The following is a 60,948-nucleotide window of genomic DNA, read 5'->3' as shown; positions in this document are numbered from 1 at the left end:
CCATTCCAAGGATTAGCTAGGTAGTTTGGTGGAGATAAAGGAGCAGATAACAATCTAACTATGCAATTCTGATTGTATCACTTATCCTAGTACTTCAACTTCTCTAAACAGAATCCCCACTTTATGGACTGAGCTGATACACATTGTATTCAAAAATAGAAAGTTAAATGCTGTTACAACATATAAAGTATATTGCTGAGGACAGTCGTAATAGATTTCGTAGTCTCGATCTATGAAACCATTTCCCCTCCTCCCGCCCCTTTATCACAATTTACAATAAGAGGTTCAATAGCACTTAAAAGCAACTGTAATTATGTATTCCTTTGTTAATTTCGTTTCATTTATTTAATTAATCCATAGTGAAAGCCTAGGAAATGAGAAGGAAACAATCATCCAAAAGTATTCAGTAAACCCATTTTACTCTAACCCTAATAACCCAGGTTTGGTAATCAACAGTTGTACTATCTTAGAAAAATACAGTAACACTATTAAAAACAAACAAAAAACTTTGGCTGAGTGATAGTGAAAATGCTGAATCACTGCTATTATTCTTTAACTTACTATAACTTCAGACATAGGAAGCAAAAAAAAAAAAAGCATAAAAGGTACAACTGTTCCAACATTCTCTGATCATCCAATGGAGGCTCAGGAAAAGGGCAATCTTTTCAAATGATTTCCAATAAAGTGTTTGACTTAGGTATAAAAGCACATTTCACTAAATTTGTGGGGCATCTAGATAGATATAAAGGCAAGATTCTGACTTGTACTACTTTGGCACAATAAAAGATCCAAGGAAATACTTTGTGCGGTGGGAGGAGACTAGTTCTCTCACACGGATACACACTCCCTAAATTTATATTGGGTCTGACATAGCCCCCTGCACCCTCCATTTCCCACCTCCAAATCAGTTAGTCTACATAAGTATAAATAAAACAATATTCAATAGATCAGGCAATGCAATCTAATTATCTTAAACAAGTAATGGTGAATCCACTAATAGTGCAGTGTACTAACAAATGCAGATTTTCTAGATTACTGTACCACTGAATCTCCATCATCATGAACAACTCAATGTTAAAACATTACAAATTACAAAGGTGACAGTTAAGGAATCAAGACAACTGTTAAGTGACAATTCAATAAATGAAAAAGTTTGGCCTACTGCTTGGGCTTTTTCAACCATTCTAGACTTTTAGATAGAGGTCATTTTTAGCTTCAGTAGTCCTTTCATCAGGCCCTTTCACTAATTAATAGCACTCTAGTATTCAAGTGTTCACAAGACTCTCCTGGAGGGAATGGGAGTCTGTCTTAAACATTTCTTATGGCCAGTAATATAAAACAGATAGATAGTTATGCGTGTAAAGCAGCAGAAAATCGAGGCAAATGAAAATAGAAGCTCTAGTTAATAGTACTAGCTTTGAAGAAATTTTAGTTAAGTGACAAACGGAGGCTCCTTAATATTAAATGAGACATTAGAAATAATATGTAGAGTCCAATGAACCAGGATTCTATGGTTATTTTACTTCAGAAAATTAAGAAGAAATACAAACCACTGAAAATTCTTAAGGTACTGTTTTATCTAGGAAAGATGACAACACAAAAAAAGCTATGGACACACAGTAGCACAATTAAATGATTAAATAGATAACCAAGGACAGAAACAGTCTACTTTGCTACATATTCATGAGAAGCTGAGGTGTAAATCTTAAACTACAAACTCGTCCCCCATCCGAAGCATTAAAGAGTCCTTACACCAAGCTAATTTAAAGGTTTCATTTATACAATTGATAATTCTTCAAACTCCACAATATAAATGGCAATAATGACATATTTTAAATACTGCAATAAAAATAAACAGTCATCAGTTTAATGCATTGCGTTAATAACCTAAAAAAACTGCGAATAAAGGCATATTTGATAAATTATAGAGAACATCTGAACTGCTCATAATTGGGAGAAAATTTTAATTTTTATAATATGTACACAAAAGGAGTGGAAACAAATGAAGAAAACAAATTACTACATTGGTGCTGCACAAAAAAAATCAGGAGTATATATTATTAACAATTACATCCTCTTTCCTGTATCCTGGCAGAGAACAGTAGTAGGTTACCAAGCACAGGAACAATTGCACTATCTCATGTGAGTCTCCAACAGCAAGCAGATACTGCAATATGTCATTAAGCAACTTAACTGTGATTTCATACCATATGTGGCAGTAAGAAACCTTAAAAAATTAAAAGGCACACATAAGCTGATTTTAAATATTTTAAGTCCAGGCTACTCTCTTTAGATACAATGTTTAGAAAACCTGAATACTGAAACGATTTTTAAAAAAACATTTCCAAAAACCTTAATACAGAACTTAGAAACAATGGACCTGCACCAAAAAAAGTTACATTAAAAAAAAGTGTAAGAGTCATGAAGTTAATTAGAGCTAACAAATATTTAGAGATAAAAAAGATTCATAGGCAACTTATAATCTTTAGGGAAATAAGGTCGATGTCTGATTTTAGAGTAATAGGTATCATGTTTACTAAAAGTTCTCACTACGGTTCATGCCTATTTAAAATTCTATCTTTAAAGATATTTAAACGGATTTTATTGTTCCTTACAATTGGACTCACTGAAGAGTTCAAAACTAAAGCAACAGCATTTTTCTTAGCATGCACACACAAAATAATCTACCATTAAGTCATCTCATTAACTTATGTTTTCAACTTTAAAGAATGAACTGTCTCAAAAATATTGGGGAACATTTTCTTTACTTTGATGACATGTTTGACATGTTTACTCAAATCAGGTAGCATTTGTATATCCATATCCTTTTCTTGAATAAATGTTTTAGTACCAGCAGACTTAAAACAAACATATGTAAGAATAAATGAGGCAGATTCTAGAATATAAAATGGAAGAGTCACCCATAAAATTATACATGCCAAAAAAAAAAAAACCCTTATAAAAATTTTAAATGTTTGTCTCAAAAATAAACATGCAAGTATGCTACACTGAAGATGATGTAACTACCTGGGCTTTTTTTTTGAAAGTACAAAGCCAAGTTCTTTCTGATGGCCCACTGTGAAAATGCTCTTAAGATTCCATATATTTTTTTAAAGCATTTTTCTAGTCTTTATTTATTAAGTATAATTTGTGGTGATAATACTTACATTCTAAAACAGAGGCACAGGTTTGTTAACTTAAATCTCTTTCTGAGTGTTGTTAGTCTTTCTTAAAGGTAATACTGATGTCAGAATTGCTCTACTGGCATTAAGTAGATATTTGTAAAAATAGCCATTAAATACTAATTTAGAAGTATATTTAATGTACATATAAAACCCTATGTTAAAAGTATAAACTAGAGGAAATAAAGCACAGTTCTAACACTTCTATATTTCTTGACCATCAAAAAGTAAACCACCCTTTTTTTAAGACTTAACAGAACTTTAAAAAAAATTACTTAAACATATGAATTTAAGACTTTACTTTATTCAGCAAAATCATTTATTTACACAATGGGGAATGCTGGTTTGATTTTGTCAATGAAATAAAAACAACTTGAACAGAGACAATATTGAACTGCATATGTATTTTGCATCAGAGTTGACCGTTTCCTTACCTGTATCAGGAACACCAAGAGCAACAGTATCACAAGGACAGTGGTTTACAATACACCACATAGGTCCAGTAATTACCCTGGGAATTTTCCAATGCAACTACCAACTTTTTCTTTTTTTATAAATATATAAAAAAACAAAAAGTCAGCAAAACCAGCATTATGATGTAGTAAACAGAGTATAACTCTGAAGTCAGTGGGTCGGTAAAAACCTTATCAGACCATCCATAGTTTACAGTGATCTGCTCTTCTTCAGACCACTAACACAGAATCCAAACAGGTGAAAAATATATCACTTCTCAGAAGACAACAATGATCTGATAAGGATTTGACTTAATGGAAGTTAAGGGAACAAGAAAAGGACTTGCAGAGCATAGCCCCCATTAGAACAAGCTAACTGTCCAGATATTCCAAATTAAAAAAAAAAAAAAAAAAAACACTTCAACATGAAGCTACCATACAAAGTTTTTCCATTTTTCTTTGTAAAAAGTCCAGAGTTTGCAATTCAATCCTGGGTTTTTAACGAAAAGCACAGTTTTGGCCTGGACTTCCCCTTGCCCAGGATAATTTTTTGTTCTTCTTTTTGCTGACGCTGTCGCTCTTGTTCTAGTTTCATCCTTTCCTCATGAATCTTTCTTTGTTCTTCAACAATTCTCAACTGTTCTTCAGCCTGAAAGTTAAAAGTAAAAATTAGAACTTTCTATGAATCCCATGTCTTGTATTACTAATAATTGGGATATCAGGTGACAACCTACAATCGATATAAATATACAATAACATATTTCATAAAACTTGCCTAAGGTAACAAGAGTTAGTGGTAGAGAGAAAACAAGGAAATTAATTTTGAAAATGGAAAGGAATTTCTACAAATCATGTTTTGAGATTCTGTTCTATTACTTACCTATCCATACCTTCAGGGAATCAGATTAATAGATTGTAATCATAAACCAAGGCACAGATTTATTCAAAAACTATGTTATCTACCAATTACTACGTATATAATTAGAAAGGCACACAAAAATTACGGAAAAAATCCCCACAGGGGCTACACTGTATTGTCACCATACAACCAACAAACATTACAGACCCAATTCCCTAGAAGGATAAAAATTAGGAAACCTTTTGACCTGGCTGGCTAGAAAATGCTATCGAATTTGCGGTGACACCTTCAACTCCTTCAGCCTCAAGCAAACCAACTTCCTTCAGCATTCTACAGAATATCTCCCCTTTACAAGAAAATTCAGGCCATTCTTACCAACTCCTTCTTTACCAAGTCTCTCCTTCCTCCAACCCAAAGACACCATACCCACCTTCCTCAATTCTCAACCAGATGCAATTTTACCCTTCACCTGCCAGGGGACATGAAGTAACATCACAACTGGGGATGGCTCCTGGCATCTAATGGGTAGAGGACAGGGACAATGCTAGACATTCTACAATGCAGAAGACCACCTCCACAGCAAAGAATTATCCAACCCCAAATGTTAACAGCATTGATGCTGAGAAAGCCTATTCTAACCCTTGAATTTTTATTCTGTTATCACCGAGTTGTCCTTTTCCTCTGACTTTGATCTTAAAACATTTACTGCATCCCGTGTTGCCTTCGTATTTCCACTCAAAGTCACATTTTAAGTCACTGCTTCCATCTCCATTACTCTACCGAAATTATTTTCTAGATTGTCAAAAATAAATTTAGTGACTTTTCTTTTTGAAAAAATTTGTCTGATCACTAGTCTTTTTAAAATGCTCTCTTCTCCCACATATACTCTAATACAAAATACTGCAGTTTTCTACCCAATCACTCCTTGTAGGAAAATGCAATGTGACTAGATTATAGGCTCTTTGGCAGAAGATATAGGAAATGCAACATAAAGTTTTAATTTTATCTTGTGAATGGCAAAAAGGGAAGGAAAAAACAACTTTTAAATACTTAAGTAATACAAAGAAATTTGTTTTAAAACAATACTGTGGGGTAGACTAATAGGCAATGTGAAACAAATCACATTGTTCTAACCCTGTGCAGTCAAGCAAAGTAAGAGATAAAGATCAGAATTAAAAGTAGTGAGAATCTGGTGGGTGAGCAATGTAGAAAATCCTAATGAGAGCTGAAATTTCTCTTAATCTCCCTCAGATCTTTTTCCTAAGTTACATTTATAGCTGGCCACTGGACACCTACCTGGGAGACGTAGGAACTCTTTCAAAATTTAACATGTTCATGATTTAAATTCTTCCACCTATCCTCAGAGTAAGTCAGACCTTTCTACCTTACTTGCTACCACCCAAATTCTATAGCTTTGATTTGTCTCCTTTTCCCCCAACACAACCAGTCAAGTATATTAATTTTTCTTTTATATGCTCTTTCATATGGTTTATTTTCATTTCTATTGCCACCATACCAGTTTATCGCCACACATCTCCTGCACATCTAAAATAGTGTCCCTGTTTCCAATGTGTCTTCAATCCGTCCTACACAATACTGCTAGACTCACTTTTCTTGACCACCGTTCTCTTGCCCTCAAAATTTCCAATGATTTCCACTGTCCACAGGATACAGTTTAACTTCCTAAATTAGCATGCTTCTGTAAGACCTAAGACTTTCTATAATATGATTCCAATTTTGTTTCTAAAACTCCCTTAAATTAACATTTCTTTCCATGTCGATCCTGTCCTTTGCTCATGTCATTCTTTCCTACTACTGAAATACCACCTAAACATCAGAATCCACTTCAAACTGCCATTCTCTTCCTTAGACTTTCACTGATAATTACAACAAAAGAATTATCTACTTCTGGTCATCTTTAGTGAATTCATACGCCAATTACTTTATTCACAGTTTTAATTATCACACATTTGGGGTAAGAGCTCAATGTGTGCAACTGAATCAAGTGTAGCAAAAATTCTTTGCGTGTGTGCATGCGCTTGAGAAACATTTTGCAATATAAACACCCAGACTCACTTTTCCCTAAGTTCTAACTCAGCCCTAGGAAAGCATATTAGAACTTTGGAGACTGAGGATGAAAGGACATAAAGTAGATCCCAAACTCAACCCATAAGAGAAAACCAATTAATATTATAGCAATACCATTTTTTACTCTAGAAATTCAATAGAGTGATAGCATATGCTATCCTACAAAGCACTTTAACACTATCAAAATTACATTTTCATAATACTTTTACCCAGTATTTAATTTTCTGGAATTTATCTTATAAATATATATGCACACATGCAAAATTGATATATTCACAAGGTTATTTATTACAACAGTCTATCAAAGGAAAAGTCCAGAAAAAACTATATCCACCAATATGAGACTGACTAAATAAATTAGAAAAGATGTATAAAACAGAATACTGTAGTACAGCTGTTAAAAACAAAACAAAAGGGGGGAGGAGCCCCTTATGTTCTGAAATGAAAAAAATCTGAGTTATACTGTTAAGCCAAAAAAGCCAAGAATTAAACAGCATGTGTACTGTGCTACTTTTGTGCAATAAGGAGAGAATAAAAATATGTATTTGTATCTGCCTAAACATGCATTCTTAAAACCTGGAAAAAAAAAATAATTACAATATACATTTTGGAAATGGAGATGAAAAGTGGGTGGATGGGAGAAAAAGATAGAGAAATTTCACTGTTGTAGTTTTCTAAAAAAAATTTGAACCATGTGATCACATAGCTAATCAAAAGTTAAAAGCATTCAAATCCCCACACTAGCCAGCTACAAAAAAAAAAAAAAAAAAAAAAAAGTAAAAGCAGTATTTTAAAAGTGAAGCAATTTCCCTCATAGACAGAAAATACTAATTCTTCTGCACCAAAATTACCTTTAGATTGGGTAAAAGATCAAATCTCATTTACATTTAGGTCTATGTATAAAGGAGATAAAAGTGTATGTGTGTGTAGAGGGAGAAGTATGATTTCTCTGGGACTATAGCATTCCCCAGTGTTAAGCATACTGTACCTATTAGAAGTACATAATGGGAAAATGATTCTAAAAAAGTGAATTGAGCAGGTAAACATACTGTCTTTACATATAAATATTTGTGTCTTGTTCTATTATAGCTTTGAACTAAACATAAATATTATTTAAAAACACCTCAACAACAAAAAATAGGATCAGTCAAAACAAACCAAGTCATCTCCCATTTTAATACAATGGCTCTCAAGTAATAAAGTGGTATTCTGTCCATTCATCTGTAAGTGTGATATTGCCCTACAACTTACTTGATAGGTATTTTTCTAAACCCTAGTTCCTCCCTCTGCAGTAACTTTTTCCTTCCTGGTGACTCTGCTAGAGAGAGAATATTCATTGTTCCTCTCCCCTCTTCTTTTGTTTCACATTTATGCATAAGAAAGCAGTATTCCCATTGAGGGGGATGTGCATTTGTATTAAATGAATAATACTAGGTTCACCCGCAAGGATTATATGGTGGACAACTTAGAGACCAAGGAGAAAGCTAAAACCCACAATACCAGAGCCATTACATTAGGGCGAGTCCTCATAGCCATTATGCCCAGGACCCTGTTCAGTCTCTCAGAGGTGGCTTTCAACCCTGTACCCTGACCCAAAGAATAACTTGTGAGAAGGAATATACAAAATGTACCATTATAGTTAAAGGACTATTTACCCCTCCCGGTATTCCCTGCTCCACCCCCTTTACCCAGAGGGTAAAGTCTTATAAAAATTACTAGTTTTATAAAAATTACTTTCCAAAGCATTCTCCTTTCTTACACTGTCTATAAATTTAATCAAGGTGGTCATTAGCAACAGTTCCTATCCCTTTGCTATCCCTATCAGATAAAGATAATAAAATCTACTATCCTGTCTAAGGAGAAGGCAAAAACAAAACCAAGTACTCCTCCACTTGCAATATATATGAAATTTTATAAAATTAAAAAAAGTCCAAAGACAGAAATATGTGTTATCAGAAGTGATTATACAAATGATGGAAAAGGATGAAAAATAGCACAATTAGGAACAAAACCACTACTTAGAAATATGGACTTCTGCATTTTAAATCTTCCAAGTTACACATCCTGCTCTACTCTGCCATTTTTAACTCCTTGATTCATCTTCCCTTCCACAATTTATATAATGTATCTCCCATTTTAGAAAATCAATAAATAAAAAAATATTAAAAAGGTATCTGATGTGATTACTTCTGACCCTTAGCAAACTACAGTTGACCCTTGAACAATGTGTGGGGTTATGGGTGCCGACCCCTGTACAGTAGAAAATCTGTAATTTCTGACTCCCCAAAAACTTAACTACTAACAGCCTACTGTTGACTGGAAACCTTACTGATAACATAAACAACACACATATGTAATAAATATTATACATTGTACTTTTACAATAAAGTAAGCTAGAAAAGAAAATCGTTAAGAAACAAAATAATTCAGTACTATATGAGTATCCAATACTGTAATTTTACACTATTTACAAGATGAATTGTCTGTCAGTACCTACATCAATACTGCATTCTATGATACAAAACACTACAGATGTTATATGTATTGCTAACACTAGACATCAAAAATGAAAATATAATGTGAAAAAGACATTCATGAGGTCTACAGCTAGTGTAGCTGCAGCAAGAGCTGCACAAATCTCCTTTTTTTTTTATAGCACTAATTCATTTATCTTGAAATGGTGGGGCAACTGCAGCTGCAGACCTCAATCTACAGTACATATCAAGCAATGCAACTTTCTCCTCTCCTGTGATGTTCATGACTTTGCTTCTTGCGGAGCACTTCCAGTATCACTAGTTGTACTTTGTATGGGTCCCGTGGGTTTGCAATATTGCACCAAAAGTGAAAAATATGAGAGAACTGCAAGAGATCACTTTTTACTGCAATATGCATTTTACTGGAGGGACAAAGTGCTCATGGGGAGATGGCCTTAAGTGGATACTTGTCAACACTTGAGCTCACCACTACAGCTCTAGAAGGGAGCTACAAAATTATTCTAATAGTAGAGTGTGTACTACAGTTAATGTTATGCAGTTATGATTTAATACTGCACCTTTATATTTGTTTACATTTCTCAACTGTGGATGGTGTCATGTATGATCTGTGTTTATATGCATCAGCTTTGATAAATTTTAATTTTTGAGAATAAAAGTGTGTATATTTTATGGTAGATGATGAAATAGACTGGTATCTACATGTATTTTACACATTCATGACATACCTAACTTTTCCTTAATTTTTCAATATTTGTAGGCTATGTGGTTTGAGTTTTTTCGAATTGTCACAATTCTCCATTACATTTATTGAAAAAATATTCGCATATGAGTGGCCCCACAGTTCAAACCTGTGTTGTTCAAGGGTCAACTGTACATTTAGTAAATTTTTCTAAAAAAAAAAAAAACATAGAATGATAAAACACAAGGAATCCCCACTGCCCCTGTGGCAATTTACTTGGATTACCTCCTCAGAATATACTATATGTCAAATTTATTGTTGTCAGATAATTAGCTACCATCTGAAAAGTATTTGTACCACCATTCACTCCTTCTACCCCCTTTTCTTCTCAATTTAATTTCCCTTTGCTACCTGTAAGTCAACATTAGATAATATCTCCTGAGATTCCATATTATCCCAAAGTGAAGACAACTGTTTCAAAAAGGAACTGTCTGGTAGTTGAGCTTGGAATGGAGTTACAGGTACAAAAATCCACTGCTGTGGAACTCTGGAGAAACTGTTCTTTAATACTGCCAAGAGAAATCTGATATCTTCAGGATTTTCTTTATACTTCATGTTCTAAAATTTCATAGAAAACTTTACTATCTAGATGTGGCCCTTTTAATGTTCTGTACCCCGAATTCTCTTTTTTCCTTGGGGTCACTTCTTTTGTTTGTCTTGGTCACTCATTATTCCCTTTTGCATGCTCAAGTTTTCCTTAAATGCTTGGTGATCCCTGGCATTAGTTCATTAGGAACGATTACATCAGGAAAGTCTTCTCTGGTTCCTATGACAGACTTTCTTTCCCCTCTTCCTCTTCTCTACATACTCCATCAATGACCAAGTTTATTTAATTATCTCTTGACAGTTCCTAAGAACTGCCACTTTACCTATTCAAGACCCCATCTTTTCACTGGCCTTCATTGGCTTCTTGTTTCAGTTTCTGTCCTTCAAGCCACCCTACACAATGTCAATATCTCACTAATGTCCAGAAAGTTGTTTTGTAAAGTACTGTTCCAAATACATTAACATAAGGTCTTAAACCAGTTCTTTATCTTAACAATCAGATAGAAGCTTCTTACTGAGTGAAAATCCTTACCTGAATTCCCCACCATTTCATTTCAAATAAATATTTGACATTAACATTTGGTGCTATACTTTTCTGTCTCTTAAAATATGTACTTGCAACACTATTAGCTATCCTAAGTACTGTGCTGTTTCAACCTAAACTCTATTATAAAATGTCCCATTCTTTTTCCAACTGTGTTAATTTCCTATGGCCGCTGTAACAAATTACCACAAACTATATGGCTTAAAACAACAGAAATTTACTGTGGAGGCAAAAAGTCCAAAATAAGTATTACTAGAACAAAATCAAGATGTTGGCAAGCACACGCTCCCTCCAAAGGTTCTAGGGGAAAATATGGTTCGTTGCCTCTTCAAGTTTCTGGTGGCTGCCAGGGTTTCTTGGCTTGTGAACACACCACTTCAATCTTCAAGGACAGTATCCTCAAATCTCTCTGTTCATCTTCACATCACCTTTTTCTGTGTGTGTAGATTAGGTTGGGACTCTGACTGCCTTCCTCCGTCGTGTCCTCTCTCTCTGTCCTTTTCAGTCCTGATTGGCAGTGTTTCTGCTGATATTGTCAGAAACCTTTTGGGTCTCCCACATGTGTCACACCATTAGACAAAAGTCCTTTACAGATCTTTTCTGGATAATCTCAACTATTCCTGTCTTTTGCTGAGATGGCTGAGGAAACCTATGAGTCACATGCATAGATTTTTCAGCTTAGCAAAAGTTTGTCTAGCCACACCCTTACAAAAATTTCCTCTGGAAAGAAGTATATAAAGTGAACATAGTTTACGATTTGGACAGGCTGCTGTTTCAATTCCCTTTATACTTATAAATTCATTCTTCAATTTATCTCCTGCCATTTTATTATAAACAGCAAGAAACGAGGCTGCAACTTCAACACATTACTTAGAATTCTTAGCTGAATATAAATTTCATCACTTATAAGTTCTGCCTTCCATGCGACTGTAGGACAAAATTCAACTAGGTTTTCTATCGCTATATTAAAAGGACCTCCTTTCTTCCAATTTCCAATAACGTGTTCTTCATTTGCTTCCGAGCTCCAGCCAGAAACACCTTTACAGTCCATATTTCTGCCAAGTCTTTTTAAAACAATGTATGCATTTTGTCATGCACCTCAAAATTCTTCCAGTCTCTATCCACTGCCCAATTCCAAAATCACTTCCACATTTTAAGGTAACAAATTACCACAAACTAGATAGCTCAAAACAACAGAAATTCATTCTGAAGGCCAGAATTCTGAAATCAGCATCAGTGGGTTGAACCCAAGGTATCAGCAGGGCCATGCTTCCTTCGGAGGCTTTAGGAAACAGTCCATTCTTTGTCCCGTCCAGCTTCTGGTAGCTAAGGATTCCTTACCTTCTGACCACATCACTCCAATCTTCAAAGCCAGCATCTTCAAATCTCTCTCTGCTGTCTTTACTTCAGCTTCTCCTGTCTGTGTTGTATGGTAAAATCTCCCTCTGCCTACCTCTTATAAGAATGTGTGATGGCATTTAAAGCCCACCAGATAATCCCAGATAAACTGGCTATTCTCAAGATATTTAACTTAATCACATCTGCGAAGACACCCCCACCATAAGGTGACATTCCAAGAATTAGAGCATAGATATCTTTTTTGGGCGGAAGAAGCATTTTTCAGCATAGCACACAAACTCATTTAAAAAACCTTGCTTAAGGGCAGACCTGTGGCTCACTTGGGAGAGTGTGGTGCTGATAACACCAAGGCCACGGGTTCGGATCCCTATATAGGGATGGCCGGTTAGCTCATTTCGGAGAGCACTGTGCTGACAACACCAACTCAAGGGTTAAGATCCCCTTACCGGTCATCTTTAAAAAAATTAAATAAAATAAATAAATAAATAAATAAATAAATAAATAAATAAATAAATAAATAAATAAATAAATAAATAAATAAATAACTCTAAGAACTCATTTCAAAGCTATCTCTTAATTGCAAAGTTAGTGCTGGTTTATTTTAAACTTATGTGAACCACATTTCACACATAATCAACTCTCAAACATGGTACTATTTTTTCCTCTCCCAAACAGATGAGGTACAAAGTGGTACAGCACAATAAACCTGGCAAGGGATGAGGAGAAGACTATTTTGATATTCAAATGATCTGTAAATCTAGAACTTACATATCCATATAAAATTTGCATACATTTTAATACCTCAAGAACTGCCCCCCATCAAAACTAATTTGTCCTTCCTCTGATGAGTATGTTTTTATAATTTTATTAGAAACTGTCAGTCTGACTCCCTATTATGGTTCACACACAGATAACCAGGTTCCACTCTTTCGTGTTTTAACACCATCTTCACTAGGGCATAGGTAGAGGCTTGCTCTTCCCACTGTCACAACCTCGTGGAAGAGCATTTTATTCCACAGCATCATCTATCACCTTTTTTTAGACTGCTTCCCTTTCCGATTAAGATTCATATATATTTCAGAATAATACCTAGGATTTTCCCAGGCATATCATAAAAAAGGACTTCGAAAAAATTTAGGTGCTATTTTTAACAAAAAGAAATTAAAATTCTCCATTGTATTAACAATAACTCTTAAAATACTTGAAGATAGTGTGTTGCCAATACCAACTCAAGAACTAGAAACCTATCTGCCAAAAGCTGAGTCAAGTTAAGCCACATTTGGATTAATTCTTATTTGATTTCACAAACCAAATACAGACGTGCGCTGAATAATGACATTTTGGTCAATATAGACAGCATATACAAAGGTGGTCAGATCAACAGACTGCTCCCCATTGCCTAGGTGTGTAGTAGGCTTGTGTTAAGTACACTCTGATGTACACACAAGGATGAAAGTGCCTAAGGATGCATTTCTCAGAAGGTATCCCCATCGTTAGGCAACATGTGATCGTGTGTATTCATTAACACTTTTTTGTCTCCTCAAACAAACCAAATACGATAGACAACTAAGAACTGAAATGAGCAAAAACTACTCATGGACTAGAGCACTTAACAATGATTTTCATACATGAATGCACCCACGTGGCTAAGCTAACACATTCCTTATTGCTGCCATTACTGGGCCCAATCTTTGAATGTCTGTCACAAGAACACCTGTAAAAGTCAAAAGGGTGGCTTAAATTTACTTTCTTTACTAATTATTTTTATGTGATCATAAAACTATACGTTACTGATTATACATTACTTGTGAAACATGTAGAAACTGGAGAAAAGTATAGTTACACATAAGACTACCAATTAGAGATAACTATTTTAAGCACTTTAATGTGCAAATACACTTTTCTCAAAATAACACTTTTTTTCAAAATACATTTGTTTTGTATTCAGCTATCTCCATTTTGTATTTACCCTGTGTATTATTAAATACTTTCTGACTACAGAAAAATCCACTATATTAATATAAGTTACCTAACAACCTGGACAATTTTCACTATTTTAAATAATTAGGTGATAATATCTTTGTGTGTAAATTTATTTGTATATGATTCAATTTCATGAAATTCTTAGAAGAAAATTACTTTAAGGTTTTTGATATTTACCAATTTATAGTTAAATGTTTTCTGAAATTGTTATACCTATTTAAATTCCCAAAGTCATCATATAAAGGTACCTTTATACCATATCCATGGCCAACACAGGATATGTAAAAAAAAAATAAAGGCTCTTTTCTAATTTGGGATTTGATATAATAAAAAAAAATGGGGGGGGCATTTCTTTGCTTCCCTGAGGCCAAGGTATATTTTCAGGAAATCATTCTACTTGTGTAAATATCTCTTTTTACGCCTCTCTTTTTTTAACAAAAATTAGAAAGTTGGCCTTCTTTATTGATTTGTAAAAGATCATTGTCTTATTTTTTTTCATGGTTATAATGCTTAAGAATTCTCCTCAACCCCCCCCCCCCACTTTGTTTTCCAAAGTCTTCAATCTGCTTTCAAGATCTTATCTTACAATGCTTTCCACACAAACCTCTTACACTCACAAGACTGGTGTACTACTACTTTCCCCACTACCTAACACAACAAATACTACTTTTCCCACTATCCCAAGAGATTCCACACACTCTTGCCTTTGTTCTATCCTACTTCCCTAAAGGCCTCTGCACCCTATTTCATTTCCTCACACTCCTGTCCACCTTCTAATTCAACTTCTAGCTATCGATCAAGGCCAGCTCAAGGGATACTTCTTCTAGGTCCCCTAGACCACCCCAGGGCCATTATGTCACATTGCCCATACCACTTACCAAAGATTTCTGTATTATTAATTAGCTTTTCTTAAAGTTGTCCTTCTCTCCACAATTAATATACATTAACTTAAAGAGAATTTAATGCCTTGTCTACTTTTTCATCAAATTGCTTTCTCTATATAGATTTTAGTTAACAGTTACATTTGGCCACCTTTCCCCTTCTAGAGGCTAGAATGGTTCCCATTTTTCTTGCTTTATATTGTACATAGAACAATGAACTGACCACATTTCTAGCATATTTATTATGTCATAAAGCAAATACAACTGTTGGTTCAACAAGGTAAACTACCATGACTACTATACCCAGGAACGTCTCAAGCTGTCTACAATATTTTACTATACACCCTCCTTTCTTTCTCTAATACTTAATACTTTTATGGAATTTTCAATATTTTACATAAAATTTCCTAGTAAATATGCATAAAAATTAAAGAACAGCACTCAAGGGGAGGGATAAAGACAATAAAAATGAAAGAAACCTTAATGGGTGCCTTGCCATCTTTACCCATTAACTGTTTTTGGTCACCTCCTACACAAAGGATATACTTTCTCTGCCAGCACCAAGAGAACCAAATAAAAAATTTCTCCAATATTAACAATAACTTCACTTCCTATGCTTCTAACTTTACTGAACACAGCAAGCAAATGCATTAATGTCCAAATTCTTACCAAACTTTCTTAAATCCCAGCCTCCTCCCTAAGATATCTTCTCACGCAGTTTAACAACATGCCATCAGAAGTCACACCCTATAGTCTATCAGATCAACCAAGAATAAGTGTTTTAGAAGCTTTTATAAGCAGTTTGACCACCTTTTTCTAGGAACTCATCTTAATTGTATTTTGCAAGAGTAGAGATCTCAGATAAACTGGGATTAAAAAACAAAAACTGGCCATTTACTACCACTTGAGAAGTACTGCTCTAGAATATGCTTACCAATCTTCTCCCAGCAATAACACAAATATTTTTATAGTTCATGTGGGTAAATAAAGAAGGCTGTTAGAGCGATATAAGGAAACCAAGTTGTCCCAAGCCACCACCCTTGATCCCAGAAAGGATCAGTATCTTGTCAGAGTACATCAACATAAGGAGCTTTTAGACCACAGACAAACTGAACTGACCATAGTTATTTAATCTCTTTATCACGTCCTAAGAGAACTTCTAGTTCCACCTGCTTGGTAGTTTTGCCTCAGTGTTTTAATTATCAGTCTTATTTATCCTCAATTCTGGAATGTTCATGCCTCACAATTCTGGAATGTTCATGCCTCACAATATAAATACATATACTGTGTTTACTCTTCAAAGCTCAATCCCCAAAACTCAAATTATGATTTGCACTTTACCTCTCATTTCCTCCTACATGCACTGAGATTCTTTTCTTATATGGAATCACTAAAAATGCATTATCACATACTTATTCATAGGCATGTAGTAATATATCGTATAATGACTCATCCACTTCACATTCATATTGCTTTTTCTACCTAAATAGATTTTAAGGTCTTCATGGGAAAGCAGGATTATGGCCTTCCAATAAAGATTCCACTATAGCCTTCACAATAACCAGGACAGTGACGTTTACCAAGAGTCCATGTGGCATGCTAAGCTGCCCAGGATATTTCCAATATTATCTCTTACGTGGGGTACACTGTTAATTAATTACACCCTTTCAGATCTTTTGCTGTACATTTATAAATACGGTCACAGGATTTCTTTTCTGTATCACAACTGGAACTCCTTTTTTTTCCCAATCAACAATGACTCAGCAGCAATATCCTTCTTTGGCCATATTATTCTCAACACCTTTCTAGACAAACTTTTCTAGATGTCTCTCTAAAATCAAGAGTCACTCCTGAATCATGTCTTCATTTCTGGGCACTAAAGACAACTAATCCCCCTCCCCTACCATATTAAGTAAATTTTTTTCCATCTCTGATTTATATTCTCCCTTTGAAGTTGGTCTTCCTATATAGTACCATCATGGGAAAAAAAGTTTTTCCTTATAACACGTGACTATCCTCTCTTGTGTTCTGGATTTTATGTATCCATAGTCCTTTAATTCTATCTTTCTTCTTCCTCATACTAAAACTTCTTCAAAAAATGTTCACACTTTTAGATGGAAAAACCATTAAGACACCAAAAACTTTAAAAAATGCTAGTATGAACTAAGAAAAAACAGAACACAACATAGAAGTACTAAAAACAGAACTGCAAGTAAAATAGAAAAGATGTGGATAGTTTATTTATTTATTTATTATTTATTTTTATTTTTTTAAAAAGATGACCGACCGGTAAGGGGATCTTAACCCTTGACTTGGTCTTGCCAGCACCATGCTCTCCCGAGTGAGCTAACCGGCCATCCCTATACAGGGATCTGAACGCGTGGCCTCGGCGTTATGAGCACCACACTCTCTCAAGTGAGCCACAGGCCATCCCAGTATATATATATATATATATACATATATATATATATGTATATATATATATATTTTAAATTACCTGATGTTATATTTACACTATGGAATACTACTCTGCCATAAAAAAGAATGAAATACTCCCATTTTGCAACAACGTGGATGAACCTAGAGAAACTTATGCTGCATGAAACAAGCAAAGCACAGATGGATAAATACCTCATGTGCTCACTCATTTGTGGGAGCTAAGAGAGAAAGGAAGGCAGGAAAGAAAGACCACAGTGGTGCCATGATCCAACAGAGGGAGGGAACATTCCTAGGGCTACAAATTGAAGTTGAGGGGAAGAGGGGGAGGGGGAGGGAGGTTGGGGGATAACTGGAAGGGGATGAAGGGTACAAAATCAATTTCTGGTAATGGGTATGTCCCCAATATGAATCTGGCCCCCACATCATGGGCAGGAGGGAGTACAATCAGCTTTGTATCTCATGAATATTTGAAATAAATAAATAAATAAATAAATACATAAATACATAAATACATAAATAAATACATAAATAAATAGAATATAATGCCTGATGTTCTTACATTGGCTTGTTACAATTTTAAAATTGTTCTAAATTACCTTTTACATCTCTCTTTATCATATACATTCATTTGTCACATAATAACTTTCAGTGAGTAACAGACAACATTTACAGTTGTGGTTGGAGCAGTAGCCTGTACCATCTGGGTTGTGTGAGTACACTTTATAATGCTCACACAAGGATGAAATTACCTAACATCACATTGCTCTGAACACATCTCCATCATTAAGGGATGCAAAATTATAATTACTTACATCTCCATATTTCGTTAGGTTATAAACTAGAAATAGGAAGTAGAATTTATTACTACGGTATACTTACTATCAAATACATACTATCTACTACGTACTTAGTCTGTCTATTGACTGGTAACAAAGCAACTAGTGCTGAGAGAAATGTTGTATATTAGTTGATTTAAATACCTCCAAGCTTTTGTTGTGGTTATAAGTTTTCTAGGTACAGAAGAAATGTGAATAATGTTAGGATTAAAAAAATTGGAAATATGGGAGAAAAGAATTTGCCCAGGAAACCTGTTTTAAGCCACTGCAAATTTTGGTATACTCTCTAGATTAAAGATAAAAATCTAGTCAACTATCCCTACTCTTGCCTCAAAGCTCTTAAGGTAGCCCTGTGAATCCTTAAAAAATAAGTTAAATTATAAAGGACAAAATCATTTCAAAAAGTTTGGGGGAAATAAAAATGCAAAATACTTTTCACATATTCTTTACACTTACCAGTTTGGCTTGTGCTTCTGCAATTTTTCGGTTATTCTCTTCTAGTATTCGCTCTAGCTCCTCACGTTTTGCACGTTCTTCCTCCTAAAGGGGAGGACATGTTAACATGTTAGAAAAATAAAATGTTTATTTTTATTGGTAAATATTTACTAATCTTCCTCTGACTTTTTCGATCTGACTTACAGGGTAGCTTTATAGCTACCTTCTGTCTGACAAATGATAAACTGTGCAGCCACTAAATCGGTTTCTAGCACTAAATTTAAATCATCCCTCCCAGTCCAAACAGCAACCGACTAAACCCTCCCTAATGATAGTTTCCTGGCAATTATTACTAATACTTTAATATCACACAAATCAACAAGGACAACTACAAAACTGGATAGTATTTACCAAATTAAAAAAATAATATATAAAATATAAATAAAGTGAATATTTGTCTCACCAATTATGTATACCTACGTATTCTTTACCTATACTCCTTTAATCAGCATTAAAAGTTGAATATTTACTGTCTTGTCCAGTGTCCTGCAGAGTGTGCTCCTCGGCTGCCATACGCGCCAGCTTCCTCTTTAAAATGATTTGTACTGTTAGCTTGGCAATACCTGCATCAGCAGCTCAACCATTTATAAAGAAACAACATACAAGGAAGGCTGAGCTGAGGAATGCAGATGTTTATGGTAAGAAGGAACAAAAAATGTAATTCATCATTCCTAAGGCAAACAATTAATAAGAAAAATACATTTACTGTTAGTGAAAAATACAAATGGTAATCCATACTTCATGGAACTAAGGGCTTCTTCCATGGGGAAAATGGACTTAACATTCAGATGTTGACAATTTCTAGAGGCAGCTTATATTGTCATCTACAGTCTGAACTGAAATTCAGGAATCCAGGGGATGCATGGTCAGGAAATAAAATTCTGTAATTTATTTTTTCTTGGAGAATTTAATGAGATTTTATAATGCAAACTATATGAAGATTGCTTGATGGTTTGGGCAGTGTTCAAATCACAGCATACATAGCCAAATAATTTTAATATTTGGAAAGACTGTCAGAGGGTTGTGTCCGTGTAAAAAAAAAAATTGTTAATATAAAACAAAAAGCAAATGAAGAGAAAAAAATCTTACTATGATTAATAACTCGCTACAAGACAGCACCATTACTCCAAAAATATCTTCATTAGTAAAAGCACTGATATAAATAAAAATTTCATACATTTATTTAAATTTTATAGTCTGTGAAATCCACTATAAATGTAGACAGGTATATTTAGTTAAAGACAGGACAAGGGAAAATGCATTCTAAAAGCTAGGTTTACTGGAAAGCAAAGAAATTTAATATAATGTCAACTTGTCCACAATAATGCCAAGATGAAAAATTAAAATGCGTCATATATTTTGAGTCAAATATTTCAGTTCAAGAATATATAACTACACAGGATTTCCTATGCCACGTACCAATGGGATTCATATTCATTATGCAAACTATGTTGTTAGACACTCAGTGCTGAAAAGTAATTTGCCTTGAGTGTTTCAGTGACTTTCACCAAGTTTTGGGATCCTGGAGTAAAACAGTGCAAACAAGCCATAAAGCTTCAGTAGCAAATTACTTTCTCACAGAAAGACATTTTCAACTTCTGCTCCAGCTGCTGATAAAACAAATCATGTGTTTAGCTTGACTCCAGACAAGGACAACCTGTTCCTTCATAACTTCTAGAGAAAAAAAGGAGTTGTTAGTAGATACTAAAAAAGTGGATAATCTGGACATTTTTCCTAAAAGATTCCTTGAAACACATCAGGAAAATGGAGGGCCTTATGATCAGAATGCTAGAATTAGTCCACTGTGTTGAAGCAGGATTTGAGGGAGAGGATGAGGGATAAAAGAAGGAATAAAAGAGTGAGAAAACCTATTTAACAAAAGCAGGTGCTGTCACTCAATGTTAGACCCTGCTCTTTTTAACCTGATGGAAGGCAAAATGCCTCTCACGGTCCAGGCAATAGAGTGATAAACAGAAAAGAAGAATATACAACCACAGGTGGATTTTTAACCTTTTCCCTTTACCACTTCCTGTCTCCCCCCACCCTCCCAAAACAGAATATAAGTCCTGCAGCCATGGCAAAAGTTTCAAACACTTCTCAAATACATAAGTCAGTTCCATTAAATCAAAAAGTATCCTTGAATATGTTTTATGAAAGTAACTTTTAAGTATCAGTCAGCACTTCTGAATAGCTAAAAAATTAACTTTCCCAGCAATGTAAGTTTAGATGAGAAAGGAATTAGTCTGTATTCCATCTCTTTCTGAACTGAGCAGGAGGCACAAACCAACACTGAAAGTTTTGCCATGGACTGTCTCTACTTTCCAAACGACCGAGCGTTACCTCTCTAGCTTTTTGTGCTGCAAGCTCAGCTTGTCTCTGTCGCTCGAGTTCTTCGAGCAACTGCTTTTCCATGATGCGCTTGGCTTCCTCCACCCTTCGGAGAACTTCTCGCTCAATTTCATCCTTTCTTTTCTCCAATTCTTCCTCTACCCTTTTTGCTACCAATTCTTCTACTCTCCGTGCTGTTTCTTCCTCGATGAGTTTTTCTTCTATTTCCTGCTGCCGGCTAGCAAACAAAGTAGAAAAAATGACTTAAAAAAGAATGTAAATAAAACTAGTTTTAAGTCTACCAAACCACTGAACCTGATTACATATTATCCAATGATTTTAGAATTAGTTTCCATGTCACATTTAAGGAAATGATAGATGCCAAGATGTTAAGTATACAGAAATTCAAGTAAATGTAAAATCTTTTTTTGTCTCTATCACGTTCTAAATACAGAAAGACTGGAGCCTAATTCATCACTTAATTTAGGAACTCTAGTGTAAATATGAAATAGGAAATCTACTTCTGTTATCAATTTGATAACAAGAGAACAAGCAGTTAAAATACTCGTGTATAGATGTGCTCGTTTGCTAATCCACTCAAGCCTAAGGGTTGAGCAACAGAGAAGACAGGAGAAACTATTATGTAGCAGGCAATTTAGACTGGCTCTATTCATTTTCCTCCTGCCCGTAAACAGACAGAATAAATGGACTTGAAGAGATTCCGACTGCTTTAAGTAACAGAAGGGTGTAGCTTTTACTGAAAATATGAGAAACTCAATCAGGTTCTGAACTTTAAATCTTTTATTATGCCTTTTCTAGAGATGGAAAAGTAGAAAGGTAAAATATATATTATTATCAGAAAAAGTTAAATGAAGGATATCACTGTTTTATTTTTAATGACATTTTGATATTATAAACCAACTTATTTACTCAAAATAAAATGCTATGCTAAAAGTAATGACATTTACCAAGGTTCTATCCTGGAAACCTTGCACATTTTATAGCAGTGATATCCAATGATAGGCCCTAGTCACACGTCTAGTCTGAATTGAAAAAACAGAATATAAAAGATCTCATAAATATTTTTATATGATTAGCTGTTAAAATGATGATATTTTGGATAGACTGAGAATATATTAAAATTAATTTCATTGGTTTCTTTTTAATGTAGCTACTTGAAAATTTTAAATTGCATATGTTGCTTACATTACATTTCTATTGAATAGCACTGAGACAATAATTTGTGCTGGATAAATGAATTCAGAGGCTCTTACAGGGAATCTAAATCCTAAGAGGCCAATTTATTAATGCTTCAACTTTCTCATAACCCACAAAATTAAATAAAATCTGCAACCTTATATCTTTTGATGACTCATTTGACATACATATGCACGAGGCAGTCATTCAATTTATATGTTTAGTAAAGACTTTAGTTTCTAAATGACCTTTAAACACCCCAATCTACTTCAGCTCAACTCTATTCTTGGGGGCTATTCGATTCCCACCCAAGGGCTTTCATTCTCAACTCCTGTCACTTATTCACAGTGATACCATATATTTAATATCAATGTACCTTCAACACTGTGATTCATTTCAGTTTCTACATTTATCCTCTACATTCTTCTGTCAAGGAGACAGCAGGTACTCAAGAAAACTTACTTTCCCTTAAGGTCCTAAAAGGGAGACAGCAGGTACTCAAGATAACTTACTTTCCCTTAAGGTCCTAAACAGATATACCATCCTGAGAACTGTTTGTTTCTTAAAAATCTCCTTACCCAAACTAAACTTTAAAAAAAGGATATGAAAGTCTAAAACTTACTATGCTCCTTCTCCTTTAACTTCCAATCAAATACAGTATTAGGGTAGCTTCAATAAGCCTTTATCTATAGCATCTCAGTAAAAGAGAACAGATACCCTCCCCAATGCTAAATATTAATCAGAGGACCATCTAAAGGAAACCAGACAGAAATTCAATAGAAATTAAACCACATTCCAATATAAAATGTTATTTCATCCGAAGAGAAAGAGAATAATAATAGATGAAACAAGTAAGTCTGACAAATGCTGAATCTGGACTACAGATATATAAGAATATTCAACTTGCTTATGCAATCTTTTCATAAGTTTTAAAAATATACACACATCCCTAATACTTTTGCTAGCTGGTTCGTAGGAAACCAGTAAATGTACAGAAGCCTAAGAAAAAAACTTAATATTTAAAATTTCAAAAAGGGTACAATGTTTCTCTTAATTACCAATGCTAAGTGTACCATAGTACTGACTATTCAAAAGAAGGATAACAGAAAACAGATTCAATTAAAACTTTCCACACAAAATTGAAAGTAAGGAAAAGATAAGGATCTAGTTTAGCTCAACAGTAGAAAAGCTGCCAACTTAAACTTAGGAATTTGGTAAAGGTCGAAGAGACCTGGATACACATTCAGAGATTTTGCCAGGCAGTCATGCAGTCCCTAAGCAATAGCACAATGGTTAACGGGGCCACATTTCCACAAATTTGGTAAGAAAATGAGCCAAATAAATTCAGTTCATTACTTACAGCAAAAGCCAAATCAGCATGATGTTAGTTCCCTGTGTCTCTACTCCCACTGATCACACCAAAAGCCAGAGAGGCCAGATGACAGGCATTACAAGCAGTGGGCTGCTCTGCTAAGGAATCAACTAACTTCAGCTTAGCAGTTTTATAACCCAAAGGGGAGGGCAAGTGGAAAGTCCCATGCTCGAATGAAACAGTGGAGGACGAGAAATGGCCTAGTGCAGTTTCTCACAAGGCTACTTACTTATCTCTCTTTGTTCCTGAAGGAACTATAGGGCATCCATCCCACTACAACTACAATTAAGCTTTGCTGTTGTGTCCTAAACGCAGACAGCCAATGTCAGGGCAACACAGCTGTTCCCTTACAAGTATTAGCAAGAATATAATTTTGGGGGAAGAGGAATGGGTAAAGGGTCACGAAAATCAACTACAATGTATATTGAAAAGTTAAAATTAAAACACACACACACATACACACCAAAAAAAAGAATATAATTTTTGTTGTTATTCTTGATAAGATTAAAAATGCTACTTAAATAATCAGAAAAAAATTTTAAGCCAATTTTTAGAACTAGTGCTAAAAACGTTAAAGCTCATTATCTCTCTATTTCCTCTCCCCACACACTTAATTTAGAAAACCAATGGGTATATATGACAAAATTAAGCATCAGTTCATCTTTATTGATGGCAAATTTATCATAATCAATGATAAAGCCGCTATTAGGCTAACTCCCATCAGAGGCACTGGAACTTTGAGAGAGAAAATAAAAACCCAGTAATTTTGGTCATTAGTGTCTTACAAAAGAGTTATCATCTAATATCCAATAGTCTATCCACTCCTTAAAACTTTCGCTATAGGAGTTGTCAACTCTCGTGATGGTTTCTCTAACCTGTTCCTTACCCTCCTTTGCTGAATACATTCCCTTACCAAGAATCTGTGCTATTGATGAAAGGGTTAAATCAAAATCTTCAAGATTTTCAATGGAAATGGTAAGTCTCCACTTTCTCCATAATCTCAGGTATTTTAAAAACACTAGTTATAATCAACTTTAAAATGGTAACTATTAAAAAACAAAACAACAGGGGTGCAGCAGTTCAGCACCGTTAAACGAATATGACTTGGTACACAGCAATTGACATTATTATTACAAAACATATTTAAAGTGTACAAATCAATCCTAGAGACTTACATCTAAGAATCACTTAATAATTATTAGCAAACAGCTTTTACTTAGTACTTAAGAGGTATCAAACACTGTGCCAAAGCTTTATATAATCATGTCATTTATATCTCACACTTGTTCCTATGAGGTGGGTATTAATACCCTAATTTTAAATGAGGAAACTGAGGGTAAGGAGTTAAGTTTTTGGATCAAGCTTAATGGATGTGTTTCTGAGCTGTCTCTGAACCTAGGGAGACTCCAAAGCTAATGATTTTAAGCACTATATTACCCCACACATTGTTTCTCCAGGACAAATGTGAAAGGCAAGGACATGCAAAGATTTAACTACCAAAATGACTATTAAAAATCTTTTTTATAAAGCTCTTATCAATATTAGCTAGGTCTTTTACCCTAAAGATGTCTCAAAGCCCTCAACCTCCAAAAATATGTAGTTCCATATGCTAAATTTGCTCAGAAAAGCTCCTTTGCTCTCACAGTGAGTTTTCCAAGTATTCTAAGACTCACTCGCGTAGACCCCAGTTCAGTTTAGATAGTCTAATTTGGATGGCTCTTAATCTGTATTTGAACCTAGAATCCTAAAGTAAGTTACTAGGCCATTAACATTTATTTTCCCTATTTGCTCCAAGTCACTTTTGGCTGTCTATTTTTTTCAACACCTAATATAACATGCATACAGCACCTCAAAAGAATACATAAGAAAATGGTAATACTGGCTGGTGTAGGGGAGGGGTGATAAGGAACCACACTGAATGGCTGGGACACAGGGATGAGAGGGAGATTTAAACTGAATTTTGAACCATGTGAATTAACTTTTAAAAGTGAGAAGAAAATTTTCTTAAATGCAAAGGCCCGTCTTTCACTGCATTAAAATTATAAGTCATAACTTCTTAAACTCATCAGGCTCAGTCTGGCTGCATGTATATAAGTTATACAAAATAACATTATTTACTGATACCTATTATATGCCAAGCACTGTCTAGGAACTTTACTCTATCTCCAACCTTTACAGTATGCGAGACAAGCATCTCCATTTCACGGATAAGGAAACAAGTTCAGAGGGAGGCTATTTACAAGGTCTCTCTCCATCTAACCCTAGACTTTTTCAAAGTACACTTGACACTATGCATTCTTCAAACATCTCCTCTGCCCAACTACAAACACAGACATTCCCTAAGGTTATTTCAGTCCCACGAACCAACTGCTCTTTTCTCTCCACTCTACCTGGATCATTTCATCTATTCTCGAGGTTTCACTGAAACAAGTGAAGCCACCCTTTCCTAGGCTTCAGACCTCCATTATCAACCCTGGATAAACTCAACACAAGCTGAATACCCGAAAAGCTTGGGACCAGAAGTGTTTCAAATTCTGGATTTATTAGGATCATACTTACTAGAGTTCAGCATTTCTAATCCAAATACCCAAAATCTAAAATGCTGCAAAACCAGAAACGTTTAGAGCACCAACACGACAATCAAAGGCAATGCCCATTTGAGCATTTCAGGTTTTCAGATTAGGGATACTCAATGTGTATATCCAAAATTAGTGTATATCCAAAATAAGTACCAAGCGGAAACTCCCTTTCATTTTTCACTCTCCTTTAACCACTGTTTACCAAGTTTCTGACATTTTAACCAATGTCTGACACACAGTAGTTGCTTGAGCATTTGGTGGATGAATTGCAATAGCCACACTATAAACATAACAGCCAACATTAATGCCCTTTCCCTTATGCCCCACATTCAATTTTATATCCCCTAAATGTTTCTTAAATCTGTCCCTCTTTTCACTCCAACAAATGCCCTATCTTGCATGGACTTACTAGTTTCCATCTTACACAATTCAGTGATCTGTTTAAAAAAAAAAAAAAAAAAGGTGCCAAGCCATTTCCCCCGCTTAAAACCTTTCCTGTTTCTAGGATGAAATTCAACCTCCTTAATACAGCATACAAGTACCCTCCCATGATTCCTAGCCTTTATTTACCTGTACAGTCACTCCATGACTTTAGTACGTATGGAACTTATTCAGGTCAACAGTCACCTGATTAAGACCACTCCCCCCCCCCTTCTCTTTATTCTGTCAGGGGTGCAGGGAGGAAGCTCTCTACTGTGGTCCACATATATCCTATGTCTAGCCTGACAGTCTCATATTCTTACATCCTGCACTCATTCTTTAGGACAACTAAGTTATTTACCCACCCAGGATACTTCCTTTATGCAGTCATATTGCTATCAGTGCATTTACTATACTATACAAGTATTATTACCTATCTAATTATCTGTCTTCAAGCTAGATCAGGATCTTGGAGAGAGTTCAGCAATATAAAGCATCTTTATATTAACAGCGCCTAGCACACTGTCTGGCACTTATTTTATGCTAAATATTAGCTGAATGAATAAACTAACCAACAGGGATCTGTAGACAAACAGCTACATCTTCACATCCCCAAAGCTCCAATGCCTGTCTTCCCACTGTTTCCTCTGCATTATTTCCAAGGCATTCGACCACACCAAGTAGTCCTACCTACATGGCATGCAGGAACTTAGTGTACAGGTGGCTGCTAGCCCTACCCTTTCTCCTTCTTAAATACTAATGGCAGTTTGCTTCTTCTCTCAATATAGAACCATACAGCTACTCTACTTCCCATCATTTCATCCCTGGATTTCTTCTTTGCTGCCCATGTGTAGCCTACTAAATGCTTCTAATTATTCTTGGCCTACCAAGTTTCCTTTCACTTTTTCTACAAGTCTTAGCTTTCTACTGAAAGGCAAGTCATTCTTCTTTGAAGGTCTCCCTTGTTCTCACGTGGAAAAATTATCTCAGCGATGTCTTAGGTAATTTTTTATATGTTCATCTATTGACAGTTACTTGAGAACTATATCTTTACAGTTAAGGACCTTGCTCCAGACTTAAAAGCTGGATTTTACATAATCAAGGTTTGCTGTGAAACAACGGTTTAAACTTTGTTTTCATATTTGTCACTGACAGTTCTAAGTACAGGAAAAGAGAGAGACCTGTATGTGTTTTAAAGGAATGTTGGCAGCAAAACAGCTACAGGTACTCTTTCCTCTGTAATATGTTAGTGCCCTAGTCCCCTACCTCTTAATAACTTTGCTTTTAGAAACAAGTTGTACTGAAAAATTTACATAACACCCAGAGCATCACAGTATCAGTAAAAACCACAACAAAACACTTTATTTTATTTATTTATTTATTGCGTTGCCGGCAGGTCTGAAAACCCTGCATTTTAAAACCAAAAGTTCATTTAGTTTGGGATTATCTACATCTACTTTTATATCCAAACATACTTGAGAGGTGACTCTTTTCCAGAAACACATGATTTTACCCAAACGGTATTTCAAGGAACCTTACTGTAATTTTGGTTTTCCCTACACAGAAATTCTGTATGTGAGCAACGCAAAGATGAAAGCAAATATTCAAGCGTCTCCTAAACATCAAATAAACAGGGGGAAACAACAGGATTGCACGTTTGCTAGAGGAATATAAAGCAGAAGTAAAAAGGGCAGGCTTTGATTGGGACGGTGATTACTCAGGTGAATTCAAGGGTCAAAAACTCATCGTACTGTACACTTGAAGTTTGCGTACTTTGTTAAAGAAAAAAAGGGGGTGAGGGTGGGCGTAGATCCCAGGGAAGAAAAGCAACCGCGACACTCTTAACAACAGGAACACATTAAATTAAAAACGGTATTTTTTTGGTGTACCACCAAGTGTCTTGCTCCCGAGAGTACGGAAGCCCTATCCCAAATTTAAGCTTCAACAGAAGAATGCATCCCACGGGTTACTTCCTTTCGAGCGGGCCTGCAAACGCTCACCATCCACATCCTTAGGCTAAGCTCATTGCCCGCCTGACCCGCCAGCGCAGCTCCCCACCCCACTCCGAGCTCCACCCCAACTTCCGGGTCTCTCCTCCTCTCGCGCGCCAAAACCGCTTTCCACCCCCTAAACCTTTCCTGCTCAAGCCCCACAATTTTCCTTCCCAGTCAACTCGTGGGTCTGTCCCACCCCACGCTGCCCAAACGTCGGGGATGCCCGCCGCGCTGCAGTCTCTCAGGCCTGTTGCTACGCCTCCTCCACCCCGCATGCTCCCCGGGCCCCCCGCGCGCTCCCCGGCTCCCCACGCGCTCCCCCTGCTCCCTACACGCTCCCGCGCTCTCCCGGGCCCCCGCGCGCTCCCCCGGCCTCGCTCCCCACAACCTTTCCCTCAGCCCCGGGCCCCTCCCCCAACGGACACTCACATTTTTCGCTGCCGCTCGAACTCCGCTTTCTTCTCCTCCTCCTCGCGCTTCTGCTTCTCGTCCAGGCTGCTGCGCTTGCTCACCGTGCGCCCGAAGATGTCGATGCGGTCGGGCGGGGACGAGGCGCGCTCCCGGTCCCGCTCGCGCCGGGACACGGCCGTGTTGGTGGAGCGCGAACGGGACCGCGACTCCCGCCGCCGGTTCCGTTTACTTTCCCGGGACTTAGAACGCTTCCGCACGCGCTCCTTGTCCCGGGACCGCGACCGGGACCGGCTGCGCTTCTTGTTGTGCTTGCTGCTCTTGGTGTGCTTGGAGCGGGACGAGCTCCGGCTCCGAGACCGGCCCATCCTTCCGGGAGACGCTCTGACTAACCGCTGGCCTCGACCCCTCACGCGCCCGGCGGCCCTCGCCTCAGCCTTCGGACGCGGGCTGCTCGCCCTGTCGAGGCCGGAGGAAGGAAAGCTGTCGGCCAGCGGACTTTCTGCCTCCCCTCGAGATCCGCAGCCGCCACGAAGAACGCCTTCCACGAAAAGGCCGCAACGCCAGGAGCCCCTAAGATGGCAGCTGCGCACCGGCGCCCTTCCCACAATGCCCCGCGCGGAACGTGCCGACGCACGAGCCCCGCCCCCTGCCGATTGTTGCCGAAGGCGGCTGAGCGCCTCCGAGCGCGCTCGGCTCTTGCCCTGCACCCGGCGGAAGCCTGCGATGCGTGGGTCGTGGATTACTGCCTGTGCGTCCGTGTGCTTGTTTTCTGATAAAATGTCAACACCGTGTAGAATGAATTAGTCACGTTTTAGTGCGATTTAAAGCACGCCTCGGCCGGAGATGATTGATTGCATCATCTCCTAAGAGCTAGTTGGTCAGGCTGCCTTAAACTGGATTCTAGTGACCTTGAGCAGATGATTGGCTTCCTGGGACTAAGTTACTTGATTTGTAAAGTGGAGATCACGCCACTTTCAAAAGTGGTTGTGGGGCTTGCAGGAGGTATAGTATGCAACAGGTTTTGATAAATATAAGCTAATGCTTAATGCAAGGCTGAATGTGCGTTCTAAATGCTTTCATTTATTAACTAGTGCTTAATTACTACCAAGCCTTAGTTAAGTACTACCGTTATCCCCATTTTAGAGATGGGGACCCTTAGGTCCACAGAGATTAAATAAATTGCTAGAATCACACAGCTGGTAGGTGGCAGAGCGGGGATGAGGACCTAGGTCACGTGTACAAAGCTCTTCACATAACCAGGAAGCCTCACGTATGTTCCTGTAAGGTGCGACAAACTGTGTTCCTGTCAAGCTCCTCCAAAAAAGCCTGCATTATTATTTGCAGATGATATGTGACCTTGAAAATCTAGGTCCCTCAGTTTTAAAACTGAGTTCAGTAAAAGGCTTAACTCAAGATAGGGAAGCAGAAGAAAAATTAGAATCTTTCTTTTGCACAAGCAATAATCTATTCAAAATGAAATAATTAAATTTTCTCCACAATGGCAACAAAACCATAAAATACCTAGGAATAAACTTTAACAATTTACAAAATCTTTATGATAAACCTTTGCTGAAAGACAGAAACAAGGCCTGAATAAATGGAAAACACACACTGTTTTCTTGGATAAGTAGTATCAAAAATATCAAAATAGTTCTGCTAACTTATGAGGCAAACAATAAGAATTTGGAGGTCTCTTGTCTGGCCTTGTCACAGATAAATAAGGGGGGCTTCCACAGGTCTGATTTAAGTTGTGAGGAAGGGTGTTCTTTGAAGCAAGTCGTTTCTCTGAACACAAAGGGTAGGAGATTTTTTAACCTTTGTTTTCCAGGAGCAAGAGGGCTAAGGGAAAACTTAACAACTGTTGTAGTGGATTGAATTATGTCCTACCAAAACTCACTGAAGCTTGAATTGTCTCCCACGTTTTATATATTAGAAACTTAGTCCTCACTGTGGCTGTTAAGAAGGTAGGAAGTCCTATTTTGGTAACTGAAAGACGGAGCCTTGGGACCGTGCTGTAGTGGATGGATTAAAAATGGTGGTCAGGGTGTGGTTCTGAGGGCTTTAAAAGAAGAGAGCCTGTCTTTCTCTCGCTCTGCACTCTCTGCTTCCACCGTCTTGCAACGTGAGACCTCTGGGTCGCTGTCACCACCACCAGATGGACTTTGGAACTTCCCAGCCTCAGAAACTGTACGCAATAAATGTCGTTTTTCTTTATAAATCAACCAGTTTCAGATAGTTTGTTTAAAAGCAATGGAAATGGACTAATACAACTGTCAACAGCAAGGACTTCTAAGGACAACCTAAGAATCTCCATTTATTCCTTGTCTGACTCTCTTCCTCTCTTTATGTAGATCTGACCTATACCTTTTTCCTTCTCTGTGAAGAACTTCTTTCAACATTTCTTGCAAAGCAGGTCTACTGGAGACAAATTCCTTCAGTTTATCTGAGAAAATTTGTTCTTTATCACTTGAAAGGTAATTTTGCTGATACAAAATTCTAGGTTGGTAGTTTTTTTCATTCAAAGCTTTGAATATTTTACTCCACTTTTCTTGCTTGCTGATTACTGACAAGAAGTCTGATGTAATGCTTATCCTTGTTCCTCTATGAGTGAGGTGTCTTCCCCGCCTTTGGCTTCTTTCAAGATTTTCTTTGTCTTTGCTTTTCTGCAGTTTGAGTATCATATGCCTAGGTGTAGATTTTTTGGTATTTATCCTGGTTGGTGTTCTCTAAGCTTCCTTAATCTGTGTTTAGATTTTTGTTAATAATTTTGGAAAATTCTCAGCCACTATTATTTAAATATTTCTTCTATTCTACTCTCCATCTTTTCTTTCCAGTATTTTTATTGGCATATTTCATTAGCCTTATGTAATTGTCCCACAGTTCTTGAATATTCTGTTCTACTTTTTTTTTTTTTTTTTTCCATTGTATTTCAGTTTAGGAAGTTTCTGTTGATATATCTTCAGACTCACTGACTCCTTCTTTGGCTGTGTCTAGTCTACTGATGAGCCTATCAGAAACATTTCTCATTTCTGCTACAGAAATGTTATAGAAATATTTTTGACTTCTGAGATTTCCTTTGATTCTTTCTTAGAATCTTCATCTCTCTGGTTACATTACCTATCTGATCTTGCATGTTGTCCACTTTTTTCACTAGAGTCCTTAGCATTTTAATCATAATTGTTTAAAATTCCCAATATGATAATGCCAAAATTTCTGCCATAGCTGACTCTGGTTCTGATGCTTGTGTTGTCTCTTCAAATGCTTTTTACTGCCTTATAGCTTGCCTGTAATTTCCTGTTAAAGACCAGACTTGATATATTGGGTAATAGGAACTGAGGTAGATGGGCCTTTGGTGTGAAGTTTTATGTTTATCTGGCTGGGAGTTAGGCTGTCTTTCCTATTTGCTGTAGCTGCAGGTGTTAGAGGCTTCAATGTCCTCTAGTATTCTTGTTTGTGGGTTTCCCTAGGGACTCCTTCGTAAGTCAAGCCTGGTCCTTGCAGTTCTTTTAGCTGTAATCCCCCATTGTTATACAGGAGTCCTGTTGATTTAGTGGTAAGGCATGGGGGCTGGGAATCATTCCGTTACCTTATAGTCAGGTCTCAGTGTTTTAGTGAGCCTGTGCCCCTGGGATGTGCCCTTCACCAGTGTTTCTTAGATTTTTTCTTCCCCCTCAGGTAAGACAGGCTGGCTAAAGGGGACTGGAGTTGGGTAATTTCCTTTCCCCCAAATTGCATAAGGCTCTAGTAGTCTTCTCTCTTGACGGGTTGTGTTTGCTGTGAAGAATGCTCTGGATTTGTTCCAAAATGGTAACTTTTCCTCTCCCCATGGCCAAACACCAGGGGATTTCTCTTCTATTTGCACCCTCAGGACCTGTGGGGGTCCTGGAGGTAAAACCTAAGAAAATGTGGCTTTTTCCCCTTATACTTGGCCCCCAGGAATTTTTCAGCTCACAGTAGTCCATCTTCAGGATGCCAGCAACTTGTCACAGGTACCAGTTAGTGTTCCTACCTGTCACTGGCTCCAGCGCTTCTGCCTCAGGTAAGTGGATCTGTGTTCTCTGTATTCACCTGTGTCTTCAGTTTTCATGGTGGTGGTTTATCCTATGACCTCAATTCTATGATAGATATAAGACAGGTCATTGATTTTCAGTTTCTTCAGCTTGTTTTTGTTGTTCTTAGAGGAGGAGACTTCCAAGCTTTTGGTTTTTGTGTTTTTACATTTAAATATGTTTTTTTAATTGCCACAAGAATTACACACTAATAATCTCTGAACTCACCTTTTTTTTTTTCAGGTACCACAATCATTAAAATAATGCATCTGAGTTGTCTCCCCCCTCTGGATTTCTTTACCCCATTTGATCTGAGCTATCTTTCCTTAAATAAAAAAGAAAGCTGAGATATTCAAAAGAATCCCCAAAGTTAGTGCCTCACTACCAGCCTGTTGCTTGTTAGTTTCTTTTTGGAGAAGGAACTTAGTTTGAGAATGGCCTACTTTCCTCTCTTCTCACTTTCATTTCAGTGCATAGTTATTAAATAAAATGTAAACTCAACTTTTTATTTAAGTGCTTTTGTGATGTTTATGAGTTCAGAGAATTAGCATTTATTGACAAATCATTATGCCCCAAGGACAATGCTAAGTGCTCCTCAAACTTTTGTGTGTGCCAAATCCTCTAGAGATCTGATAAAATAAAATGCAAATTCTGGCTCCGTTGGCTGGGTGGGGCTGAATTTTAGCATTTCTCATGGGGTAATCCTGATGCTGCGGTCTATGTCCCACTTACCGATGTGTGCTCTGAGCCTGGACAGTAAAACAACTCTTGCACAGCCTCACAGCTGGTCAGTATCTAAATCCAGATCCTTCGGACTACACATGAAGTAGCAGAAGGAACGGCCTGCAATTAATTATCATTTCCTCCCAACAACCACAGCCTCTTTGTTTAGGACATTGCTGTGGGTTGAATTGGGTCTCCCAAAAAGATATGCTGACATTCTAATTTGCGGTACCTGTGAATGTGACCTTATATGGAAACAGGGTCTTTTCAGATCTGATCAAGTTAAGATGAGGTCATCCCTGAGTAGGAGGACCCTTAATCTAACATGACAGGTACCCTTATAAGAAGAGGATAGGAGGCCCAGACACACACACACAGGCGAATGCCATGTAAAGACTGAGGCGGAGATTAGAGTGACGCAGCTATGAGCCAAGGAATACCAAGGAATGCTAAAAACTGCCAGAATCTGGAAAAGGCAAGGAAGGATCCTATCCTACAGCTTTCAAATGGACCATGACCCTGTCCACACCTTGATTTCAGATTTCTCACCTCCATAACTGTGAGACAATAAACTTCTGTTGTCTTAAGCTTCCAAGTTTGAGGTAATCTGTCACAGCAGCCCTGGGAAATTAATAAAGCCACTTAATGCAATGCTCTGGTTTTCGTGTTTCTGAATGTGTCCTCCTGTCTTGCGGGACTGTCATCAGGCAAGCTCCATGGCTGCTGAGAACACGTCAGACCAACACGGGCCCTCGTCCCACTTTGCTGTTTATTTGGATTATGAGCGTTCGACAAAAAAAGAGTGATGTTTACATTAGGAAAGTAAATGAGCTGTATTGTACTTTAGAGCAGAGAAGGCCCTTGTTTACTTTTATTTTCAAATACTTTTTAAAGTGTTTGTACTTTTTTCATATGTAAAGTATTTTTTGTATTTGTATTTTTTAACCAAAAATATTTTCTCCACACACACACAAAATGTTGTGTATGTTTGATTAATTGCCTAGATATTTGCTTGGGAACTGTACCACTAAGCAAGTGTTTATCATCTTCTAAAAATCTCATGACATTTGAAAAAGAAAAACCTCTTGAGATTGCCGTACATGTGATCCTCAAAGAATTTGTGCTGCAGAAAGTTAAAAGTCAGAATCAGGTTTTATTTCCTTTTTCTTTTCAGATCAAATACAGTACTTTGGCTTCAGTTAGTCTTGAGTGAATGTAAAATAGACTAGGAATACATTTTTCTTTTTTGCTCCCCATCTAGAAGTTCATAGTAGAAGGAAAAAAAATATTGTTTCTGTTCCTGCTGCTGCATAAGAAATCAGCCTAAAACTCAGTGGCACAAAACAACCATTTTATGCTCAAAAATTCTGTTGGTCAGGAATCCCGACAGGTCATGGGGGAGTGGCTTATTTCTGCTTCTTGTGTCTGGGGGCTCAGCTGAGAAGACTCGAAGGCAGAATGCAAAGAGGAGCGTGACTCAGTGACCACAGGCTGGCATTTTTTGGCAGTGTCTTCACCCATATGTCTGATGTTGAGGCTGGCTGTTGCCTGGGACCTCAGCTGAGGCTATCGACTGTGTCACCTACACGTGGGCTTTTCATGTGGCCTGGGCTTCCTCACAACATGGCCTTCTGGCAGCAGTCAGTTCTCCAAATGCGAGTGACTCAAGAGAATAAAGAAGCTATAGAGCCTTTGCTCACGTAGCTTCAGAAGCTGTGCAATGTTCTGTTGGTTACTGGTGAAGTCACGACAGTTGGCACCGATTTAAGAGGAAGAGACTTAGACTCCATCTCTCGATGGGAGGAATTCAGAGAATGTGCAGGTATGTTGAAAAATCATCACAACACCCTCTACAAATACATGTTTCATGTAATGTGTAATGAAAATAGTGTTGACTTCTAGCTGGAGGGTCCCGATGAGCTTCTGTTTGACGTTGAGTAAGACGTTATACTCTTTAGCTCTTGCTCTCCTCACCTGCAGGATGAAGGGCTGCACCTGATGTGCTGACAGGTCCTCTGCAGAGCTACACTTTTGTTTCCTCCTATAATTGTATGGATCAAAACACTGGAGATTCTAGGTTGAATTTTACAGCCAACATTTGTCTCAGAGGAAGTTATTGTGCCGCATACGGTTGCCTAGGACAGACTGAAGCAGAAACCCATCTAATCTAAAACTCCCATTCTAGTTCTTCCTATTACTAGAAGCAGTAGGCATAGCTACCATTTACTGCCAAGTGTTGGATGCCATTTCTTTGCCTCAGTTGCCCTCCATACTTACAACAATGCTAGTCTTGGTGTTTCCTTCGGACGTCTTTTGAGTAGTCTGCTCAGACCCACCCCCTTCCCTGTGAAAGCCTCTGTCTCAACCTCCTTTAGAACAGCTCAGGATCTAAGGCTCTTAAGCATCAGAAGCAGAGCTGGTGTGTCCATCAGAACAGAAAGCAGTCAGGAGGGGTGGGGTGGAGGATAGGGTAGGAGGGTCCAGCCTGGCCAAATTGAAGTCCTATGTGAAAGATATTACCAGAAAACTCTAACCAGACATACTGAATGACTCAGAAGGCAGAAGCTCCTGTTGAAATGACATCTCTAAGGTGGCCAGTAGCGATACCAATTTGCCACATGGTACATATGGAGCTCAGCATTGTCTGTGGGTCCTCACACCCAATAGGAGACAGGTTGCACTTACTCATTAGTTGTCCTCCATTTTACAGAGCAAGAAAATGAAGCCAGTCACGATGCAGTCACTTGTTTAGGAAGGACACAGGCAGCTGCAAAGTGACAGAACTGCCACTTGAGCCCAGGCAGTCTGACCTCTGAGCCCACACCTGTCTTCTCTCCATAAGCATGTTGAGTTTTCTCAGATGTCCCCCAGTCGTCCACCACTGAGACCTCAGCATGGCCTTGGCTTGTCACTCTTTTACTCCCACAGGTGGCCAGTCCTATCCAGAACTGGCTTCATAATTTGCAGAACCAAATGCAAAAAGAAAACATGGGGCTTTTGTTCAAAAAGCAAGAAAAAAGTTACTGTTAAAGATACGAAAATGTATAGATCTTTTGTTTCTTCAGTGGTCTCTTTCTCAAGCTACAGTGGTGGGTTTTATTTGCTATTTGATGTTGCACTTCCTCTTACAGGAGGGTACTGGCAGGCAAGTGCAGACCTTCAAAGGCACCCAGAGACTGCCCCCCTCTGCCCCCGCCCCCTTGGCTGAGGGCAGGGAAGTAGAGCCATGCAGATCTCCTTCCCACTGGTGCTGCTGCCCAACCCACACCTATGCGTGACCTGAGAGTGTTTGTGTAGGTACCTGGAGGGGGCTCGATCTGTCACCAGCCTTAGGCTTGCAGCACTGCCAGCTGCAGCAGGGGGAGGTGAAGGCGACGCTGCACACGAGCTGAGGCTCCAAGCCCCCACCTCGCAGTGTTCTCCATCTCTCATCAAACTTCACTTACAGAAGACACACTCAATGATAAGATTAAGGACTTCAAGAGGGGACAGCCAAGTGCTGGGCAACATGCTGGCCTCTGCGAGCCCAAGGGGCTGTGTGACTGCCTGTTCACCTGCCTGCTCACCTGAGTCTGTCCCTGGTCCTATTCATTCTTTCTTCAAACTCTTTTTCCCATTTATCTTGCTCTGCATGCTCTTAGTCTCTTTCTGAGCCCAAGACTTCATTTCTCATTTATGAAACCATCAATGGCACCCAAGCATCTGTCACTTTGAATCCAAGCTTCTCAATGTGGCTTTCAGTGGCCTCCACACTCTAGATCTCCATACCTGTCCAGACTTACCCATCCTGTCCCGAGTGACTTCCTAATGCATCTAAGTGTGTGCCATCTGCCCCTCTGCAGGGTGAACTGCCCAGTTCCACAGACATACTCAGCACCAGGCTCTCACTTGACTGAGTGCCCCCTGCCCCAGTCCCTGGCTCCTCGTGGGGATGACTCCAGGTAAGTTCTGCATGGTTTCCCAGCTTTTCTTGCAGTATTAGGGTGCAGTTGTCTGCAATGATAGCGGCTTGATAATTTACCATTATCAGCTGCTTTCTTTTCTCTTTCTCCCTGCTCTGCTCCTCTACCAGACTATTTCCAAACAAACCATTGACAGGTGAATCTGTGTCCCACAGCTTTATTTTGCTGTACATATACACATGATTCAATGGCATCTGGTGTGGGACCACTTTGTCACTGGGTTCGCATGTATCCCAACACTGAGAAGGAGGCATGAGTTGGACAGTCTCAATATAAACACACTTTACAATTAGTCCATGGGCTAGCAACACCTCACCAAAGAAATATGGGCACTCCAGTCCCATTTTTGCTGTGCATTCTGAATTTATATCAACAGCATCAGTGCTGTGCAAATGCAAAAGGAAAAACATAATACCAAAAACACTATGTGGAACTGAGAATAAACAAGGACAGTTAGGACAAGACTTGTCACAGTGCTGCCAACCGCCTCCTCAAAGCCTCCTTCCACACTCACAGCCGCAGGTTACAGATGTTATTCAAGTATCATGAGGCCATGTTGTTTTGGTCTCTTCTGAAACCAGTGGGATAAATCCATCACACTGACAGACTGAAGGCAATCGTATCACTCTGGTCCCTTTGCCACTGATTGGTTTAGCAGTGATCATGTGACACAATTCTGCCCAATGAGATATGAGGGAAATTCTGCTGGAGGCTTCTGAGAATGTTTGTTCACTTTGTAAAAGGGACACAGGAAGGAGTGTTCTGATGTTTCCACCAGAAAGTGTCCCCAGAGCAACAGCCATTCATAATGAGCAAATGGTGTTCCTCTGGGATTTGGGGCAGAACCTTGGTTATAAAAGATCCAGGATGGCTGCAGGGGAGCAGAGCACCACGGGTGTCAGGTAAGCAGGGACAGGTTATCGGGAGGATTACGTAGCCTGATTTGAAAAGCAGTGCCACTTTTACAGACTGCAAAGCTTCACTTGAAAACAACATTTAGAAACATTATCAGCACAGGGATGGGGATGCATTTCAGGACTTGTAAAGGAGTTAGTGGAAAGGAAGTGGTAGGGGGCCTCCCTTGAAAAGCGAGAGCACTGATCAAAATGAAGTCACCTGGCACACAGACCAGAAAGAGCCTGCTTTTATGAGGATGCACAGGTGTGTTGACAAAGATTCTCTCCTTGACTAAGACTCTAGTCAGGCTCCTCTGAATTCTCTTCTCAACTGGGTCCTGACTTTTGTGCTTCTGTGTTCTTTTCTGCATTGTCCAATTTTAGCAAGAATCCTGCTGAGTCAGGTTATCCAGAAGGCCCCCACCCTCAGTCTCTGACCACCCTAGCTATCTAACCAGCTTCCTCATCCTCTGCCGTCCCCCAGGTGGTGTCTCATCACCCAGTCCTGCTTTCAGCAAGAATCCCGTTTGGTCAGTTTAGCCAGAATTTTCCTGTACCCTAATGATTCCTATTAGTAATTTTATACCCACTGATCTCTACCCTGCTCCTTGGCTATACATTTTCATTTTTCTTTTCCATATTTGAGGTTGATCCCAGCCTATGTCCCATACTGCAAAACTCCATTGCAGTGGTCCCTACACCTATCGAGATCATCCTGAATAAAGTCTGCCTTACCATGCCTTAATAAGTCAGTGAATTCTTTTTTTTTAAAAAAAAATATGTATATGTGATTATTTTCATACAACACAGAGAAGATAGTGTTTGTTCACTGCAGTTGCAAAGAGTGCACTAGTTAGGGTAGAGTTTGCTTTACTTCTTGCCCAAACGGATGCATAAGGGGAACTTTTTGAAAAACGCCACCACTAGCCACTAGATCAGACTCCTTAACACCAGATTTCAAAAAGAAAAAAAAAAGCAAAACAAAAACCATCCTGCTCTTCCTGGTTTTGTGGGAACTGTGGAAAAAGCATGTGCAGATCTTGACATGAGTGATGATCGATTACCCTGAAGCAGCTATTTTCTCCCACTCCAACGTGACTGTGAGTGACAATCTCACTGGCCAAAACAATAACTGTTTCTCTTCCAGGGTGTCACTGAGTCAGAGCTCAATTACAGTGAAACAGCTATGGCCACAGTATTTACAGAAGGTGGAGACACACATGACAGACAATTTACAGAGATACACCCACTAACATGAAGAAAGACCAGGGAGGAAGAAACACTTCGTTTGCGAACTTTTCTCAAGGAACTGCTGGGAGCAGACAGTTTTGTTTTCGCCTTCAATTTCTGGGCACTTTCACAGTGACATGTCTTCCAAAAAATAAATGCAGTTGCTAAATGACGGGGTTCTTAAAATCCAGCTGTATGTATCAAGAATGCCTTTTGCTTGATAACTTCTTGGCCATTCCAGATGTTTAGCTATATATAGCATTGCCACATAAAAAACAGGATACTCAGTCAACTTGAATTTCAGATAGACAATGATTTTTTTTTTTTTTTAGGATAAGTATGTCACAAATATTTCATTGAACATACTTAATGCGTGGGACATACTTATACCAAAAAATATGTTGTTTATCTGAAATTCAAATTTAACTGGGAAACCTGTATTTGTATTTGCTAAATCTCACAAGGCTAACTGCATATCCTTCTTGTTTTTCTTTCCTTCAAGGAAGTTCTTGCTGTGCCCTGTGACCTGCAGGGACTTGCTGATTATACTTCAGGCAACCCTGAAACCTGGGGGTTTGCCAAGTTGCCTCTGCCATTTGGAGCACTTCTTTGCAACCCTACCAGCTAAAGGAGAGTGTCACCCTGCCCATAGCCTCTCCTGCACAGTATGTTGTAAAACTTGGGGATTTTTGCTAAGCTGATTAGTAAGACATTGTGTATCTCAGTATAGTTTTAATAACTTTTTTCTATTATGGGTGAGGTTGAGCGTTTTCTCATGTTTAAGGGTTTTTTGCATTTTCTGTGAGCAGTCTTTAACTTTTGCGTTTTTTTTTTCTTTCTTTCTTTCTTTTTCATTAAGTTTTTGTTTTCGCCTTCAATTTCTGGGTGCTCAATTGCATGAGGAGGATCAGTCCTTCATCCTGCATAAGACCCAACATATTTTTCCTGTCTATTGGTGTCACTGTGTGTTTTGACTGTCCACGCTTACCCTCTTGTCCTGTGGATTTGTTACAGGCTTAGAGGTGAATCAAGATCTCTTCCTGCTAGTGACTGTGTCTGTTCTCCTTGTGCCTCCTGGAATCTCTGTGAATATTGCTGCTGGAGTATTTAGTGCTTTAGAAAGTGCCCTTCATGCCACATTTAGTGGTTCGGGGTCAGAATTCTACTTGATCTGATTTTAATATCAGGACCAAAGCTTTCTTTTTGTTTACATTTGCCTAATTGTAGCTTGCTCATCTTTTAGTTTTCATCTGAACTTAATCATTTTTATGGGGCATGTCTCTTGTGCCTAGTGTAGAGTTGGATTTTGCTTTGCAGTCAGATCTGAAGATCTTTTTAGTAAGTGAGTTAATTCTATTTTCCTTTAATGATTACCAGCTATGCTTGGTATTAGTTCTGTCACATTATTTTATGTTGTATTTCAGTTTTTAGGTTATTTTTAGAAAGTCTTTTATGGTGTTTTCTTTGCTTTTTGTGTACAGTCATATTTAAGGTGTGTATTTTTATTTTATTGGCTACTTGTATAACTATGATATCACACATACTTTACTGTTTTATTTTTTAGATGGCAGTGATGACATTAGAATCTTTCCTCTCCCTCTCTTTCTTCTATAACCTGGTTTTCATCAATAATACTGCCTTTCTCAGTATTTACGTCAGAGCAGTGCATTGCATTAGCACCTCTGTTGTTCCATGTGTCAGCTCTAAAGCACATGGTTTGACTTCCAGCAATGGGTGGATTGACTCTACCTCCCCTTTCCTTCCCCTCCCGGGTCTGCCAGTGTGGCATCTCTGTATCATCAGCATATGACATTGGCATTCTTCTCTTCAACCTTAATCACCACATCCACCTCCGAGTCAGGACTTTTGTTGTGGTTTTGGTTGGCTGAAGTTCATGTGCTGAGAGTTCCTTGGGAACATGTCATAGAGTCGTGGTCCCTGAATTCATGCTATTTCAGGACTCCGGAAACTTTGTATTTGAAGGACAGCTTTGTTGGATAAAAATCCATGGGTCACTGTTTTTTTGTTGTTGTTGTTACCATTTGTTTGCTTTTTAATCTTGGAGTCACTGTTCCACCGACTTCTGGATTTTGAATACTGCTGTGAAGAAAACAGAAGCCAGGCTGGTCTTTTTGCTTACCTTCCCCAGGGAGTCTTTATCTTTGTGTTTATGGTCAGACAACTTTACTAGGAAATGTATCTTTGTTGATAATTCTAATCAGTTTCTCAGGCATATTGCATGCTTTATACCTTTTTAAAAATTTTTTTCATTTAAACTGCATCTTCTATGTCAGGAAAATTTTTTATTTTATTTTCTATGCAAATATATCTTCTATTCTATGATTATTATTTTTATTATTATTAATGTTGTTATAGTTGGGCAATTCTAACCATGTGTACTTTTTCCCTTTATACTCTTGGATATCATTCATCTCTCTAATCCTTTTACATTTTTAATTTCCATTTTTTGTATGATTTTTCCCTTTCCTTTTGTTTTTTTGTTTTGCCATTTCTTACTTGAGTTCTTATGTTTCTCTTTTGTGGCCTTCCTCATATAGACTTTTTCCTTATCAGATTTTTTGTTGTTGTTCTTAAAAATGAGAATGCTCCTTAGTTACTGCTATTAATAAATTTCCGACATATTTTAAGTGAAAAAAGTTACAGACAGAACTGTGTGCCACTAATTAGGTAAAAAGGGGAAAGAGAAAGAAATATCAATATTTGTTGGTATATGCATATTTCTGGACGGACATTCAAGAAATGGTGACATTGTCAGCCTCCAGATGAGGAAAACGTGTGTTTGGGAGACACTAGCAAAAGGGAGATTTTTCATTATATGCCTTTGTGACTTTTGAAGTTTGAACCATATGAATGTATTGTCACTTCACATGAAATTACCTTGATACTAAAAACTTGACGGTCTGCTGGAAAAAAAACCATATGCTAAAATGCTCAAGACAAATTGTTAAAATAAGGATTAAAAAATAATGTTAGTGTATTAGTCCACTTCTGTTGCTTGTAATAGAATACCTGAAACTGTATATTTTATAAAGAAACTGAATGTATTTCTAACAGTTTTTGAGGCTGGGAAATCCAAGTCCAGGTGGCACATCTGGTCAGGGACTTTTTCTTGGTGGGGGCTCTTAGCAGAGTCCTGAGGTGGTGCAGAATAGCACATGGTAAGAGCTGAGCAAGAGCATTTTCCACGTGCTTTCTTTCTCGCTTTATAATATCCCAGTCTACTACCTGATAATCAATTAAACTGTTAATCCATGAATGGCTTAAACCACTCATAAGGATAGAGACCTCGTGATCCAATCATCTCCCAAAGGCCCCACCTTTCAAGTACCATACTCTAATTTCCCTCCCTCAACACTGTGACTGTGGGGATCAAGCTTCAATGAGATTTGAGAGGACATTCAATCCACAGCAGTTAGCCAGATGTCTCTTGTTTTATCAAGTATTAAAATGTTCCATAAAAGACAAAAATAAAAACAAAAATAGAGTAACATATTTCATAGGTTTCTAGAATTAGGTTGGTGTGGATTTAGCCCAAGGCTAGAGCGACAGATGAAGGGTTTGGAGTAAAAATGAAAAGACCGTTCTTGCCCCATAGCTCAACCCTCGGACTGGGTCCAAATCTTATTACCTCTTGTCCCTGCCTTTATCCCCTCTGATGGGCATGATTAAGCTTTTCTTTCTCCTGAGTTATTTCATCAGTGCGCAAACATGCTAAACTAGTTCCCATCAAAAATAAACAAAACACCCTCCTTGATTCTCCGTATTTTTCCAAGCAGTTCTTCAAATGCCTATTTCTGTGTTCACTGTTTCGCCTCTTCAACAGGAGCCTGCTCCTCCCCTACAGTAGCCCTCAGTGTGGTGGCCAGTGACCCCAGCTCCCCACACCTGCTGGACCTTTTGCAGCTCTGATCGCACTTGTCCCTTGGCAGCTTTGACAGCGTTTCTGCTTCCTGCCTTCTCAAAACACTTTCTTCTCTTGGTTTCAGGGCACTCCATCCTCTCCTACCTCACTGGCCGTCCCTCCACATTCGCCTTCTCTTCCCTGGGGTCCTCTTATCATCTCTAGTTACACTCCTTCCCAAGGACATCCTCAGTCCCTGCATACCACCTGAATTCCGGTGACCCTCCCAAAACTTGTATTTCCAGCCCTGAACATTCCCCTGAGGTCCAGGCTTGTATATATGCAACCACCTATGAAATATTGCCATTTGGGGAGATAGTAAAAACCTCAACTTTAACATGTTCCACACTTGATGTTCCTTACTGGATGGATCTTCCTCCATCCCCACCTCAGTAAATGGCACAACGATTCACCCAGTTATTCCGCTGCCTCCAAATTCCTTCCTTTCCCATACGTCCAGTAAATCACGAAGTCCTGTAAGCTCTAACTTAACTGCGTAGCTCAAAACTGATCCTGTCTCACCATCTTCGTAACTCCCACCTAAGTTTCTTACACAACTCCTAGTGCTTCTTAACTGGACTTTCTGGTCCTGTCCTTGACTCACTAATGTCAGTTCTTTACATGGCAACAAAGGTGCTCGTTTAAGCAATGGGAACCACACTCCCTGGCTAAAAATTCTTCATTAGCTTCTCACTGAACATAAAACAGAATTTAAATTCCACTCCATGGTCTGCAAAAGACCCCCGTCTGCATCTCTGAACTTCTGCTCACCTGTCTAGTGCAGCCACGTTGACTTGTTTGCTCTTTCCCCCAAACACCAAACCTGACCCTGCCCGGTCCTCGAATATGTTCCTCTTCCCCCAGCCATTTACAAGCTTACTCCTCTTTGTGTTTCGGGACTCCCTTGTATTATTCACATTTGCTTTGCTTCTTTCAGGTGTCTGCTCAGATATCGTTCTTATCAGAGGCTGCCCTGACCACTGCTCCTGACTCCTGTCCATCCTGACACTCTCCTCCTACACTGCACCGCTTCGTAGTCTGTGCCTACTGCTTGAACAAAAGCCACAAAAGGCAGGGATCTTGCCCATCTCACTCAAGTGCTACATCCCTTGTGCCTAAAACAATGCCTATAATACATGTCTGCTCAACAAAGATCCAAGGAGTAAGTAAATGAAGCTCCAGAAACAAAATCAAGTTTATACAAAATTTTACTAGTCATAAAAGTGGTATTACATACCAGTGGATAAACAATTGATATTTATTGATTGATATTGGGATAAATAGCTACCTAACCATTTGGGGAAAATAAATTTCATTTCCTACCTGTTTGAGTATAAATAAATAAATATATTCCAGGTCAGTTAGTTTTAAATATATATTTAAATTTCTATTCTAATGTTTTGCACACCCTGGTAGACATTCTGGTCTTTTATTCATAGTTTAAATATTTTTTTATATTTAAAATATTTAAATGTAAAAAATAAAACTATAATAGTGCTTTAATAATTTTTATTTTCAGTTTTGGGGGGTAATTGTTTATTTTATTTTTTTAAAGATGACTGGTAAGGGGATCTTCACCCTTGACTTGGTGTTGTCAGCACCACACTCACCCAGTGAGCTAACCGGCCATCCCTATATGGGATCCGAACCCGCAGCCTTGGTGTTATCAGCACCACACTCTCCCAAGTGAGCAACGGGGGTAATTGTTTAAACATTAACGGCTGGGGGGGTAATTGTTTAAACATTAACCTGAGAAAAAAACAATAGAAAAAACTACTAAATTTGGATAAATAAGAGCCTAAAGCTTCCTATGACAAAAATTTTTAGAAACAGTGTTTAAAGTTAAATGACCTAGTAAAAAAAAAATCAGCACATATTTTAAAGACCTAATAGTGTTAATATATAAAGAGAGCTTATAAATCAATAAGAAAAATGAATATACCAGTAGGCAAAAGGTATGAACAGGTACTTTACTAAAGAAGTAAAGACAAATATTAATATATTTTCAACTTATAATTAAATAATCATACATTAAAACAATATTATTCTGCTTTTTTCTTATCAGATAACAAAGAGTTTTTCAAATGCTAAAATCAGTTTTTGTATTGGTAAAGGAAAATGAATTCTTGTGCATTACACATTTAAATTAGTGAGTTTTTCTGGATGGTAACTGGACTATTAAAGCTTTTTAAAAACGCAAACAAATTAAACAGAAATTTGTACTTCTTAGAGTTGTTGTTTGTAAGAGTCAAAAAAATGAGATGCAATATAAATATCCTAAAATATAGGAGGTGTATGATCATAATATATTCATGAAAATGAATAGGATAAAGTCATTACAAATACTGGTATATATGTAGTATTTACATGGAAAGATGTAATGTTTATGAAAACATATGCAGGTTGCAAAATACTGTGGCTAAATTTTTGTTAGTAAGTGTATATGTCTGTTTATAAGAGGGTATTCATATGTGCATATCCATGATTTAAAAATATCTAGAATGTCACACAGAAGAATTTTAGTAGTGATTTTCTCTGGAACAGATTATAAGAAATCAAAACTTAAAAAAAAAAACGCATGTTATTTGTTAAAGTAAAAAATAATATTTGGAAAAATAGGAATTACTAAAAATTAATTTAAAAATCTTGAAGCAAAAAAATATGAAAAGTGAACAGGAAATTTAAATGATGAATAAAAATATGAAAATTTACTACAAGAACACAAAACATGAAGCATCAGTTGGGAATTTAAAACAGTATCTTTACTTTTATCTGCCTGAGCAATACATGAATATGTTCTTGTTAAAAATATTTAGATATCTGGATAAAGCATAGGTTTCCTTAACAATTCTCTTTCAGAAAGTTAACATCTATTATGTTTGTTGCATATTCCTCTAGATTTTCTGTATTAGTCTGTTTGTGTTGCTGTAACATAAATACCTGAGATTGGGTAATTTATAAAGAACAGAGGTTTATTTGGTTTACGATTCTGGGACAGCTGCATTTGGCACAGGCCTCAGGCTGTTTCTACTCATGGTGGAAAGTGGCAGGCAGCCAGCGGGTACAAGCAGATCACGTGGCGTGAGGAAGCAAGAGAGATAGGAGGTGCCAGGGTCTTTTAAACAACCCGCTCTTGTGGGAACTAATAGGCCAAGAACTCACTCACTACCCCTCCTCCCCCAGGGAGAACATTAATCCATTCATGAGGGATCTGCCCTCATGACTCAAACAGCTTCCAGCACTGCCACATTGGGGATCAGCTTTCCACACGAGTTTTGGAGGGGACAACACATCCAAACTCTATCAACCTTTTTCGTATATTTATCAAATATATTATTTTGTTTAATTTTTAAAGACTAACCATGCATCTTAGAGCTTTTGCCTGTCAGTGTCTACTGCTTTAATTCATTTTTTAATATTTTTATTTTTATTTCTAAATTTTTAAAAAATTGTATTTATTTTTAACTCATTTTTTTTAATGCTCTATAACATTCCTGAGTACACATACAGGATTTTTATTAATTCTTTTCCTTTAATAATTCTATTTATTTATTCAACAAAGATTTAGGTGCTTTGCACTATGCTAGATCCCATAGATAAAGCAATAACAAGATAGATCCTATACTCAGAAGGCTTTCTACTGTGAAGTTCTATTTTGGGGCTAGAGTTGGAGAATTTCAAAGTCTTTGTTCAAGTTCACTCTCTTTTAAAAAATATTTAAGTGTTTTGTTTTGTTTCTTCTCTGACCTCTTGGAAACTGCCTCTGCCACATCCCTTCTCCTATCATCAGCACCACTAGAACCAAGGCCATGGACTCATCAAGACTTTCTCATTTGCTCACTGGAGTGAGTGTGTGTTTGCAGCTGGGATGGAGGTTGGAGATTGGTGGTGAGGGAAAGAGGCACAAAATATCTAAACAAGAACTGGAGCATCAGCAACCTCTGAAAGCTGACAATGTTCCCATCCTTTGAAAGCCTGGTCCACCATAGATTCAGATGTCTGAAGGCTGGAAGTAAACCAGATGCTATCCAGAAATTTAAGTCTATGATTTATTTTCTTGTTGGTTTGGGTGTGTAGAGACTCCAACTTACTTTGAAATAACTGACTCTTTCATTGCTTATGTTCGTTTCCTAAAAGTTGGTTCCACCTGATAGTGACAGGATTAAGATGAAAAGTCATGCACACTTGGAGTCAGTTTATATCTGTGAGGATATTTATTACTATTTGTGCCTAAACAGGCTATATGCCATGCTGGGCACTCCTACTGCCCAAAATCTGAGATCATTTTATTTCAAGTGTGCTGCTCCTCGGTTGGTCTCTGAATGTCCGTGGCACGTGGGTGGGTGCAGATGCGGATATGCTTGCACATGCTTTTGTGTACATATGTTTTGAAAAACCTAGGGGTTGGATTGAAAGCAAAACTTTTTCTCAGATTAGAGGAAATGAGGTTTAGTCATTACTATTATCCAGACCTCTTTCCATTTTTCCACAATTAAAACTTATTAGACTTTCCTTTAAACACAGGGGATTGAACACATGTAATTAATTTCCATACCCTCCCCAAACCCCAGTAGAATGACAGAAAATCAATTTTAATAAAAAGGCATAAACAATAAACACAAAAACACAAAGAATAGGAGAAGTGACAATGTCAGATGAGTGATGGATTCAGCACATTTTTAGAAGTTGGAAAGTGGAAGCAAAATGGTAATGAATTGAGTTAGGAGATGAGGGATCTGGAATCTAAGTATTTCTACAGGGCATATCCAGAAGAAGCAGAGGTGTGGGAGAAGGCAGGAGATGGGCACTGTTTGAAAAGTGCAAGAAGGGTTGAAAGTCTGTGTCCAGAACAGTGACACTGCTGGTCTCTTCTCTTGACATCTGTGAGCAGATGTCTGCAGGGGCGGTACCATGCTCTGAAGAGAGAACCCTGTGCTCTGGGGCCTCAGGAGGAGGAACGCGGGTGGGAATGCGAAAGACGAAACAGATTTTACCATAGAAATATGAATAAATCATGTTATATTACAACCAAATATAATTTTTTCCATATATAACTTTTTTTGGATCAAGAAATTAGGTGTTTACTTTCATTTTTTACGTTATGTGATGCATGTGTTGTGCTGTGTGTTGTGCATGTTGTGTATGTTGTGCTGTATGTGTGGTGTGTATATGGGTGCGTGTGTGTGTGGTGTGTGTTCTGTGTGTTGTACGTGTGTTGTATCTGTCATGTATGTTGTGCTGTGTGCGTTGTGTGTGTTGCATAAGTTGTGCCGTATGTGTGGTGTGTGTGGTGTGTATATGGTGTGTGCATTGTATTTGTGAGATGTCTGTTGTGCTCTGTATGTGGTATGTGTGTTGTGTGTATGTTTTGTTTTGTGTGTGGTGTGTGTTGTGCTGTGTATGGTGTGGTGTGTGTTGCGTGTGTGCTATGTGTGTCTCCTGTGTGTGTTGTGTGTCACGTTGTATGTGTTCTGTGTATTGTGCATATGTGGAATGTGTGTACGGTGTGCTGTGTGTTTGTGTGTTGTGGGGAGGGGGTGACTAAACCTTGCAACCCTTCTCTCTCACAGGCCATCTAAAAGAACATTCTTTTCGTTTCAGTTGGTTTTCTAGTTACTCCTAAATACACTAACCACAATTTCATTTTCTTACTGTGTATATTAATTGAAACACATTGCTCATTCTCGCTCTGTCTTATTTACCCGTCAGGTGGGGCCGGGCTGCAGCCTGCCCTTTCCACAAAATCCTCTTTCCCCTCGTCACTCCTTTGTCTTCTGGACCCTTGGCCTGAACTTCTCTGGCACGTAGTTGCCTTGGAGTTGTCTTACTTTAAGTAAATGTGTTTTCTAATCAAGTAGAACTCGTGTCCTACTTTTTTATTATTATTATTGTATTTCATCTCATTCCTGTATAAGAAGGTGGGGCATGGTGATCTGATCTGATTCTATAACATCTTGGCTAAGGAGGAGGATGGGAGGCAGTGTCCCCTGTTCTCTGCAGCACGGCTGCCCGCGCACCATGGGCTCTGGACCCGCTGCCCCTGCACTATGGGCATCGCAGTTTTACATGCGTCCTACTTTTAATGGACTCAGAGTTTACTCCTGCATGTGCTTGGTGCTGATCTGAGATTTAGCTTTATGGAGTTCATATGCTTTTTTAGCAAACAGGAGTCCTCAACAGATCAGGGTTTTTTTTCTTTATAACTTTTATTTGGAAATAATGCAGATTTGCAGAAGAGTTGCAAGGATTAGTACATAGAGTTCTGGTACACCCTCACCTGGCTTGCCTAAAGTTAACACCTCACGCAATCAGCACATTCATCAAAACCAACAACGTAGCATTGCGACAACACTCCTGAGTAAAACACACTTTATTTGGATTAACCCCATTTTTCCACTGATGTCTTTTTTTTTCTTTTTCAGGATGTGGTCCAGGATCCCACAAGTCTCCTTGTATCTTCTTCTGTCTGTCAGACTTTTTCCATCATTCACTGTCTTTCATGACCCTGACACTCGAAAAGTTCTTATTCCCTAGTTTCTGCCTTCACCCCTCTCCTTTGTCTTGTCAGCCACACTTACGATCATGCTGAGATTGAAACAGGGAAAGATGATAACAGGTACTGGAGATTTCTTACTTTTTTTGTGATCATAGCTGTGGACTCACTGCGTTTTGTCAATATGCAAGGCTTTTTCTCTCCTGCATGCCTTTGTAGATTTTGCAGGGGCTCTGAAGTGGGCTGAATAAGATATGCCCATGTCCTAGCCCCCAGAACCTGTGGATACTGCCTTGTGTGGCAAAAAATGTGATTATGTTAAGAATCCTGAAAGGAGGAGCTTATCCTGGATTATCCTGGTGGGCCCTAAAGGCAACCACATTGCTGTGGATTGAATGTCCCCCCAACCCTCACTGATGCTTGATACCCATGTGATAGTGTTAAGAGCGTAGGAAATCAGACTATGGCAGTGTTGAAAGGTGGGGCCTTTAAGAGGCGATTGGATCGTGACGACTGTGCCCTCAGGAATGGATTAATCCCCTCGTGGAGTAATGAGTTAATGGTTTAATTGGTTATCATGAGTGTGGACTCATGGCTTTATAAGGAGACCAAGTGAGTACGTTAATAAACGCTCTTGCCATTCCTGCCGTGGGATTGCCTGCATTGCTGTGGGACTCTGCAGAGAGTTCCCACTGAAGAAGGCCCTCACCAGATGTGCCCTGGACCTTGGACTTCCTGGCCTCTAAAACTGTAAGAAATAAATTCTGTTTCCTTATAAATTACCCAGTTTCAGGCATTCTGTTATGAGCAACAGAAAACTAGTTAACATACATATGTATTCTCTTAAGAGGGAGGCAGAGGGCGATTAGACAGAAGAAGGGATGCATGCAGCAGGGAAGGCCAATGTTACATAGAGGCAGAGATTGGAGTGATGTGGCCACAAGCCAAGGAATGCCAGGAGCCACCAGAAGCTAGAAGAGGCAGGGAAGGATTCTCTCCTAGAACCCTCATGGGCAGTGTGGCTACCAACACCTTGATTTCAGACTTCTGGCCTCTAGAACTGTGAAAGAATAGATTTCTATTGTTTTAAGCCACTACATTTGTGGTAATTTGCTACAGCAGCCAGGGGAAACTCGTCCAGGCTCCCATAGAAAAGATTTAACTTTCCCAATCACCCTCAGCCACTGATTTTCCAAGAGTCTACTCAACACTTACATTCTCTGCTGAGATCCACACACACCTCCAGGCATTTCTCTTGGGTGGACGGAACGTGCTACAATATGATTACCCCCTGCATGACCCACCACTGGCCTATAGGAATGTCTATTCTGCCAAACTGAAAGCACTAGATGACCCTAGCTCTGCAGGCATTCTCCTTCACTCCACTGCTGAAGGGCTGGGACCTCAAGATTTGTCCTTTGAATTTTCCAAGCAGGAGTTACATTTCAGTCCATTGTGCCTCTACTGGACATTCTCCACTTGCTTCTCCACCTGACCATGGAAGCTGACCTGCATGGACATGTCACACTGGCTCCCTTGTTCTCTAGGCACCTGTTGGTTTCAGCCAAGGGGAGGTCCTGCAGAAGAGCAGTTGGGTGTTTATGCCTCATACCTCCTCCCCACAGGCCACAGCTTGACCGTGTCTGAGTTTCTTACTCAGAAGCCCTAGTCTACACTGATTCCCACCAACCACTTCCTCCCCTTGCTCCTGCAGTCCTAGAGTAGTAATGGCTCCGTGCCTGGCTCTTCATCTCTTCTTACTGGTTTCCCTGAACTCTCTTCAATCAACTCTTTTATCTGTGCCGTCTCTTTCCTGCCAGGGCCCTGACTGATTCAATGCCCCATTAACTGCAAGGGTTACAATCAGCCTCTCTAATTGGCACTGTTGAGGAAATAACTGACAAATAAATAGGTATTTATACTTTAGCTTCACTACATTTTTTAAATAGTAAAATATTATAAATATCATCAATGCCTAAATAGCTTAAATAAAAGATTTATTAAATAATCTTACATTGATAATTTCTTTGTCATCAAGAATGATTATGTAGGTGCGTTCTTATTGACAGAAATGATGCCCACATATATTTTTAGATATAAAGAAAGGTTGCAAAACTACACACACACACACGCACACACACACGCACGCGCGCACGCACACACACACTGGAACTTCAAAAAGTTTGTGCAAGAACAGAATTAAAAGATAAAAATAAAAACTATGAACTTTATTTCTCAACATAAGCTCCATCAAGTTCAAGACACTTTTGTAAGTAAGGATACCAGCCATTTAATCCATCCCTAAAGAACTGAGGGTCCTGGAAATTTCACCATGTCTATGCAGTTTTTTTACATTATTAATTGAAAAAAAGCAGTGCTCTTTAAAGGGTTTTTTATGATTAGGAAACAAAATGAACCAGAAGGAACCAAAGCAGGACTGTAGGTTGTACACCTAATAATTTTCCATTGAAACTGTCACAAAATTGCTCTTGTTTGATGAGAGGAATGATCAAGAGCATTGTCATGGTGAAGGACTCTCTGGTAAAGATTTCCCAGGGATTTTTTTCTTCTAAAGCTTTGGCTTAATTCTCAAAACACTTTCATAATAAGCAGATGTTTTTGTTCTTTGGCCCTCCAGAAAGTCAACAAACAAAATGCCTTGAGCATCCCAAAAAACTATTGCTGTGATCTTTGCTCTTAACTGGTCCACTTCTGCTTTGACTGGACTCCTTCTGCCTCTTGGTAGTGGCTTTGATTGTGCTTTGCCTTCAGGATTGTACTGCTAAGCCATGTTTCATCTCCTGTTACAATTCTGTGAAGAAATTCAGGGTCTTATCCCACTTGTTGAACATTTCCATTGAAAGCTCTGCTCTTGTCTGCAGCGGATCTGCGCTCAACAGTGTTGGCACCCATCTGAAGTGGAAAGTTTGCTCAACTTTAATTTTTCTGTCAATTGTGTAAGCTGAACCAATTGAGATATCTATGGTGTTGGTTGTTGTTTCTGCTGTAAATCTTCAGTTCTCTTCAATTCGGGAGTGAACAAGATGATTTTTTCCTTGCAAATTGATGTGTATGATCTGCCGCTGCAGGCTCCATCTTCAACACCGTCTTGCTCCTTCTTAAAATGAGTTATTCATTTATAAACTGCTGATTTCTTTGGGGAAATGTCCCCATGAATTCTTCTTAAAGCATCAATGATTTCACCATTTCTTCATCCAAGCTTCACTGTAAATTTGATGTTCTTGCCTCAATTTTAGCAGAATTCATGTTGCTCTGATAGTGGCACTTTTCAAACTGATGTCTTCTCCTTCTTACTGCCTCAACCTAGATTCTGCTTGGACATGTTATAACAAGTTAGTATAAGTTTATTTTGGTGCAAAAAGTTTTTTAAATCCATGCATGTTTTTTTCATAATATGCTTTTTCTATGAAATTTTTGAAGACCCCTTGTGTGTGTGTATATACATATATATTATATATAACAAATATATAATGTACAGGGAGCATTTTCATCTTAGTTAAAAAAATATATGTATGTATGTACCTAAACAGAAAAAGATATATGAAAAAATGTTCTTCAAAATATTAATGGTGGTTATTTACTTTGGGAGATGATATTGTAGAAAATGAATTTTACTTTTTAAACATTTTCTATTTTTGCTCTTTTCCCCAAAAAGCAGTAATTCCTTTTCTAATATGAAAGCTAATATTTTAATATTAAAAATTTGGGTGATGGACATGCTGCCAGTACGGATCTGGCCATCACATCTTAGGCATGAGTAGTGACAATTTGCTTTGTACTCCATGAATATTCATAGCCAATAAAAACAAAACAAAACAAAACAAAAATTGGGGTGATTTTGTAAATAGTAGGTCACTTACCAATTACAAACACAGAAGCAGGCAATTCGACTGTTGTGGAACCCCATGTTAAATTTAACAGCCTTTAGAATGATAGACTGACCCCTAAAAGGAGAAGCAACATCTGTTCAACAATGCCCACACAAATCAAGAATTTCTAGAGCTCATGATCCTTTAGTAATAGAAGCAATAAAATGTTCCTAAAATCTTTGAGTACATGTGGCAAAGGGGCAGAAGCCTAAGAGAGCTGCAATCCTGCAACCACTTATAGATTTCAGAATTGCTAGGTAGTAGTTATTTTCTTTTATTTGAAGGCCTTTAAGTGGAAGGAGTAAGATCACTTCTTCCCCAACCCTGGATTTTTTTATTTATCAGAAACAGTAACCCGTTCCTGGGAGATTTCAGGCTCTTTGCAGACTTACTTTCTTTTTCACTGTAATTTCTCACTGACCTTTCACAAAGGAACTCACTCGAATGCATACCCTTGTGCACCAGTTTGAACAGACATCCCATTACCCAATCTAGGTGAACTACAGTTTGTCTTTTCCAAACCTGGCTCTTCCAAGTTAGGGTCTTGAGATTCCAACACAACTGCTTCGTGGGAATGAGCTCACATTGACTTGATAATGGGCATGAGGTCACATTGACCCTGACCCGTGAACCTAGGCAAACACGGGCAGCAGGAGGCATCAGACGACTTTGATGGAGGCAGTTTTGCATCTCTTGTCCCATTCCCATCTGCCGTCTGAGTGCGTCCTTTATTCTTTGTTATCTCAGTTCCCGCCCCTTCAGCTCCTCCTCCTGTTTCCATTCCCGGAAGCCTGGACATCACTGCTATGAACGTCAGCAGGACTCTGTACTTACTTTTTGGCTCTCTCTGCTCCTCAAAGCTCTGAATATCCCCCTAGTAATCCATCTCTAGCTCCTGAGGACCACCTTTTGACTCACTCCATTTGGCAGCTCTGCTGCTAAGCAATTTGGCCTCCCTGAGGATGTTTAGACACATGATCACTAAGGATGCTCTCCCACTGGGGGTGCTGTCGGGAACTCTTGACCCCCTCCTAGCAATGTGCAAAGGAGGCAGCAGTCTGCAATGAGCTCATTCATTCACTCATCACATGCACACCTTTTATCTTCTAGCTCACTTGCTCTGGTACCCCTCAACCATTCCTTGAATCACACAAGAACTCATGTTCTTTGGTCTTACTGCTCCCTTATCCATCACTCTGCTTTAAATTCCTTCCTCCCTTGCTAACATTTTCAATTCTCTGATCCTTTCCCCTCCATAGGAATTTATGACATTTCCTAATTACATTCCCCATCCAACCCCAGTTAACTCAAGTATCCAACCCAAGTTTCCAGCTCTTCTGCACCTTTACCTGTTAGAAATTAAAAGTCACTAAGAACTACACACCAGGTAGAAGGGTTTCAATGAAATTTCATGACCACGAAGCCCATGTGAGCATGCAAAACTCCCTCATGTTTCTGCTATCTTTCCCAAGGTATTTATTACTTTCCAACTTTTCTCTAAATTTTTATACCCCTTCCTCTCCACTTCCTTTTCTTAGCCACCATGACTTGAAAACAATCAGATGGGAAATCCCTCAACTTCCCTTCACCAAATTTACACACCTATCTGTACCTACATCCAGATTCTGTCTTTTCTCTCTTGTTACAAGAGTGAGACATCACTGCTGCTTTTGAAAGGCAAGTCCCTTCCCATAGGATCTCTCTCACCTGCCCCAAGGCTTTATTGCTGAGGTTACCCTGTCTCTTTGCTTTGCATCATCAATTTCTCCTTCTTTATTGGCTCAATCCCATGGGCACTCAGACAGGCTCTATTGTTTCCCATCTCTGAAAGGAGTTTTTATGGACCGGTCATTCTCCTCTAACTATACCACCACTTCTCTGCTCTGTTTCACAGTGAGATGTCTGGAAAAAGTTGTCTCCATTTATTGCCTCTCACATACTATTTACTTTTCACTCTTCAAAATGTAAGATCTATTGTAAAATACATCATGCATTCAAGAGTACATAAAACATATAAAATATATATAAATATATAGATGTATTTAGAAATGTATGTCTAAAATGGAATGCTACCAGCAACTTAGAAGTCCTCTGACATTTCTAAATCATATACCCTTGCCTGTCCCCACAGATATAAACACTTTCCTAAACTTTGCAATAATTATCCTGGTTCTTTCTTTTTAGTTTCCCCATATTCGTATGTTTCCCTGCACTACACATTTATTAGTTTGTCTGCTTAATAAAACATATTGTTGTATGTATTCTAAGGCTAGTTTTTTTGTTTTGTTTTGTTTTTCTCACCATTCTGTTACTGAGATTCTATCATGTTGATGTGTGTAGCTGAATTATGTTCAATGTATAGTACAGCATTATACAAATATACTCAGATTATTAATCTTTTCTATAGTTGAAGGATATTTGGATTGTTTTCAGGGTTTTTTTCCCCCTTTTCATTTGTTAATACAAATAATGCTCCTATGAATATTATTGTACATATCTTATATGCAAGGGATTCTCTGTGAATTGAATTGCTGGGTAACAAGATTGTACATTTCCAGTCTAACTAGATGTTGCTAATTTTTCCTTTAAGTATAGTTATAAAAATTTGCACTGCCTGAAGCATTCTATGAGCATTTCCATTGCTTTACACACTTGACAACCTTATCATCAGACTTTAAATTTTTCCAAAAGTTGGATATAAACCCTGGTTCATTTTGGTTCTAATTAGCATTTACTGTATTTTTAATAAGGTTAAATGTTTCTTATATGTTTATTGACCATTTAGTTTTTTTATTTGTTTGTTTTTGGCAGCTGGCTGGTTCAAGGATCTGAACCCTTGACCTTGGTGTTATCAGCACCATGCTTTCCCAAGTAAACTAACTGGATAGTCCAGGTATTTTCTTTTGTAAAATTCTGCTTTATATCTTTCTGTTGTCTGTCATTTCCTATTGAGTGATAAGACTTCTTTACATCTTATGGTACAAATGATATTACATGTATTTATTGTAAATACTTTCAGCTACTTTGTTTCCTGTATTTTTACTTTCCTTATGGCATCTTTGATGAAGAAATGTACTTAATTTTAATATAATCTAATTTATTATTCTTGTCTTTTATGATAAATTGTCTTTGTGTCTTGTTTTAGAAAATCCTTGTTTACCTTGAGGTCAAAAACGTCTTCCATATTTCTCTTAATGTTTCAAAGTTTTACCTCCCACATCTAAGCTTTAATTTATCAATTAAATATAAATGAGGCATACGTTCAAGTTAAATACAAGGATTGAAATTTTAGAAGTTGAATTATATGCTTAAATGATCAAAGTCTAAAATTAATCAATGAGTTTGTCCTTCACCTGGAAAATCAATCATTCTTTAAACTTTCTTTCCAACTATCCAGTTTCCTATTCACTTATTTACTATGGTTCTGCTCTTCATTTCTTCTTTTATCTCAGATGTTTCATCTGAATCACTCTCTGCCATTAAGCTTTCCTATAGTGAGGGTCTGCCAGTGGCAAATTCCCAGTCTTTGTCTGAAAATGCTTTTATTTTGCTCTTGTTCTTGAAAGATAGCTGGTCTATAAATTTAGGTTGAGAGTTATTTTTTTGACATTGTCGTTCTGTCTACAGGCTTCCTTTGTTGCTATTGAGAAATCATCTGAAAGTCTAATAGACATTCCATTAAGTAAACTGTCTTATTTGATAACATGATCTTATATATAGGAAAACCTAAAGACTCCACCAAAAACACTGTTTGAGCTAATAAATGAACTCAGTAAAGATGCAGGATGGAAAATCAATATACAAGTATCAGTAATGTGTCTATAGACTAACAACAAACTATCTGAAAATGAAATCAAGAAAACAATCCCATTTATAGAAACAACAAAAAACTTAAGAATAAATTTATCCAAGGAAGTGAAAGACCTGTACACTGAAAACTATAAAACACTGGTGAAAGAAAAGGAAGAACACACAAATAAATGGAAAGATATCTGCTGTTCATGGATTAGAAGAATTAATAGTTAACATGTCCATACTACCCCAAATTATCTGTAGCTTCAATATAACCCCTATCAAAATTTCAATGACATTTTTCACAGCAATAGAAAGAAAACAATCCTAAAATTTGTATGGAACCACAAGAGACCCCAAATAGCCAAAGCTATTTTGACTGAAAAGAACAAAGCTGGAGGCATCACACTGTCTTATTCCAAAATCTACTACAAAGCTATAGTAATCAAAACAGCAAGGTACTGACACAAAAGTGGACACATAGACCAATGGAACAAAATAGAGAACCCAGAAACAAATCCACTCATTTACAGTCAACTAATTTTCAACAAGGGCACCAAGAAGACACAATGGAGCAAAGATAATCTCTTCAATAAATGGTATTGAGAAAACTGAAGATTCACATGCAAAAGGCCAAAGTTGGATCCTTATCTCACACCATATAAAAAAATCAACACAGAATGGATTAAAGACTTAAATGTAAGATGTGAAGTCTTAAAACAACTAGAAGAAGCAACAGATTTTTGGATATGACCCCCAAAACACAGGCAACAAAACAAAAATAAACAAATGAGATCGCACCAACCAAAATGCTTCTGCACAGCAAAGGAAACAGTTAATAGAATGAAGAGACAATCTATGGAATGGAAGATTTGCAAATCATACATCTGATAAGGGTTTAATCTCTAAAATACATATGAAGGGCTAGTTAGTTAGCTCAGTTTGTTAGAACATGGCCTTGTAACACTAAGGTCAAGGGTTCAGATCCCCATACCAGCCAGCTGCCAAAAATAAAATAAAATAAATAAATTCAAACAATTCAGTAGCAAGAAAACAAAGAAGCCAAATAAAAAATGGGAAAAGGACCTGAATAGATCTTTCTCAGAAGAAGACATACAAATGACCAACAGGTATATGAAAATGCTCAACATCCCTAATCATTAGGGAAATGAAAATCAAAACCACAGTGAGATAGTACCTTATATCTGTTAGAATAGCTATCATTGAAAAGACAAAAAGATAACAAATGTTGGTAAGGATGTGGAGAAAATGGAACCCTTGTACATTGTTGATGGGAATGTGAATTGGTACAGACATTATGGAGAACAGTATGGAGGTTCCTCAAAAATTAAAAATAGAACTCCCATACAAGCCACCAATCCCACTACTGGGTGTAGATCCAAAGGAAATAAAATCGGTATGTTGAAGAGATATCTGCATTTCCACATTCACTGCAGCACTATTCACAACAGTGAAGATACGGAATCAACCTAAGTGTCCACTGACAGATAAATATATAAAGGAAATATGATGTATATAATACATAGACAATGGAATATTATTCAGCCTTAAAAAAGAAGGGAACCCTGTCTTTAGTGACAATATGAATGAACCTGGAAGACATTATGCTAAGTGGAATAAGCTAGGCCAGAAAGACCCACATGATCTCACTTACATGGGAATCTAAAAAATTCTAACACTTAGAAGAGAGTAGATTGGTGGTTGCCAGGAACTGGGGGTTTGGGGGGAATGGGAGAAGGTGGTCAAATGGTACAAAGTTTCAGTTAGGCAGGATGAGTAAGTTCTGGAGATCTAATTTACGGTTTGGTGAATATAGTTAATACTGTGTGGCATACTTGAACTTTGCTAAGAGAGATCTTCAACGTTCTCACCACACACAAATCACTGCACGGTGGTAGAGAAAGAGTAAGAGAAGTCACGTTTTCAGACTGCGTCCCTAGGGAGTCTCAGATCATCAACCGAAACGCTATTTGAATTATTAAAAGTACTTAGCAGCCCTAAATTTCTGTATTTCGCTTACCCACTTCCTCCTCTCTCCTTGAACCTCCGACATCCTTTCTGACTTCCCTCTCCCGACATGCTCGTTTGCCGCATGGAGGAAATGGGAAGGCAGCCGGGAGAGGGCCCCATGTGCCCAGCCCCTGCCGTCTCCCTGCATGGCCCTGGCTTCCTCGGCCCACTTTGTCCTCAGCGTCGTCACGCTTCTACTCCATCAGGTTCTCCCTATTAACATGAAAACTTGACCTTAGTTTTTCCATTGATAAAAGACCTGCTTGACCCCACGGTGCCATTCTGCTGCTGGCTCCACTTCTCTGCTCTGGTTTGCGTCACGTCCCGAAGGAGCTGTGCCCACTGTCCTCACCCACTATCTGCTGTTTCTCCCTTCCGTGCTCCTCTGAACACAGGCAATAGCTTTACGTTTCGACCTCATCACTGAACCTGCTTTCTCTAAGGTCTTAAGTGATATTCACATTGCTGGATCCACGTGGGCCATGGCCAATGACTGAAGGACACAGAGGTACAACTGGCCCCCTCTAGCCTCAAGGTGCACAATGGATTCCTATGGCTTCAGACTGAAGCTCCTCTCCAGGTGTAACCTCCCTCATTCTAGCTTAGCTCCCACCTGCCCCTTCCTGCTTCTGGCTCACCCCCACCCCCCAACACTCTTTCAATAAGTCACTTGAACAAATACCCTCTCTAAGACTCTGCTTCTGGACATTCCAACATCACCGGATGCTCAGAGAAATACTATCCATATCTGTGTCACACAC

At 38.2% G+C, this 60,948-nt stretch overlaps 1 protein-coding gene across 1 annotated transcript; it reads right to left on the bottom strand.

Annotated features, from left to right (window-relative positions):
• Positions 1–3,466: 3,466 nt before the first annotated feature.
• On the bottom strand, positions 3,467–29,792 carry ARGLU1 (arginine and glutamate rich 1). Its single transcript, XM_063103390.1, has 4 exons — positions 29,218–29,792; positions 21,239–21,464; positions 18,860–18,943; positions 3,467–4,283 (listed from the first exon to the last, which is right to left on the bottom strand). The coding sequence occupies exons 1-4, from the start codon at positions 29,562–29,564 to the stop codon at positions 4,119–4,121; spliced, it is 822 nt and encodes a 273-aa protein (XP_062959460.1). The 5' UTR covers positions 29,565–29,792; the 3' UTR covers positions 3,467–4,118.
• Between the last annotated feature and the right edge of the window lie 31,156 nt (positions 29,793–60,948).

This window comes from Cynocephalus volans, chromosome 7, assembly GCF_027409185.1.
Source record: "Cynocephalus volans isolate mCynVol1 chromosome 7, mCynVol1.pri, whole genome shotgun sequence".
Classification (NCBI taxonomy): Eukaryota; Metazoa; Chordata; class Mammalia; order Dermoptera; family Cynocephalidae; genus Cynocephalus; species Cynocephalus volans.
The sequence above is the reverse complement of the archived record's forward strand: the minus strand, read 5'-3'. Positions and strand labels throughout refer to the sequence as shown.

What these genes read in the sequence shown, in the direction of transcription:
- ARGLU1 (XM_063103390.1), bottom strand. Translation starts at nt 29,564, where the DNA reads ATGGGCCGGTCTCGGAGCCGGAGCTCGTCCCGCTCCAAGCACACCAAG. An exon ending in TTCGAGCGGCAGCGAAAAAT is followed by an intron (nt 21,465 to 29,217) that starts GTGAGTGTCCGT and finishes TTTGTTTGCTAG; the next exon opens with CCGGCAGCAGGAAATAGAAG. An exon ending in CAGAAGCACAAGCCAAACTG is followed by an intron (nt 4,284 to 18,859) that starts GTAAGTGTAAAG and finishes TTTAACTTTCAG; the next exon opens with GCTGAAGAACAGTTGAGAAT.